Below are 70,887 nucleotides of genomic sequence, written 5' to 3'. Positions count from 1 at the left end.
AGTAAGAATATTACTGCTGCATTAGACTATGGCATTGTTGGCCAGACTCTAATCAAGGATACACTTTCCAAAAAAAAAAAAAAAAAAATACACTTTCCAAAGTTAAATGATCTCTAGGCCCAAACTGGACAATTCTTTTTAGTTGTTATCATTTTATAGGCTTGAAAATAAGCAATATGAATTTCTGTTAAATTTATATATCAAACCACACCAAACAACCCAGAGTGGGCAAAGCGAAGCACAGCCTTGAAATACAGAACTGGGCCATTCTGGGCCAGATGACTGCTGTGTGGCACTAGGCAGATCACTCGACCTTTCTGGGTGTCTAGTTCTCCAGATCTCAAGGAAAAAATAATTGTACTTTTTAGCCTTGCAACCTAAGGCTGCTATGAAGAAACAGAGACGGATGGATGGAGGTGATTCCTTTTGAATTATTGAAAATAAAAGATCTGATGTATAAAGATATTGTTTTCTGTACCTTCTATTTGGCTGGACATCCAGAAACCATTTTTCTGTTGCATACATAGCCAAAACATTTCAGAAAAAAAAATCTTAACTTTTGAAATTGGTTTTCCTTAGGAGATAAAAGGAGCGCGTTATAATGGTGTGCTGGGGAATTTTTCTCGTTACTGTGCCAATTTCTGGTTTGCAAAAATGTTAAGACTTTGTTTCTCTACTTAAACTAATTTAGGTAGTAAAGAGATGAGAGGGAGAGGAAAATACACAGATGCAACTCAATCCAACCGTTGTTTTGCAAACAATTGGTTGCTTGATGGAATTGAATTAGTTGTTTTCACAATGTCTTGCCCGACCAGATTCATTCTTTCCTTTGTCTCTGTGCCCCACGGCCAAGATGTTATAACTCCAACTAGTTGTGTTTGAAATTTCTTCAATCACTTGTCAGCTAAATTCGGCTTCTTTTTATATCAAGATAGCTCCCTGGTAGCTTAAGTCAAACCAACTGGCTTCTCTTCAAAGTGGTTTGTCTGAGGCTTGAGGCCACCGGAAATGGTCCGGCCTTGCTCCTAGCTGAGACCCCACTGATGTCAGTTGGAGTTGGGCCATTTTCATTGCTAATAAAGCCCCAGAATCCATGGTGAAGAACTGGTGAAAGATGCTGGCTGCTGCTGGTTGCAGGGAAACAATGCAACATCTCCTCGGGGGAAGGGAGAAAATCAGAAGTAAACGTAACCAATGGTCCAAACCTACTGTTTCAGCCGAGTCCTAATGGTATACTGGTTGCCTTAGTTTTCCAAAGATGATGTGGGGATAATAGGGTTGGGGAGAGAGGGAGAGAGAGAGAGAGAGATAGAGAGAGAGAGAGATAGAGAGAGAGAGGGAGAGAGAGCGAGAGCAAGGGAGAGGGAGAAGGAGAGAGAGAAAGAGAGAAAGAAAAAGAGAGAGATTGAAAGCAAGGTCATTGATGAAGTAGATGTTTTTTGTTTGTGGAAATTAGCTAGGAGAAGAAAGGAGACTGGGCATTACTCAAAGAAAAGGGAGTTTGTATCCCCTGGTGGGGTAAGAGTTAGCATGCTATCAGCGGTATGTGGGGTGGTTGTATCATGTCAGGCAGAAGTACTTCTTTGTTGATGTTGTTATTTGGGGATTAAGTACAGTTTAATGAGATGTATGGGTGTCAAGCTGACAAGGAGTGGTGTGGGAACTTGGTACTGAGTTTGTGTGCATTTATATATTACAAAAGTCATTCCTTCCTCAAATCTAGTCCTTATCGAACTCACCTCATGATTCTTGCCATAGCCAAGCACTCTCTATTCTATTTTCTTTTTATTCACTTTTCTAGACCTGAATATCTACTTTGGGCTCATCCTGAGCCCATGAGTTTGGTGGGTTAGTCTTTTTAAACAATAATGTGCATGCAAGTGAATATATAAATATTAACCTTTTTTTTCCCCTAAAGTTTATCTGGTTACACTTCAAAGCACCTTGAGAATGGCCAAAGTATGGGCCACTTGAGGGTGATGGTTAAAAACATAGGATTTAGCGTCAGACCTGATTGAAATCCCAGCTCGAACATTTAGCAGCTGTGTAACTTTGTTCAAGTTACTTAAGCATTTTGAACCTCAGTTTTCTCATCAGTAAAATGGGGATGATCGTGTCATCTTCATGGGACTTTTGTGAGAATTAAGTAAGATGAGGCATGTAAAGTGTCTGCACAGTGCCTGGCACCTCCTTTGGTCCTCAACAGGTAAGTAAAAGTGTGTTATGGGCTGAATTGTGTCCTTTAAAAATTCTTATGTTGAATTTCTAACCTCTGGTCCCTCAGAATGTGACTGTATTTGGAGACAAGTCTTTTAAAGAGGTAACTAAGGTAAAATGAGGTCATACAGGTGGGCCCTAGTCCATTAAGACTGGTGGGCCCTAGTCCATTAAGACTGGTGTCCCCACAAAAGGAGAGATTAGGACACACAGAAACACAGACAGAAGAAAAACCATGTGAAGACACAGGGAGAAGGTGGCCATTATAAGCCAAGGAGAGGACCCAGAAGAAACCAGCCCCACCAACACCTTGATCTCAGACTTCCAGCCTCCAGAATGGTGAGGAAATCAATTTCTGCTGTTTAAGCGCCCCCCCACCCCTCAGTCTGTGGTACTTCGCTATGGCAGCCTAAGCAAACTAATATAAAGCATATAGGATATCTATTCACGGAAGTCTCTACTTTATAATCCTGGTGATTAGCCATATACAGACATGGATTTAGGCTCTATTTAGATCCAAGATGATGACACACAAACCACAAAAAAATAATAGTGGAAACTGGCTTGAAGTACTGCCTTCTTGTTGCCTTCTTGGCAAATTCACAGCAATGTTGTCATCCAGAAATGTGGTTATCACACGAGAAGGGTGACTAATCCTCAGTCATTCTAACTCATCATAATTTTTAGGTAAAGATTTTTGGATTCAGTGAAATGCAGTCATTTTTAATCAGGCTGAAAATGTTCTAAAGAGCTTCTGGCCCAGTTTCATGGTTCAAGATGCTGTTCATGTTGTCAGATGTTTCTGATGGTTTGTCAGGCCTGAGAAATTCATGTTCATCTAAGAATCTTTTTTCAGCTACTCTCTCTTGGCAAATGTCATTCACCCCGCCCCCCCTCACTACCACATGCCCTTCCAATCACCAACTAGACTATTTATATGATTTAATGAATTCCAAAACAGTTCTTAATTGTGATTACAGACCAGTCTCTATACACTTCATTCCCATGAGCGATGGACAGATTTGGCAAGGTAGGGCATGCAGTGTCAGGCACCGTGGATGTCTGATGGTTTGAGCTTTCTGTAAACAGTGGTCCATGAAGGCTCATGAAAGAGAGTGCTTGGGCTGGCCCTTCCGGGCCAGAATGAGATGAGAATTTGGATAGGCAGAAGAAAAGAGGAGAGGCTATTTCAAGCAGAGAGGAGAGGTTGAGAAAAATCAGATGCCATCATATTGTAATCGTTTGTTATATGTCCATCTCCTTATTAGACCATGGTGAGGCCACTGAGAGTAGGGACTGTATCTTATTGGTTTTCGTACACCTGTTGCCAAGCAGAGTGCCGGCAACCTAGTGGCCATATAACATAGCACTAATTGTCAGGACCCATGCAGTTCTCAACTTAGTCTACTCAATGGATAGAAACACAACTCAAAGTGGCTTAAGTGAGAAAAGCAATCAAAAGGAGAGGATTTTATTGCCTCATTAAATTGGGAAGTCTAAGGGCATGTCGGCTTCAGGCATGTTTGCATCAAGGACCTCAACAATGCCTCTTCATCTTTTGTTTTTTTTTGCGGTACGCGGGCCTCTCGCTGCTGTGGCCCCTCCCGCTGCGCAGCACAGGCTCCGGACGCGCAGGCTCAGCGGCCATGGCTCACGGGCCCAGCCGCTCTGCGGCATGTGAGATCCTCCCGGACCGGGTCACGAACCCGTGTCCCCTGCATCGGCAGGCGGACTCTCAACCACTGAGCCACCAGGGAAGCCCTAACATTTTTCTTTTTTTTTTTGCTCTTCATCTTTTGGCTCTCTTTCTCTGTTGGATTCATCATCAGATAAGGTCTTTCCACATAGTAGTTACTGGATGCTCTGGGTTTATAGCCAACCAGTGCTCACTTTCTCTCTCTCTCTCTCTCTCCATATATATATATATATATATATATATATATGGATATCTTTATATACACGTGTAGATACGCACACATAATTTTTAATGAACCATCTAAGTTAGAGACATTGTTCCTTTTATTCTCAATGCAACAGCAACCATTTACTAAACACTAGAAGGTTCTCTTATGCAATCACAGCACAGTTACCAAAATCAGAAAATACAATATTGATTCAATACTATTACCAAATCCACACTTCCTTTCCATCAATTGCCCCAATAATGGTCTTCTTAGTCATCCTGTCTCCTCTGCCCCAACCAGTTCAAAATCCAACCCAGGATCATGCACTGTATTTAATTGACATGTGCTGCTCTCTTTCAATCTGGAAGAATTTCTTAGCTTTTCTTTGTCTTTCTTGACCATGACATTTTTGAAGAGTACAGACCAGTTGTTTTGGAAAATGTTCCTCCATTTGGGTTTCTCTGATGTTTCCATGTATATTTTTGTGAACATAATGTTTCTTTTTTTTTCTTTCTTCCTTTCCCTCCCACCATCCCCGGGACTGCAATGATGGGAGGGAAATTATCCTTTGGATAGCGATGGCTTTTTCTCTAGAGATCTAATATGGCATTACCCCAAACCTTTGGCTCGTGTGAACTCCATGGAAGTGGGCTGTGAAGGAAGCCCGTCAAAGATTCCTGTGTTACTGGCTCACTGTTTCGTGAGGCTCGTTGGCCAAACTTTTATGGGTGCTGGGTTTTCAAAGACCATGTGACATTTTGGAGCTACCTTAAGCCCACAGGCCATTTTAGGTCATCTTCATCTAGGTGTGTCTGCTTACAGGTTTGGGTCACTCTTAAGATTTGTTCAGGAAGGCAGCCTTCCTGTAGAAACATAAAGGTCTTTGTTTTCCTTTATTGAATCATTTACACTCAGACCATTTCCATTGCTCCGTATTCCAACTTGTCTGAATTGACTTTGTACCCTCTAATCCATTCCCATAATTGAGGTTTTACTCACAGGCTGCCCTTATACCAATTATGGTGGAGTTCTGAAGTGATTCTTTATTAAATTGCATCACTTTTATTCTCTGAGCCTCAAGTGTTCTTCTCCATAAACAGGAGACAATATCAGTATCTATTTCATAGGTTGCTGTGAGGATTAAATTTGAGTTAAAGCAAGTGCCACATTTAGTAAAATGCCTGATACAATGCCCATACTCAAATCCTTTTCTGTAGCTCGAGCTATGTATTTGTATGTGTATCTGTATCTCTATCTACCTCTCCACATGGGTAGATTCCACCCTTTACTTTGCAAGTAAAAACCCGCGTGATCCTTTCCAGAATTGCACTGGAGAGAAAACCAGGGAGGATGCAATTGATACAGAGTTGTCCAAGCCCCTTATTCATTTGTGGTTGAGCAGCATGGCATTAGAATATGAGCTTCTTGAATGCAGAGATGTTTACTGATTTTGGTCACTGTTGCAACTTCAGCACAAAGAATAGTTCTGGGCACACAGTAGACACTACCAATATTTATTTAAACTGCAAGCCCCTCCTTGGTAGCCTTGGAGGTTGGAATAAGATGGGGTTAGAGTATTAAACGAATTCCAGGTATAGCTCACATCTCTTCCAGCTGGTCTGGAAAAGGGGTGGAAAAGATGCTCTCAGCCTTAGACCTGTGAAGCATTAACTAAGTGCCAGTATTTGAGCTGAAGGGGGCTGTAAAGGGAACAGCAGTGAACTAAAGCTCAGTAAATGCAGTCTCATGGGTGTCTTGATCTGATTCACCACTTAGGATTGAAATTATACTCGATTTCCTGCCATTGTGCTTTTGCACTGTGCCAGGCATGCCACAAGCCTTGCTTATAATCCTCAAAATCTCCCTGCAAGGTGGGTGTTCACAGTCTCAAGGCTTCAGATAAATCGTGAGGCAGAGGAACAATCTACTCAGGATTGGCTTTTTTTCCTCCTGTTAAAAGGCCTGAACGCTTTGTTGTGGGTTAAAGGAAACAAGCTTTCTCAGTTCTACACATTCTACACATGGACCACAGAGAGGAGGAAGGATGATTTTATCACATCTGGTGGCCCTCTGTCAGTGGCGTGTTAAGTGATAAACGTGAATATCTTACTTAATCCTCTTAGCAATCTTAGAAGAGAGGTACAAGTATGTCCATTTTGTAGAAGAGGAAATGAGGCTCAGAGAAGTTTAGTAACTCACCCACAGTCACCCAAGTCCACTAATGCCCTTCACAGGGGATCCAGCCACTGAGCTCCGCTGGAGACGTGCTTCATGGAATCCATGGGTGGTACGTGAATGAAGGCAACTGCCCAGGGCTACTGAGATGCAAAAACTGGGCAGTGGCTGGTACGAGTGACCCCTAGCTCGACCCTCTGGCCATGCAGATCCAAAGAGACGGTAATGACTTTCGGCCAGAATGTGGACAGAGAGATGAAAGGCCTTAGTTCAGATTTCCCAACCCTTAAGCCAGCCACCTTGACTTTAGAATCATTCTTTGAACCGTCTTCAAAATCCAGCGTGAGAGGAGCTATAAGTCAGCTCCAAGCAAGACCACCCCCTATTAGTGATTAATAACTTCCTGGGGGTCTCTCGGTATATTGCTTCCCCCAATGGTTTGCTTTTCCTTTTTAGGGCTGTGAAAGGGGAAATAAGGCTTTGCTATAAATAAATGGATACTAATATTCTTGGGAAAAGAGGACGATGTCCTCGTGACCCACGTGGGCTGTGCAAACGTCTTCCTTCATTGAAATGTAAGTTGTTCCAGGTCAGTGACTGAGGTTTCATGGCAGATGGGTCAACACACATTCAATCAATGTCTCTTTATGTAAACTGAGTCATGACTACTTGATGAGCTACAGGGGTGGGGCGGGGCTGGGTGCGTGGTGGGAAAACTGGACCGCAACAGCCTGTAGCTGTGTTGTCATAAAACGGTGCCTAGGTATCTCCAGGTGTTGGAGCCAACACCCTTGCTTTTGGGTGTTGAGCTGCTGAGGACACTTGGCAATCTTAGCTTCATTCACTGCCACATTGCAGACACTTCCTTGGGAACGCAGCGTGAGCCGATGTCTCACCTGGAAGTTCCCTCTTTCCAAAGAAGCATGCCCCACCTTTCCCTAGAGATCTGAGTCAAGTGAGCTGAGGCAGAAATTTTGGATGATGTACCTTGCTTGACAAGTCTCAGCTCCAAGACTGGCCTCCAGAGCTGTGAGATAATATATTTCTGTTGTTTAAGCCCCTCAGTCTGTGGTACTTGGTTACAGCAGCCCTAGGAAATTAACACAGCCCCAGAGGAGAGGGAGACAGTGAGGATGGCCCTGAGAATACATGTAACCCAAACCCAACTGACCCTCTGCACACAGTACCTTCTATGGTGGCCACATCTGTGCCTCTGGTGACCGGGGAGAGTTCAGGGTGGCTCATTTCAAACCTCCCCTCACAAGAGCAAGTCAAAGGACATGCCTGATTAAGATTAGGAGTTTCTTTGCTTAGAAAGACCAGCTTGGAATTTTACTAGCTCATCTGGAAGTATATGCCATACAATATGTTTGCCGGCATCCATGTACACATGGAAAGCATCATTATATGGATCTGTTTATTTTTAGTTACAAGTTAAATATCAGATACAGATCGAGGCCGATGGTTACACCGAATTCATCACGATAGCTAACATTTACGGATCACTCGCCTGGTAGCTTTTCACGTATTATCTCATTCAAACCCTCCTAATAATTCTAAGAGGGGACACAATTATTATCTCTTCTTACATGTGGGAATACTAAGTCCTCGGGGTGTCAGGCGCTTGTCCTTTGGGGCAGCTCTCCCTTGGTGGAGCAAGATGGTTATCAGCAGCACTAGGCTTTCCATCCTTAAAACTCTAAGTCCAATAGACGGAGACCTTCTTTTTTTTTTTTTTTAAATTGAAGTATAGTTGATTTACAGTGTTTCAGGTGTACAGCAAATTGATTCAGGTATACGTATATAACATATATAAATTCTTTTTCAGATTCTTTTCCATTATAGGTTATTATAAGACACAATATACCTGGGCTCTATAGACAGAGATCTTCTTTTTCCAATATTTCTGGCAAAAGTCCCACAATAGCCTCTGATTGGATAGGATTTGGACACATGCTCATGGTTGAACCAATCACTGTAGCTGGGGGATGGAATATGCTAATTAGCTGCCTCTTGGGTAATGGAAGATGGGTTGTTTCCCAGCGGGTATCAGGGTGCTGTTTCCAGAGGAGGAAATGGACATTGTCTACTCTGGCCTTATAATGCATTCTACAGAAAAACCTGCTGTAGTGTTTCTCAGAAAGCACTCACTCATCCTGCCTCACTAAACCCAGATCTATGTGTTTCAGATTAACCAGGAAATTGTTTCAATGTAGACCTGACTTTATAGGAACTCTCCCCGACTCCTTGTCTCCTCCAGTTTCCATGGTCTGAAGCCAGAAGCACCAATCTATTTCTCATGCTTTAAATAACCAACCCTTGAAATTAAAGCCTGAGAATTTGCAGCTGGAACCTTAAAACGTCTTTCCTTAAAAACTGGAACGTGGGGATAGTCAGGGCTGGATTTGGCACAAGATCTTGTATCAGCTACCTACTGCCATGATAGTGCTGTGTAACAAATAAGGACTACCACCAATGGCTTACAACAATAACGTTTATTTTTGCTTATGAGTCTATGGGTTAGCTGCAAATGTCTGCCAGTTGGTGCTTACTCAGATGCTTGTGGTCACCTTCAGTCAATAGGTGGTTTTCCTGATCTTGGCTGGTCTTTCTTATGTATCTAAGGCCTTGGCTGGGACAACTGGGCTGGGTCAGCTCTGAGTCTCATGCTCCAGCAGGCTAGCCCTGGCTTCACACGGAGAAGACAGAGGGACACGATAGCAGAAATGTACAAGGTGTTAAGTCATCCCATTGGCCAAAGCACGTCACAGAGGCCAAGTTCAGTGTCAGTGTGGGAAGGGGTTACCCAAGGGTATGGGAATCAGGTGGTGGGCAATGTTTGGTCCACTACCAGGAAGTGACAGGGTCAGGATTTGAACCTGTGGCAATGCCTGGGAGCTGAGCCAGCCCACACAGCCAGCTTTCTCTCCAGGCGTTTTCTACCCCAGATATTTTCTCTCTCGTCAGTTCTTGGTCACACTTTGGGTCCAGATCTGCTCTAAATATAATAGAATACAAGAAATAGAAATATAATACAAGAGTGCCCTCCTCCGTGAACCCAAGAGAGAGAAGTGGAGAGATTAGTCTAGAAAAATCAGTTTGGGAAAAGCCCAGCAAATGTTCCTTTTAAGCTGACTCTTCACTCAGCTCCCTAAATCTCCCCTCTCACCAGGAGCCCAGCTGTCCTCCTCCCTGGCCCCTGGGAGCCTCCACCCAGGGAAAAACAGGAGGTCAGGGAGCGGGCGACAGGCCAGCAAGATCAGCGAGATCTTTTTTTTTTTTTTCTGCTGGCGACGGGTCCACACCCAGGGTGCATAAATCCTTTCTTTTATTTTTATTATTATTACAGCTCAGGGTCTAGCATGGGCCATAAATGGATTTAAGAGGTTGCAAGAGTATAGAATTCAATACAGTTGGCACCATTAAATAGTGGCATAGCAAACCCACTTGGAGAAGTGCGAACCCTCCCTCACCACCACCCGCCCCCTTCCCCATCGCCTCTCACCTCCCTCCTGATCCCGAAAATCCTTCTGGCAAAGGTTCCCCCCCCCCACACCCCGGCAGAGGGGAACGGGGCAGACACAAGGACAGAGGCAAGCGGGGAGAGTGTCTGCAGCCCCAGTGGAGAGGGCATTGGGCAAATGGCCAATTAGGGACATTGGGGAGATGGGACAGAGCTTTCTAGATAAGCATGGTTTTTTATCAGCCTATAAAAATACCACTTTCACTTATCTGCTGGCTCCTTGTCCAGGCTCCTGGGAACAGATGGAAAGGGGCACAAAAGAAAGGCCCAGAGGACATGGGAGGGACAGTCCAGGGTAGGGGGCATTTGGGGCAGGGAGAGAGGAAGCAGCTCCGAAAGCCTAAAATATGCTGCAGGGACGTTTTCTTTCCCCCAAACTTAACCACTATTCAGACTTCTATTCTTATTTTATTGCATGGAGCAGGGAGAGTCCTACGGTCTTTTGCGTCCTTTGCATTTTATTGATTTCGTATATATGCTGTGTCTATGTCTCCACATCGTTGAGTCTGAGTTCATCTATTACAATACCTTCATATATTCTAGTCAACTGATATTTATCTAGCGCCATGTAGAAGGGACAGATGTTGTGTTGAATAAGACAGTCACGATCTCTGTCCTAGGCAGTTTAGAGCCTACGGTGGAGGCAGATAATAAACAAGCACATAAGAAAGATGATAGAAGGAGGCAGCCATGAGGAGAGCTGGGAGCAGGGGCAGTGGCACATGCAAAGGTCCTGGGGTGGGAACAAGGGTTGGTGCAAATGAGGAAAAGAGAAGGAAACAGATGGAATGTGGAGGCACAAAGGGGGCGGGAGATGAGGTGGAAGGGGCAGGGAGGGGACAGCTCGTGCAAGGCCTTAAAGATACAGAAAGGAGTCGGTTGGTGTTTTTTTTTTTGGTTGTGCCATGCAGCTTGTGGGATCTTATTAATAGTTCCCCGACCAGGGATCGAACCCAGGCCTTTGGCAGTGAGAGCATGGAGTCCTAACCACTGGACCGCCAGGGAATTCCTAAAGAGCCATTGACTTTTTTTTTTTTTTTTTTTTTTTTGGCCGTGGAACGGCTTGCAGGATCTTTGTTCCCTGACCAGGGATTGAACCCACACCCCCTGCAGTGGAATTGCGGAGTCAACCACTGGACCGCCAGGGAAGTCCAGGAGTTGGGATTTTATCGTAAGCTCTTTTGAGCTGCCCTTTGGAGGGTTATAAGCAGGAATGAGACATGTTCTGATGACTCACTTTTGCTTATGGGTGGGTCGCTCAGGCATCCTTGGGCCAGTAGGTGGAAGGGTGGTGATGGCAGTGGTGGGTGGCGTGTCCAGTAATCTTGCAGTGTGGCCTGCATGGGGGCAGAAGACGGGGGGCCCCAGTCCTAGCCCTGCTCCAAAATCCTTGGGAATTTTGTCTGTTTCCTTCCGGTCTTTAGACCTGTGAACTGTGCCTCTAGACCTCAGTTTCCCCAGATGTAAAATCAAAGAGTTGGACTAGTTATTGCTGAGGGCTCCCTTGGGTCCCACTTCCTAGATGAGTCTATGTCAGAGCCCCGGGACCTCTGTGGGGGCTTGACAGGCAGCTAGGGAAGAGGTGGGCTGCAGGGCTGAGGGCAGAGCTGCAGAGACGCTTCTCCCTCGCCTGCTGCAAAAACCCATGTGTCCTTCCTCCTCCTGAACTGGAGATTTCCTGCCTGGGTGGGGGAGTTAAATCAAGGGGTTCGCTCCAGAGGAACCCCCCCGTGCCTTGGTAACGATCCCTGATCGTGCCCACCCAATAACTGCCAGGCTGGGCAGGGGCAGCCCGACTCTAACGGCACCGTGTGCAGGCTGCAGGAGAGGAGAAGTGAGTGTCCAGGGTAGGGGTGGACACAGTGACTGAGCGCAAACCGTGGATGAATGGATGTGAATATGACTGTGTGTGTGTGTGTGTGTGTGTGTGCGCGCGTGTGTGCGACTCAGGGTGAAGGACTGTAACTGTGTGAGTGGCTTTCTGTGCGTGACCGCTTGTGATTGTGACTGGGTTACCGTTCACATGTGTGCAGGTGTGAGCCTGCGGTGCGTGTGACCGTGATTGTGTGTCTGTGTGTGTCCGACTGTGAATGTGGGCCGGTCTTTGTGTGACGACGAGCATGAGAGTGTGTGTGTGACTGAACAGGTGTGTATTTGCCTGTGGGAGCTTGTGTGAGACAGTATGGGAGGGTATCTGTGTATTCGTGTGACAGAATCAGTGTGTGTGTGTGTGTGTGTGTGTGTGCGTGTGTGTGTGTAACAGAACTGCTGCCCCTGTACATGCAGTGGGTGGCTGTGCATGGCTCTGTGTGCTCTAAGTGACTCCCAAGTGGCTGGGTCTGGGGTACCTTTGTGCTTGATCCCTTGGGGACGGAGGACCAGGACAGTGGCATCAGCGAGGGGCCAGGACACAGGGCTCAGTCAAGCCAGCTCCCTCCCAGCACCGTGGGACAGAAGTAGCTGGAGACCTCACTGCTTTCCGTGCAGGGGTGATGGTGATGGAAGCATGGGCTCAGTAACCCAGATGAGCGCTCTGCCCCGACCTGGACCCCAGAACGACTGGCTGCAAGTGGCTGTGGCCCTGGATGGCTAGGGCTCCAGGAGCAGATCCACCCTGGAGTGAGCTCATCAGGCCCACGGCCTTGGGGGACAAGGTAAAGGCTGCTTGGGAGGGGCGGGTCAGGCACTTGTTGCAGGGGCAGCCAGGCTGCAGCACGTGATGCCTTGGAACCAACTTCCAGGAAGGAATCATGGTTAGGATGTAGAGTCACCTCCTCTCCCTCTGGGACTGGGGAGGGCTCTGGAGGCGTGTGCAGCGCGCATGTGCACGCCTGGGTGTGGGCGAATGCTCTGGGCCAGGGGTGGGGCGTGCTTGTGTATCAGCTGCCCCCCTCCTGAACTTTGCCTGCAGAGGAAGTAACTGCCCTGCCTGCTGTCCAGGTGTGTGGCCAGCACATTTATTGCACCTGACATTTTCAACCTGCCAGGAGTGTGGGCCCTAAGCCCCCGGGTGGCAGGGTTGAGAGGGGACTTCATTTACAACACTGACCCTTCTACTCCCAGGCATCTTCCAGCCAGTCCCCAGGAAGTGACTGTGGAATTTGTTTCCAAATATAGACTCTGGTGGCCCGGGTTGCCTGTACATGGTCCCTTTGGCCTCCTGGCCGAACAGCTGGTCTGTGACTGCCTTTCAGGAGACGCAGGCGCGCAGACCTCCGCTTGGCGCTGTGGGTAAAAATAATAATCATACAAGTGGCCCATAAAAAAGGAGGGTAGCTGAACACTGGGTTATGAGCCCAGGACACCGGTTGCCACGTGATGATCTTTGGATGGTGGCTACCCTGCAGGCTATACGCAGACACAAGGCATTCCACAAGGACACACGGACCCACACCAGCCTGCACCACACGCACTCGGGGCCCCAACACCGTGGACTCTCACAGGTGTTTTCCCACAAGGAGATGCACAGAAAAAATATTTATGTATTTTCAGTGCTCTCTCTCAAGGAAGGACACACAACAACACACACACACACACACAAACACAACAGCAGAGAGACACACAAAGTCCCTCCTCAAATGACACACAGTCATCCAGAGAGACTTAAGGATACTGTCATATCCTTGAGGAGGAGACACACAGCCCACCTCTGCAGGTGGGTAGTAGAACCCCGGCTTTGTTACAAGATGGAAACTGGGCAGGAGGTTGGGGAGTGAGCTAGAGCCAGCCCTTGCCTGTGCTTGGATTCAGGTGTTGTGGAGTCAGGCACCCACCCCCGGGTCCTGGGCACTCCCTAAGATGTTCCAGGAGCCAGTCCTCCTTGGGGCAGCTGTTGTTGGAGAACTGGCATAGGAGAGGTCGGGGATAAAATCCCAAGAACCCAGCTGGTGTCTGTCCCCCAGGGTCCTGGAAGCGGGAGGTACGCAGGTGGTGCCGGAGATCCTGGAGATGGGGCAGCCCAACGGAGCGCGCATTTTGCATGGAGGAGGGAAGCATTGGTCCCTGAAGGCCATGGGGTCCGGCAGGTCCCGGGAGGAAGCTGCAGTGAGGATCACTTGCGCCTCCCTTCGGGGCGCTGTCCTGGGGTGTGGATCTCAGAGTTCCTCACTTTCTAAAGGAGTCTCTCCCTTCCTAACTTGGATTTGCGGCAGCCGGTGCTGCGCCAGGAGCCGGCGTGGCAGAGGTGCGCTCCCGCGCAAACGGGTGGCAGGAAGAAGGGTCTAGAACCGGGAAGGCGAGGCAGGCGCGGTTGGGGAGGCTGCAGGACTGGTGCCAGGCGCAGACTCCTCCGGATCCCAGGTCCGGAGCCCCCAAGAGGTCTGGGACTTCCCTGAGACCCACGCCACTGGCGCACTCTCTCCACCCTAAGCATGGAGTGTCTGGGAACTGCAGGCTGGCTCCATGCCTTCAGCAGGCTGAGCCTACAGGCCCCGCACACTCCCAAGAGGCTAGGGTCCCCTTTCAGGCTCCTCCTGAAGGCGCAAAGCCTAGGGCTGGGCACGGAGCTGGGTGAATTTCCAGCAGAGGCTGTGTGACTCTCCCCACCCTCTCTGAGCTTAATTATTTGTTTCAAGAAAAGGAGCCAGGCACATCTCCTCTCCCCCTCTATCCTACCCACGCTATTTCTCTCCCTCCAGGGGACAGCATTTCCTGGCTTGAAGCTGTGATAAATACGGGCCAGGGTTTGGGAACAGAATGCTGAGGTTTGGAGAGGAGGACTCGGCATCTCCCCATCTTCTGTCCCATCCTGCAAAGTGCTGTGGATCTGGGGCTGTGTGTCCACAGGCCCTCTTTTGGGTCCCTCTGCGTCCTCGGTGAGAGTGGGGAGAGGAGATGGTGACACGAAGAGAACTAAGCCTTTATCCCACGACTGAAGGAACAATTGCCTTCAGCTTCAGACTGTGCTTTTAGGTGCTTACGAAGTGCCCTTCGCACCCCCCCACCGCCGCAATCCAAGACACCTCTTCCCATTCCTTCCCTTTCCCTGGCCTTGTCTTGTAAAAGAGGAGCTCTTGGCTTCCGGAGTCAGAGTGCCCGGGTTCAGGTCCCACCAGCATGTGACTACCAGGAGCCGCCTTCTCATGGAGCTACTTAGAACTAGCTGAGCTGAGTGAAACCATGTTACAAGAGCTCCTGGCCTGCCATAGATGTTAGCTCTGATGGCACCTCGAAAGCTAGTGGACATTTGAGCCTCTCTCCCTGTGGCTGTGTGGACCCAAGCAGGACTCTTCTGCAAATACGAATGCAAAATGCTGGGGAGGAAAGAAACGGGAGCTTGAGTGTGCTAAGGGAACCCCTGCAGGTTGTCTTCCAGACGCAGATGGAAAAAGTGGGTAGCAAAACACTGCAAGGCCAGCCCAGAGTTTTTGGAGACATTGGATGCCCCATTGGAAGTAGAGGGAGAGAAGTTTTGTCTTTCCTGACCAGCTGGGAGATGAATGAGGTCCACAGCAGAGAGTGAAACGAGGGGGGGATGGACCCAGAACAGGACTTGCTCTTTTGTCTCCCTCCATTCTGCTAAACCCGGCCGTCCAAGCTGGTCAGCAGCCTGGTTCTTTCTGAGAGCTTACTGCCTCCAAAATGAGAACAGAAAAGTTGTCCTGTATTGTCCATCGGCCACCCCACAGAGGGGCATTTCCCCCTGCAGGTTCAAGGAGAAAGCAATGCAACCCCCAAGTATTATTTAATGCTCTTTATAGTACACCCACAATCCAACATTTTTCTCTCTTAAAGGAAAAGGAGTATAATTTATTTTTTCTCTCAATAAGATCTGGCAGCCATTAATGCCATGAGTTTTAGCCCCTGACTTTTCTCCTCCCACTTTGGAGACTTTTTCCAGGCAGGAGAAAGGGTTGCCTGGACGGACGCGGGGAGCCTCAGGTGCCGATGGGGGTGGGCAGTGTGCGTGAAGAGACCCCCTGGGATTCCTCAAGTCCCAGGTCCCTAGCTGAGATGTGCCGGATGCGGGCTTGGATGAAAGTATCCCACCCGCTGCGTGAGCGCACGTCTCCCAGGTCGTCATTCGCCATTCAAAGTGGGGGCTTTTGCTGGAGACCCGAACCTACCCAGCAGAAGTTCTACTAAATCTCGATTTTCTCCCCCAGTTTAAAAGAAGAGGGGAGTTTTTCAATCCCTGCCTTGTTGAACCCACTGAAGAGGCTCCGGGAAGCCAAGAGCGAAGGACGCAAGCGCCTTGCAGGCCTCAGGGCGCGCAGCAAAAGTGCGCGGCAATCGTCCTCCGGGCGCCCAGTGGTTGAGAGAGGTCGAGGGGACTCCAGGGTTGCCATGGCGACCAGGAAACCCTGGGCCCTTGTGGAAACAATTGCCGGGAACTTTTCCATCGTGAACCTCTGTCAGTTGCACCCCACGGCCAGCCTCTGTCGGTTTCACCCCAGTGTTTTCCGGGTGTGATTGCGGCTGTGTCGGAGGAGCAAGGCGTTTGGGGTGCCCGCTTCCGGAACCTTCTGTCGCTGTCGAGGCTGCCCCCAAAGGCCAGAAACCCAATACAAGGAGCCCAGAGGCGACCCGCCGGGGCGCTCTCGGCCCGAGCTGAAAGGGAAGAAAAATTAGAGGTCTCGACCAAGCAATCGTTTTGGTGATGGATCCTTCCAGTTTGGGGTTTGGCCGCCTTCGTCATCCACGCCCCCACCCATCTCCCTTCACCTCCTCAAGGTCATTACTAGAGTTTTCACTCGCAGCTCCAGGCGGGGTGGCCTCCTCCATCCTCCACCCCTGCACCGGTGCAGAACTCCTTTCCGGCAAGTTTCTCCCAGAAAGAAAAGAGGAAGGGATGTGAGGTTTAGCCCTTTAGATGAATCTGCCTATTCCCGCATCTACAAAACAGCCTCTAAGGTTCTCTTAAAACAGATAGGCCCGAAGCCTGATCAGACCTTAGGGTTTTCCAAAATCACTGGCCTGGCTCACTCTGGCCATAGGGTGAGTGTTACCTGAATCACTGGGTTGATTGGGAGATAGCAAGCTGAGCTTTCTTAAAGGAGGTAAATATTCTCACAACTGCCATCTCCTGTGTTTTCTTTGCTGTTACGTTTTCTGCCTCTCCGCAGGTAGATGGAGAGATACCATGTCCCTTCCCCCTTAAATAAAACGCGTTATGAAACATCGGATCGAATTGTCTCCGGTGGGGATGCCATGCTCCGTGAGACCCGGGCTGGCTGGAAAGAGGCCCGCGGGCAGCCAGAACCGGAAGAGTCAGAGTTGCGTCTCCGTTCTGAATTCTGCCCTTTGAGCAAGCTTAACACGTGTGGATTTAATTTCCCTTTCTTTCTTGCCTTCTTCCCCCAGCCCGCCGCCCCACCTTGTGAGGAAACAAGAAAAATAGTCTGCCGTGTCGACAGCGCGACACCGTTCCCTTTGCCAAAGAAAATTTGTCTTTCCAGAGCCCCGGAGAACAGCAGGCTCCCAAGTTTCCATCGGACCCTCCAGTTGAGGGAGGGAGTACCCAGACAGCCACCTCCCGCCCCCCATCCCGCCTGCATCCCAGACCTGGAGGTATTAGCCTAAATCTCTATCTTTCCAGGGTCAGAGCCCTGGAATGTGGTCTCTTCCCCACCCCCCACTCCTTTCGGGGCTGTGGGGACATGGTGACCCTGCAGACATGGTGACTAAATGAGGAGGCCTTTCTACAGGTTCTAGGCTGCGGGTAGGACTGGAGTTCTAGGGCTCAGAGCAGCCTACGGAATGGGGGGATGTGCTCCAGGTTTTCTCAGCTGAAGACCCTCACCCTTCTCTTCCACTGGGGACTTGCCAAAGTGGAGGGAGCAAAAACAGGGGCTCCTTTGCATCCAAGTGTGGTACTGTCTTCTCTGTTCTTCTGCAGATCTCCAGCGCTGACATTCTCCAGGCTGGGCCTCTCGAATGAGGTTCCCGTAGCCATTTCTTATTTCATTAACCTGACTGGGGGCGGGGGTGGCGGCCGTGGGGAAATCTCGTCCACCAAACTTGGGGGAGTGGAGAGGAAAATTTCCAAAGCACAGGAAGCAACATCAACATGCCTAATCAGTAAAGTAAGTAACAAAACTAATTCTTGGTGGAAATATTGGAGAATAGTGGATATTGAAATAATAATAACCGCCAGTCTTCCCGGATACTTCTGGTCAAAAGGGAGGAAACCAGGAAGCGAGTAAAACATTGGGAAGGAGGAGACTGCAGTCCTGGAGAAAAATACAACAGAGCCACATTTAATTAGGGAGCAGGGAAAGCGACCGCCTGAGAAACGAGGGAATTTCCCACCCTCAGTCTGACCCTCTCTTCTGCAAAACGAGTGGGTCGAAGTTTGCTTTCGCCATCGTTTCTACTGTTGTTATAATTCTTACTAATTTTCCCAGTCCTATCTGCACTTCTACCTATTTTTTTGCCTTCGATAGAGATCCGAGTCAGGCGGGGACACATCGCGGAGAGAAACGGAAATGGGGTGAAGTCTTAAGCGAGTTCTCTTTTGGGAGGAAAGAAATACGGTGATTTGGAATGCGACTTTCTTAAAAGTAGAAGGCAAGAGTGAAGGAAAAAGATCAACAGCGGTCGCCCTTGCTTTTATTGTTTTCGATTTTTAACATAGGAACCTCTGCTTCCCTATCCATTGCAATATTAAAATGAAGGCAGGAATTTTGCAAAATGAGGAAAACACATTTCGGGAGAAAAGCGAGCGCGGGTAGGGGTGGAGATGGGGGTGGCCGTTGGGGGAAAGCATCGGTCCTCCGAAAGAAGGAAGGGAGGTTGCAGATCGAAGTCTCTCTTTCAAGTTAACTGTCCAATGACGGGGGAAATAATGGAGATTCTCAAACCTAGTTGAGGTCTTCAGTTTATTCTACAAGTGGTGCGGCCTCCGGACCCTCAGGGACAGCGAGCGGGTCCGGAAGCTGAGCATACGGAATCCTTTGTGAGTCGGTCCGGGTCGTTGCGGGGCCTGCGCCAGGGATGCGAGAGAAAGGAGCCAAACGGAAAAGAGCTCGCCCCGCTCGGAGTTTCGCTTTCCCCTTCCAGTCTCCGCGGGGCCCAGGCCTCCGTTTCCGGCCCACCTCGGCCCAGAGGTCAAATAGAAACCCATCTCCAGGTTCTGGACGAAGGATTTGGGGTTGAGCTCTTGGGCGTCTGGGAACAAACGCTGCACCCAGAGGGCCTCGGAGTGGGTAAAAGATAATTATTAATAATTTGGGAAATGAAAGCGAAGCTCGGGGAAGTCACTGCGGCCTGGCCGAGAGGAGAGACACGGGTTCTGCTCGCTGGAAGCAGCAGAGTCTGCAGCCCGACTGGCCCGGGCGCCCGCGTCCGGCGCTGGAAACCACTGCCAGGTCTCCCCGCGGGCCCGACCTTAGCTCCTGAGGCTGCCCTGTCGACTGCGGGCCTGGAGCCAAGCCGTGCTTCGGAAAGCCCAGGGGGTGGGGTGGGGCTCGGGGCACGCGCAACCCAGGCTCAAACCCCGAAGCTGCGGGCAAGTCCAGAGTCCGATGTCCGGCTCCTTCGGGGCCCCTAGGAGGGGAACTTACCCTTTCCAGAAGGCCGGGCGCTCGCTCGCTCGCTCGCTCCGTGCTGGGTAGGCCTAGCTCTCCTTTCAGCGCCGCCAGGGGCGTCTATGCGGTACGTTTCGCAACTGAACCTAGTGTGTTTCCAGTTGCGCGCAAAAGCTTGTGCGCATCCGCCACGCGGCTGCTTAGAAGTTATGCCCCCCCGACGAGACTAATCTTAATAACAATAATCGTCATTACAAAAGAAAACAGAGCGCCTCGTCCCTCTGCAGGACCCGGCACTACAATTTTTCTCCGCACAAATCACCCTCCCGCCCCCCGCCGCCGCCGGGCCACGCTGGGACCAGTTGCATCCCCCGACCTAGCTAAAGGAGGATTCGCAGAATGGACTTTTTCTCAGCGAGAAACGCTGCGGACGACTCTCTCTTGCTCCAAACGTCTCTCTCTTGCTCCAAACGTTTCTGTCTCTTTCCCCCTCCGCGATTAACCCAGTAATTACTTCTATGCACGCCTGCAAGCGGGCAGTGAGTTATCGCGTCCCAAACCTAATCAGCTAGAGAGAGGCGCCTCAATAGTCATATGCTGAGAGCTCCTCCTGGGAAAAAATTGTTTTTAAATAATGAGAAGACTCTTACCTCCTGCGAGAGAACTCGATTCCAACCCCCCCCCCCAGCCCCCGCCAAGTCGGTTGTTTTTCCAATCCATGGGCTGATGTGGGCTCCCCACCTCCCTTCGCCAAAAGACCCCCTCCCTCTCCCTAAGAAAAATCGATCTTGGCTCTATTTGCGGCTGATGTCCGTCACCCCCATTTCCCCAGAGAGCGTTGGATTTGTTTATTTCTTTATTTATTCCCGTGGCCCAGGCGTCTGAGACTTGTGGCTGCGCAGACCCGGGCGGGAGGGATAGGCGAAGACGGAGAGGACTCAACCTCCCGCCGCTGCCCCCCAGTCGAGCGTGACAGCGCGCGGGCCGGTTGCGTGACTCGTGACGTCTCCAAGTCCTATAGGTGCAGCGGCTGGTGAGATAGTCGGTATCGCCTGGTTGCCTCTTTATTTTATTGGGGTATGCCTGGTAATAAACAGTAATATTTAATTTGTCGAAGACCACAAACCAACTTCGAGCTGGGAGGTACACACTACTCTTGAAAGACGCTGGAAGAAGGCTTGGCCTAAAAGGGGTCTCTTTTGGGGGGTCCTTTCCAAATTCTTCATCTGAACACACCCCTCCCAGCGAGGCGTTACTCTCGGCATCTGCGCTGGAAAGAAGAGGTGGGATTTTTGGAGGTGAGTGTCGCCCTGGAGAGCTCTGGGGTGGGGGGTAGAGGATTCTCTTAGCACTGGCCTGCCCACGGCCCCTTGGCTTCCCTCCCCAACTTGGCCCTGCTGAATCCACTCCACTCCCAGTCTTGCTCCTTTTTTTTTTTTCACCGTGGAAATAAGAATGCACTCTCTTGCTCGCAAGAGTGTCACCTGGCAAGAATAGATTCGCCCTTGAGATTTCAAAATCCCAATTTAACTTGGTGGCCCGCAGAATCTGCACTTCACAAAGTAAGTGAATCTGGGCCAGGCAATTACTTGGGGGAGTACAGATTCTCCCTCTCGGGAGGGACCTGCAGATTATTTATGGGAATTTATTTTATCCGCAAATCTCTGAGAATTTAAAGGGATTGGAGAGCTCTTTCTGGATTTCCCCTTCCTTTTTGCCAGAGATGCGGAGATGCAGGCTCTTCCTGAAGCCATGTTTGTTTTCCGTCGTTGGCCGGGGGTCGCCCCCTGAGCAAGCCCAAAGTCCTCTGAGCTGACATTTTGGAAGGGTGAGGGTGTTTTCACAAATAAATAAACTGTCTCAGCAAAAGGCTGTTTGAAAGCAAACCTGGAAGGTGGAGTGAGAACTCTAGAGAATTGCTTGGGTTGGTTTTCTCCCTAGTTGCCCCACTTTTAGGGTTGGACAATCCACTTAGGAATTTTGCAGCGATGCATCAGGCCTGCCCTGGGATTTTAGTTCCCGGGGCCATAGAGGATGGCACTGAGACGGCCTCAGATCTCCCTGGCGCTTCTCCTCCCTCCATCCCTCTCCCCAGACCTTGGCCTGCAGGCCCGAATCTCTAGACAGAGGCTGAGAAAAGAACAGGGTGACAGAGACATTGGTGAGAAACAAAAGCGGCGACCCTGACGTTTGTTCCAAGCACTAATTCTTGACTTTCCAAGCTGGGTCTGCTCAGGCTAAGACCTACTGACTGTGTTTACGCTTCTACTGACCTCTTCAACTCGACCCTCAAAATAATACATTTCAGATAGGGGGAGGGCAGGGAGAGGAGGCGAGTGGAGATGAAAACCCCAGCCAGCCCCCAGTGACTGTGTGATTATTTTAATAAAACTGGGCACTGCCTTGTGTACACCTCCAGCACGGGAGGTCTGGTGGCCCTGAGGGGGTGGGAGCGCAGGGCGATTTCTGGGCATCTTTGATCTCGGCCCCCAGCCCCACGCACCTTCACCCTGCCTTCACCCCGGAGTCTCTCAGAGTCGGGGTGATGAGTGGGGATTGGGGGAGATATCAGGGCGGCTAGCGGCGGCAGGCTGGGCCAGGCGGGGTCAGGCAGTTCTCCGTCTTGGGGTCAGCGGTGGAGAGAGAACGCGGGCGAGGCTGCAGAGGAGGCCCCCGGCGCGTGTGTGCACGCCTCGCGCGTCCGTACCCCGTTCTCGGCACAGCCGCGCCACCCAGATGACTTCCCGGGCAGAAGCCGAGCGGGTTTGCCATGATTTGTGCAGGATTTTTTGCAGCCTCCGAGCCGCGCTCAGAGAAGCAGAGATGGATGGAGGTTGGAGAGCGGGTGGAGAGGAGGGGGTGATCTCGAGGTCTGGGTTTGAGAGTCGTGTTGTGATTTGAGTGTTCGGGAAATCTCATGGAAAAGGTGGTTGGGGGAGGGAGTGGGAAGGGAGAGGGAGGAGGGAGGAAGGGAGGGAGAGAGAGAGAGAGACAGACAGAGGCAGGCGGCGTGCAGTGGGGGCTAGTTGGATAGGCAATTTCAGTACTTTGTAAGCATCAAGGCAGCCCAACGTCACCGAGCTCAGCTGAGTCGGCTTGTATTTCTGAGAGAGAGAGACAGAGAGAGAGAGAGAGAGAGAGAGAGGGAGGGAGAGAGACCGACTCTTACCTCGGATTCCGGAACTTTAACCCTGAAAGCTGCGCTCAGAAAGGACGTCGACCATTCCCAGGCTCCCTCTTGTCTCCCAATTTTCCCTCCCTGTGGGTACAAGGGAGAAGCAGGGCACTGAGATTATATTACTGGAGGTGCTCCCGGAGGCTGCTGTTTTTCTTTCTTCGGAGCCCTTCTGGCGCCTGACAACTCGGAAGTCTTTAGGGAGCGAGAGCGCAAGCGGAGGAGGTGTGTGTTGAATTGTGGGCAGTCACTGCCGAGGCTCCCGCGGTGGGTCCTCCTTTGTAGGCAGCGGTAGCCGCTGGTCTGGGGAAGCAGTCCCCCCCCATAGACCCCGGAGCCACCATGCCCGCGCCCCCGCCTCGCCGCCGGCTTCCCTGCTAGGAGCCAGAAGGGATGCAGTGAATGCACCGGCTTCACCGAGCGAGGTAACAGTTCCGCAGATGGCCCGGGAGGCTGGGAAGGGAGCCCGCCGGCCGAGCCGGCTCAGGGAGGCGCGGAACGCGGCACTCGAAGCCTGGCCTCGGATTTTGCAGGGCCCGGCTCGCGGAGAGTTTGCGCGGCCCGGAGCTGCCCCGCGCTTGGAGCCGAGGAGGCGGCCGGGAGTGGGGGAGAGGCGTTGAGGTTTGCAGGACGCGCGGCCCGGTTCTGTCAAGCCGCATCTCGTTCGGCCCCGCCAGCCCCGAGCTCCCCGGGACCCCGGCCAGGGCTCGCGGGGGGATTGTCCCCGCGGCCGGCGGTGAAGTGGGAGCGCACGTGGGGCACGGCAGCCCCACTTTCTTTTGTTATGAGCAGGCATCGGGGCTCCCATCACCGCCTCCCCCAAACCCCAAGAGCGTGGTGAAAGAGGCGGCTTGGGTGGGAGTCGGGCCTCAGAAGCTGATCTCCTCGGCACCATTTCTGGGTCTCCGGCCACTGCAGACCCGGGGTGGGATCCAGCCTTTTGCCCAAGCGGCTGCTAAGATTTGGGGTAGGGGGGAGGCATTTCTTGCGCCTCCTTCCCAGTCTTCCCGGGTTTTGAGGGAGGAAATCCCTACTTGGGAACGTAGAGGATGTTGGAAGGAGATCAGAGCAGGAGGCAGGCTCCTCCAGGCTTGAACCGTTCTGCAGCTGTTATTTTGCGTGTTCCAACCTCACGTGCCTGGAACCCCGGGCCATTCTGCAAGTTGTGTCGGACCTCGGTGGCCGGTTCAACGCCGGAAGCCCAGGATTTATCCGGGCACCACTTTGGCGTCGCCAACCCCGAGCTTGGGCCTGAAGTTCCAGCGAGCCAGGCCCGACGGAAGCTCGGAGAAGCTCCCCTCGGCCAGGCCGCTCGACAAAATGCCCGTCTCGGGCTGGAGAGCCGAGAAAACGAGGAGAACGCGCCCCCAGCGCTGGCCTCCGGCACCCAGCCGCGCGCCGCCCTCCGAACCGCTGCGCCGCCGCTTTCCTGCCCTTTCTGTTTGGCTCCTTTTTACTTTTCATGTTGCTTACGGTTGGGGGAAAGGGGAGGACTCAATGTTAAAGGACTTTTAATTTCAAGGCCTGTGACTGATAGAAGATGAGCATGAATTCTCAAGACCTGGTTTCTGGATCTGCAGATCTTGCCTATGTTTTTGGTTTTTGCGAGAGGCGGGTTATTTCAGGCATTTTGCCTGCTGCAGAAAAATATTCCTCTTGTGAGTTTTCATAAACAGGGCTCTGCTGGCCTCTTGTAATTTGACGAAGAAAAAAAAAATCTCAGGAGGGCACCAGGTTTGTGTTTTGTTTTTGTGTTTTTGGTTCGTATCCAATGGCTTCCAAAAATACCCAGGCCTTATCTTTATTGGCTCTTCCAGAAGTCCAGACAAATTTGACGGGCAGCTCTCTTATCGCGGGGGAGCCTGCGAAGGGGAGATGCGGGCCTCGCCTCCTCCCGCCGTGACGCGGGTCTTTCGCAAGAGGTTGTGCGTGGTCTTAAAGTAATAGTAATGATAATCATAACGGGACCTTCTGCAGCCTCCTTCAGCTGGGGCCGGAGGTGCTGGTAGCTGGAAACTGCGGGTGGCAGCCTAGTCACTGCGCCCTCCTGTCACCAGAACTGTGCTTCCAACCTTCTCTGTTTCTTCCTCTGCGCCCCCCTCCCCGTCCCCCGCCATCTGTCTTTCTCTTTCCTTCCCGTCCTCAGAGCAGGACCCCGAGCGGTCACAGGGCCCCGGGCTCACCATGGCCGACGCAGACGAGGGCTTTGGCCTGGCTCACACACCCCTGGAACCAGACTCCAAGGATCTACCCTGTGACTCAAAACCCGAGAGCGCGCTAGGGGCCCCCAGCAAGTCCCCGTCGTCCCCGCAGGCCGCCTTCACCCAGCAGGTAAGAAGGGCCTCGGGGCCCTTTGCAGAAACCAAAGCCCCTCTTTCGAGTGTTTGGGCAAGGGGGGCGGGCAGTGCCCATGATTTGCCCCTTTTCTTTTTACCCTTGCTCAATCCCACCCTTCTCTGCCGTGCCTCCGTAAATGCCAGTATAGTCCCATCCACTTTATTGAGACGATTATCTTTATGGCCAGAGGATTTTTGAAATACATTGAAGTTGTTAGGGGAGCCTCAAAGATCCGGCTCTTTGGGGCCAGCGAACAATGGCCCAGATCATTTCTTTCCTGCTGCACTAGGTGTAAACTCGGCTTGAACGCCTCATTAAGGGTCGGGTCAGCGGCCGCTTCAGGCCGGCATGAGCGATGGCTTGACCCCTCTTCAGATCTTGCGTAGCCTTCGCCTCCTCCCGCCTCCTCCGCGCCACCGCGCAGCCTCGCGCGCTGCACCGTTTGTCTGGCGGCCGGGGCCTGGTGGGCTGGCTCCGCGGGGCCGGCGGCGGGGAGCGCGCACGGCTGGGCCGGTGGGTGCGGGGAGCCCGGGCTCGCCTGGCTGGAAGCTGGGCCCGAGCCGAGCGTGAAGCCTCGCCTCTCGCTCTGTGCCCTTCAACCCCCGGCGCCCTGGGCGCTCAAGGCGTCGTCCGCAGACCTTGATGCTTTTGGAATGGGGTGTCAGAGGGCTGGAAGCGGGGTGTCTTGCCCGGAAAAGATACTTGCACACAAGCTAAAACCCTTCTTTGGAATTTGGATGTCCTTCCTGGCTTTTTCACTGTCTCTCTCCTTTGCCCTTCACATCTCAGGAAGATGCGCGTATATTTGTAGTGAGACAGTGGGCGCGCATTTTCAGAAACTTAAGAGGTTTTGTTTCAGGAAAAAGCAAATCTACTTGTTAGACGTTTACAAATTATCGCAAAACGAAGGCTTTGTATGTAATTTTTTTGGTATGGGGTTTGTAAAATAACTTGTAGTTGGAAGTAGAAATGTTAAATCGCTTTGCCCATAATCCAAACAGCTTGAAATGAACGAAGCTGGATGTGAGGAGGGCCTAGGAGGTATGTTAATATAGACAATTGAGAATTAATTTTTGTTTGGGATTGTGGAAACCTATTATATAAATATTTAAAATTTTATGTTTCACCTATGTCTACATATGCACTGCCATGGTGAGAATAAACATGTGTATATACAGTGCACGTCTGTCTATTTTCGTGTGGATACCTGGGTGTCTACATAAGAATATCCTGGGTGGGTTTTTCAAGATTGAGGTTGGGTTTTCTTTTTTTTCTTTTAGCTGCCCCTTGGCTAAAGCGGATTGGGATTGGTCCCATTTTTTTCTCAGCCCCCTCCTCCCCATGTACATTCTGGAACACCCTGATGGCTGGGGTTTTTTCTCTAGCCTTGTGTTGGTGGCGTTAGAAGGAGACAGCTCTGCACTGTGGGGTTAAGACCTGCCCGGGAGAGAGCATACACAGGGATTCCCGGGCAGGGGCTGCTCCAGAGCCCAGACAGTGTTGCAGTGGGCTGGGGCCATTTTTCAGCCTATGAGCCCACTGGCTCGAGGGGGAAGGAAGAGAAAGCTCTGTGTTTTGGGGGAGTTTGGGGAGGGAAGGCTCATGGACTTTTCTCTCCTTCTTATAGGGCATGGAAGGGATCAAGGTGTTTCTCCATGAAAGAGAACTGTGGCTGAAATTCCACGAAGTGGGCACGGAAATGATCATAACCAAGGCTGGCAGGTGAGATGGTCACCTCTGTGGGGGAGGTACAGGGAACTTGTGGGAGAGACTGAGAAAGGTGTGGGAGACCCGAAAAAGGGGAGAATAGAAACAGAGAGGGAGGGGGAGAGAGACAGAGCAAGAGCGAGCGAATATAAATATATTGCATTTGACTCTATTCTGGTTAAAGAGGAGAACGGTGAATTCCTCCAGTGATCTCCACCCGTGTGAGGGGAAATACCTGAAAGATTCAACTCAGGGACCTGGGCGTTTCTTCCACCTCGTATATAAGAAGAAGCAAGAGCTTGGGAGGCTGTGCTATCTGGATGGATTAGTAATAAGAGAAGGAGGGATGAGGTGGGAGAGCCAACAGGAGAACAGAGAGTTGCAGAGACACACAGAGATGAGACGGGGTTTGGGTTTCATGGGAGCTCAGACTTGATTCCTGGCCCAGACCCTCCTTCCCACCCTTGCCTGACCTTGGAGCGGTTCCAGAGCCCCACCCGATCGCCAAACTCGGAATCGTTGAATGTATTCGCTACCTCTTTCATTGTTTATAGAAAGCAGGCGAAGCCTTTGAAAGGGAACCGGGGCTCGGCCGGGCTCTATATACAGACACCGATAAACACGGCCGTTTCATCAAGACACTCACCCCGGAGTTCCTCTTAAAAGCTCACAGTTTTAGCTAGAAATGCGAGACTTCTGGGGGAGGGGGTAGGAGGGTCGTGCAACTCGGTATCTCAGCGTCTGAGTGCGCGCGGGCGCGGGGACAAGCCCGCCACGTCCCTACCGGTGCTGGACTGGCCCTCCGCGTCCCTGAGGGCAGAAAGTCCCAGTCTGCGCACAGCAGGGTGTGAAGCCGAGGATCCGGTAGGCCGAAGCCACCGAGTGTGTGAAAGGGGCGGGTGGAGCCGCCTCGCCAGACGCCCACCGCTTCTGCAGCCCAAGCCTCCCGCAATAAACTGACAACAGTGACATTTATTATTATTTGAAATTAAACAATGTGCGCTCCCCCGCTCGGCCCGAGCGAACAGGGGGCGCGTTCTGTTTATATCAAAGAACTCAGGTCCTCTTCCCATTCCGCCGAGGAAAGAAAGGGCGGCCGGGGCCTCCTTTTCCCCTCCCAAGCCTGAGCCAGCGGGATTTAACTATAAAAGGCCTGCGAAGCCTCCGGCGCCTCCGCCTCCAGGCGCGCTCGCTCGGGCAGATAAACACCGCGAGGCGAGGCTCCAAGGCCAGAGGGAGAGGTCTCCACTCACCCCTTCCCGCCATCCCTGAGCGAGCCACGTTCCAGCAACTGGTCCTTGCGCCCCGGGCGGCCTTGGGAAGGCTTGCTTTCCGGGGCGCCCTCCTCCCGAGGCCGGATGGAGATGGGGAGTGCGCCTGTGCGCGGAGAGGGAACCGGGCGCGGCACACGCGGGGCGGCGGAACCTCGCCCAAGCACCCGATCCTCGCGCAGGGCCCGGTTCCTTCCGAAACTAAATTCCTTTGAGGAGGGCCAAAGCGTTTGGACCCTCTAAGGAGGAGTGCCAGGCGCCTCGGAGATGTGGTGGGGGCATTTAGGAAGAAATTCCTGCGCGACTCTCGTGTCAGAGGTCACGCACCGAGCTGTACCCTGGGGCCGGAGTGAAGCCGGGCCGTGCCGTGGGCACCCACGCGCGGGCAGCCCCAGGGAGCACCCACTTGGGTGCCCACGTGACGCGCAGCGCTGCTCAGAGCGGCCAAAGCACCTGGCTGGGCGGAGGAAGCCAACTTTTTTCTTTTTCTTTTCCTTTTTTTTAAACAAGCCTTTTCCTGCCCCCAAATAAAAAAGTAGGTGTCTGGTTCTGAAAAGAGTCTTTAGCAAGAGTTGAAATGAGGGGTCCCTTCCAGGGCTTCCTTGAAACCAGTCTCTAGAAGTCCTCGCCTTCTGCTTTCTATTTCCTCCTATAGATAGGTATAGTCCCAGCCTGCTTTCTCATCTCTTGGCCTTTCTCCTCCCCATAACTTGGAGGGAAACCTGGGATGGATCTTGGCAAGAGCGGAGCAGGGGCCGCGTTTCTCGTCCACGTTTCTCCAAAGATCGATTCTTCCATTAAAATTTGTGGACGCACTCTTCAGAATATCTGCATCGATTCCCTGTGACTCTGTGTCTCCTCCTCCTCCTCCCCCCCCCACCCCGTCTGTCCTAGGCGGATGTTTCCCAGTTACAAAGTGAAGGTGACCGGCCTGAATCCCAAAACGAAGTACATTCTCCTTATGGACATCGTGCCCGCCGACGACCACAGATACAAGTTCGCAGATAATAAATGGTAGGCACCGTAGCGGCTGGCGGGGAGGGCAGGGAGGACCATGCAAACCAAACTTCCCTCTCCCCACTGAACCAATAAACATTGTTTTGAGCTCCTACTGTGTGCTAGAGGTTTTTGCTGCCCCTTCCGCTGCATCCTCCTGACCTCACCCTGAGAAAAAGAAAGAGCAGCCATTAGCCCCCATTTTATAAACGAGGAAACTGAGGCTCAGAGGAAGTAAAGTGCCCATGTCTGTTGCTGCACCGGAGGAGGGTTGTGGATCTTTAAAGAGGGTATTGTTACCAAGCGTTGGAGCTGTTTCTGGGGGCATAAACCATTAACAGTTATCTTTTATGAGTTACCTGCTTTGAACGTGCCTTTTTTATGAAATTGCAAAATCAGTCCGGGGTATTTGAGTTAAACAGGCAAGAGAGGAGAGGCCCATTCCTTGGGTACATGGCTCCCACGGCTGGCAAGAGTGCAGAGGCTTGAAGACGAAGCCCCTTTGGAAAGCCCTCGAGGAGTCTTCCCGAGACATTTTTTTGCACATCCAGGCTTCCAGAACCCGCCAGTTGTTCATGGGCAGAGAGACGCTGCGAGGCTCCCCACGGTGCCCTTGGTGCTGGGGGAGGAATTAGGTGGAAGGAGAAAGAGCCGGGCGGCGGTGGCGGTGGGAGCGCTCGCCCGGACACCAGCTCCAGGCTTTCTGCGTATCTGGCATTGCAGATGCCCAAGCAAGACCTGAGGGTCAGGCCACTTCCAGATCATTCTCGTATTCAGCAGCCGTTGCTTTGCTCAAGAACCAGCCGGCACCACGGTGCACTAAGTCTAGGGGGGTGGCGCCTCTCCTTGGTCTAGGTCTGTGACGGGCAAAGCGGAGCCCGCCATGCCGGGCCGCCTCTACGTGCACCCGGACTCGCCGGCCACTGGGGCGCATTGGATGCGGCAGCTCGTCTCCTTCCAGAAACTCAAGCTCACCAACAACCACCTGGACCCATTTGGGCATGTGAGTACCTCCTGCAGCTCTTCCTTGTATCTTCAGCTTCACACCTTCTCTTCCTCACCTGACTCTCCTCTCCCTCTTCTCCAGGACTTTTTCTCTCTCCTTCGTTCCTCACGCCCACCCATGCTTCTTTCTTTGCTCCATTTCACCTGCCTTGGTCTTTTACTCTCTCTCCCTTCTTGACCTGGCCTTCCTTTCTCTCCCCCTTTCTCTCCTCTTTCTCATCTCTCTTTCCTTTTCTCTTTATCACACCTTCTAATCCTTCCTGGCTCTCTCCGCCTCTCTCCTACCCAGACATCTGCCCCTTGCAGTCCTCCCTGTGGTCCACTAGTCCACGCTCTGGGTGTGTCTTTCCTGGGTGGCTGGCGATCGAGCCCCCTAGGTCTCCTGGCCTGGGGCTCTCCCCCTGCATCGCTGCTGCCAGCACCCAACCCACCTGCCTTTGCTGAGGGTCAGGGGTCATGGGGTGACTAAGGCAGTTCATTCTGGGCCTGGAATTCCTGTTCGTTCAGCCCCATCTGTGATTAGGGGTGGGGAGCCGTGTTTCAGTCCTGCAGAAAACATGGGCCCTCTAGCTCGGCAGGTACTCAGCGCAGACTGCAGGGGCTGGACCACGACGGGAGCTATATACCTTACCTACCTCCTTCCAAATCCTGCCGTATTATGGGTATGTTCCGGCTGAAAGGGAGACCTTAGGCCCCCTGCTTCCTCTTTTACAGATGGGGAAACCGACCCACCAGAGGCGAACTCCGGTACTTGTGCCCCTTTTAGCTCGGCACTCTTGGGTTTATCTGTTTTGCTTTCCCAACTTCCAGCTTTCCCCCCTCCTGCCACCATACGCCCAGAGTAGGCAAACCAAGTTCAGGGTCCTACACCTGGAATCTGGATTGGCCCCGAGAGAGAGGGGCCTGATGAACTCCCTGAAATTGCAGGATATTGAGCGTGCAGTCCCCCACCCTCCAAGAGAATGTGTAGCTTCTAGTAGATTCTCTGTAGGGCATCATCCTCTCTTCCCCCAAAGAAAAACAAATGAACACAACACTGATTTGAGGGAAAACGTCCCTAAATCCCTTCATTGGAAATAACCGCCAGGACAGAACGCAGTCTCTGAATCCAGAGTTTACAACCCTTAGTTTGATGATTCCACCAAACAAGTAGGCTGGTTCGTCTTAGGGCATTTGATCCTCGTAGCAGCCTAGAGAGGAGGATGGAGATACACAGCCTTTATATGGAGTCCAGGGGAGGGGAGGTTACCTGACTGAGGTCACAGAGCTTGTATTTGGGAACAGGGGTTTGAGGCCAGGTGTCCCTAATTTCAGAAGTGACCTGCATCCTGCCACTTTGGAGAACCAACACACAGGGTTCCCAGTTTGGGGACAGGAGGGGAGGGGGTACGAATGCATTTGATCCGGAGGGAGGACAGTTTGTGAAGGTCCAGATGAGAAATCCGTTCTTGTGGGGCCTTAGGGCTGAAGCACTGAGTCTGTGGTGGGAAGGAGAGCAGGGCCCTCCACTGATGCGCTCAATGCCACTGTACACGTGGTTGGTGTGAGATCGGACTGTGGACCGCTGGAGAAGAGAGAAGGAAGGCCTATTCCCCTTCTATGCTGTAGGAAGGGAGAGGAAAGGGGCGGGGGGGGGCGCGGGGGGCGTTTCTAGGCAAAATGCCGGGCCTCCTTTGCGTTTAAACCAGGGTGTTTTGCCTGCAGCGGCCAGCTTGTGGTGCATCCCGGCGCAGACGTGACCTCCACCTTGCGTGGGTGTCGGCTGGCTGACGGTGTACCTGCTGTGCCTGCGGATGCTGAACGGATGCCTTAGGTTAAGAGCTGGGGAGAGAAGGGACCCTTTTGTAAAGGTCCTGCGTGCATCTCCCAGGACCGCGTCCTTCTGGAGGCTGGGCCTCCGTGGCACCTTGGTCTGGGCCCCTTAGCTTTCCCTCTGCGGCCCGGGTGTGACTTTGGGGTGGACCCCCGGGGAAGGCGCGCGCACGGTCCCGAGCCCTGGGCGCCCCTGTTAAGTTTCAGGTCCTTCCAGTTCCGCGGAGGAGGTCGCGGTGCTCTGAGCCGCTCCGGACGCCCCAGTTGCCACGCATTCCATCCCCAAACTCCAGACTTTGAGTCCGGAGCCGCCCTAATGAAATTAAGGGCCATTTAGATCGCCCTCGCGCTGATGTCTCCACACTGTCCCCAGCCGTCAAAGCAATTTGGCTAAGCCGGGACGGTGGCCGCGCCGGCCCGCAGGGCCCCGCTGCGTCTCTCTGTCGCCTCGCCGCCCCGGCCGGCGTCGCTATCGGCCAGGGAGGCGGCCGGGCCGCGGCGGCCGGAGATTAGAGCCGCGCGGCCCGGGGTCGGGGAGCCGCGGGGTCCCGAGCTTTTCGCCCCTCCCCCGGCCTGGTCGGGCCGCGCTCCCCTCCCCCTCCTCCAGGTCGGTTTCAAGGGTTGGCCCGAGAACCCTGCCCCAGGGTCATCCAATCAAAGACACTGAAACTACCTCCGCCGCTCAGTTTGCGGTCCGGGGGAAAAAGCAGGCCAGGTTTTTCAGCTCGTGAAACGCGGCAGTTCGCCGTTCGGTGGGTATAGATGAGAACGTTTTGAGAAATATTAGCGTTACCAGCTTCCCGGGAGCATCAAAAGCACGGCACCATCAGAACAACAAACTCAGTTTTTTTTTTAGTAAAGATGCTCATCTTCTCTGGATAGTTCCGCGCCAGCAAGAGTGTGGTGACTGCAGACCCCCTCCTGATATTCACGATGGTGGTTGTAATAAGAGCTGCAACAGTGAGACCCCCCCCACCCCAAGACATGGAGAAGATAGAAAGGAAGGAGAAAAATATTCCCCCCAAAGCAGATGCCACAGTGCTGTCTGGGGCCAGGTCTGGGGATGATTCCGGTGGTGGATCCTGAAATATTGTGAAGTTGGAGACAGGGAATCTCCAGGGCAACCAGACCCCTGTTTGATGTTAGGGGTGGGGTGGGTGCTTCCCTCCCGCCCAATTCACATCCTTAGAGACTCCCCCTCTCCACTATTTTCCTCTCTTTTTCCTGTGATATTTCTTCCAGTTCTGCAAATGCTTGGTCTCTTCCTTTGCATCTCTTTGAGCCTTTTTTTCTTGGGCGGGGGGTAGTTATGTACATACACACACACACACACGTTTGTTTATTTGTTTCTGCTGTCCTTTCATTCCAAAATTGTTGCCCAGGCTTCCTTGAGGGGGGGCACCAATTCCTTGCCCCAAACTTGCTTCACTCCCACTGCGGGGGGCGGGGACATGCCCTACGCAGGGAGTTAATTTATTAAACTAACTTTATTAAGCATTCTGATTTACTGCTGTGTGTGCTTTGGGTAGATTCCTGGGATATTACCCTGGCTTTTTCATATGGAAATTGTCATTTTGGAAATGTTTCTTTTTAATGAAATCACTGGCTTCTTTTCAAAAACAGGAGAAAAAAAATGGGACCTTTTTTCCGAGAGCCTATATAAGGAACGTAATTTTGGGGTGGAGAGTGGGGCTTTATGGAAACAAAGGGGTTTGATTTTTCTTACAGTCTCATTTTCTTTATTATTTTTAGATTATTCTAAATTCCATGCACAAATACCAGCCAAGATTACACATCGTGAAAGCGGACGAAAATAATGGATTTGGCTCAAAAAATACTGCGTTCTGTACCCACGTCTTTCCTGAGACTGCGTTCATTGCGGTGACTTCCTACCAGAACCACAAGGTAAGCCTAGTACCCAGGAACCGGCGGGCCTGGGGCCGCCCGCTTGTTTGCGTGGATCGCAGTGGTCTCCTGCTAAAACCTTTAGGTTTACGGGCACCTTTATTCCTCTGCACGGTGAGCACCAGCTTCTACTTCGGTGGGCTGGGGCAGGGACAGAGCTACAGCCTAAGGAGCACAGCTGTTTGTACTGCATTCATGCGGTTGGCACGAAAGTCACACACACACACACACACACACACACACACACAGCCCAGATAGAAACGAGATTATCAAACCATAGATGACCACGTGGTATCAACGCTCGGTGCTCAAATGTAACAGGGAGGCATCTCGCTGCAGTCGCGAAGTCATCAGTGAGAAGAAAGGTCCCCGTATGGGCCGGCTCCATGCTCTGGGGTGGGGACGTGGTGCCACCCCTCCTGGGACCACCTTTTCTGTGAGGGGTCAGTCTCCTTCCTTCCTCCACTCTGCCTTTTGGATGCATTTCAATTCCAATCAGGGCAGGTGGCAAAGTTGCCGGAAACCTTGAGCTTGGGTTTTCCCAGATGCTTCCTTAATTGTTTCAGCGATTACTGATCCTGGACCACATACTAAAGCAAGGTTGGCATTATTAAAAGAAAAGCAAAAACTGAGCAACCTGTGTCACCAGCTGCCTGGATCAAAACTCTGGGGACTTAAATATGATCCCGCAAAAATACAGCTTGGTGAGGGGAGGCACGCATGCGACCAACGCATCATTTGGTAGCTGCAGTGTGGTATAGAGGTGGGATGTCGCAGGTGGATTTTGTCACCGTCAGACCCCCCACGCTGTTCGAAATCCAGGCCCCGATTTGGTCCACTCAGGGCTTGACCGTGATGTTGGAACACGGTGCCCCATAAACGCAGGTTGCGGGGAGCATCTTCTATTCTTGCTCAGGAGAAAGGGCTTGTCTTGGCTCGTCATGGTTCATGTCTGTTCTTTAGAAACCTGAGTGCACGTGGTGGATTTAGTTTATTGCGGGGCAGGGCAGGACTGAATGATTCCTAAGCCTCATCACGGAAAGATCTGGAATCGGAAAAGGCAAGATATAGGGGCTGGGGAGAGGCCGCTGCCGCTGTGGGATTGTGGACTCTTGGGAGTATTATGAAGTGATTTGGGGTTAGAGGGCTGTGGGAGGGGAAGGTAGGGGGTCCATATGGGGTCAGTGAGGGCGGGTCGTGTGGACCACTTACCGAGAGGGACGTGGGGATGGGGTGCCCCTCCCCCTCTACAGCTCCTACCCCTCCCCAACCCGCAAGGGAAGAGTGGGGTGGAGGGAAGGTATAGGGACTGTGGAGCCAGGCAGGAGAGGCCAGGGTAGGCTGAGAGATGGGCTTAGCACCCTAAAGCCTCCAGTCACCCCTTGAAGGTCATTTCATGCAGGCTGTGTGTGTTGGTTAATCCCCCCCGCCCCCCGCCCCCTGCCCCCATGAAGCCAGGGCAGTAACGAAATGCTGTGGGTAATCTCCAAATTCAGATTGTCAATGACCAAGGCAAGCTGTGATGGATGGTCACTTCCAGGCCACACGGCCTGTCTGGGATCCCGGGCCTTGAGAGAGCTTCCTTTCAGCGGAAAACTCACTCCCCCACCGCCAACCCATGCAACTACTTTTTAAAGGGAAAGAGGGATTCTTTTTTTTTTTTTTTTTTTTTTTAAGTTCTTCCCACTTGTTGAACCAATAAGAGCGAAAAAGTAAGGTCAAGTGCCCTGAAAGTTCCAGCACTGTTTCAGGCTAATTTGAGACAGGCTGCTAGAAACCTGTTTCCTCGATGGCTGCTGTAAACCTATGTTTAACTTTGTGGTGATGGCCACAGGGCAAAAAAAAAAAAAAAAAGGAAAAAATAGCAACCAGGATGCTCAGTTCCTCATATATATGTATGCTTAGAGCCTCCTAGCCCTGACGGGGGTCCAAAAATATGTTGGATCTTCTTTTTTTTCTGCCAAGGAAACCCATGTTCATCCACAGAGGACAGGAAGTGATAGACACATGAAAGTGATCTGTTAAAGAAACACGTGGGTGTTGAGGGCTTTTGGGGGAAATTCCTAAGTTCTATGTAGTAAAGATCCTAGGGGTCCATCAGGAGTGGGTAGATCTGGGGGACCACACATTCCTTCTCTGTTCATAGCTTTATTGAGGCAGAACTCTCATACAGTAAACTGCACTATTTGAAGTATTCAGTTCGCTAAGCTTGACATACGTGTATACCCGTGCAACTATCACTGTAGCCACCTAGGAACATACTCAACATCCCCTAGATTTCTATTTTTTTAAAAAAGTCTTCTCCAGGGCTTCCCTGGTGGCGCAGTGGTTGCGCTCTCCAGTGAATATATTTGGTGATCTGTGTGTGTGGAGTGCCTGTCCAGTGGGGTGTGTATGTGTGAGTTTTGAACACGGTCTAGGAGATTGTGTATCTAAACGCTCATGGGTCTCAAAACGTGGGTTTTCAAGGATGCATTTGGATATATGTATTTTGTTTTTGTTTTTCTTTCCAGTTTTATTGGGGTATGATTGACGTACGTACTGTTTGAGTTTCAGGTATACAGCATCATGCTTTGACTTACCTATAGCATGAAATGATGTCCTTGATCAGTTGAGTGATGGATGTGTAGCTGTATTTGAGGATCACACAGGAATTACTGATTTTCTTCATTGGTTGGGCCAGGGACCCCGGTTGGGCTGTACATATAGGTCTTTTTAGCCAGCCTGACATCCAGAAGAGAGATTTCATAGGAGAGCACTTTCAATCACTCTCCCCCATATGAGGTTCTCCCCAGTATTTAGTTATTGAGTACCAAAGACACCTATTTTCTTTGTCAGGAGGAAGTCTAAAGCAATGGATTTTTCCAGTAGAATCCAGGCCCTTGCAGACATTCCCCGCATGGATATATGATGTGTGACTTAAATAAGTGGGTCAGGTTGAGTGTGATTTGTGGACTCTGTTTTGTTACTTTATTGTCCCACCTGGACAGGATGTTGAGACTCCTGGCTTCATGGGTAGAAGCCACCTGAGCTGTTCCTCACCCTCCTGTAGGGTTAGGGTGAGAGTCTGCAGGCAGACTGCCTGGGTTCAAACCCATTTGACTTAGGCAAATTATTTAACTCAGTTTTCCCCATCTGCAAAATGGGGATAAGAAGAGAATTTATTTTTTGTTTTTTTTTGTTATTCTCTTTATGGGGATTAAAATGAGATAATCCGTGGAATGTGTTTTGTGCAGAACTGGTACAGAATCAGCACGGTGGTAGCGATGATTCCATTGATCGACGACTAAACTGATCTGTTTACTAACAGGGCAACTCCATCCAAAACGCGCGTGTTGGAAAACTCTTTGCCTACCCTATTTTAGAATCTGAAAGACTGAGATTTTTTATTTTTTATTTTTTAAGACTGAGATTTTTAAATAAGTTCTTATTACTGTGGTTGAAACACAACTACAAATGTTAGTCTTTGTTGTTTAGTTGCTTCATTCCGTGGTTGCATTGTCAATCCAAGGACTGTTTGCCCAGCGTTATGCTTTGGATAGTTGCGCAGGGAAAGAAAAGCAGTCTGTGAGATTAAATTGCCAGGACAATTTGGAAAAATACGAGCCACCAATTTTGGGTCCAAAGGGCTTAGTGCCTCCAGACGGATTTGGAGGCAGGTACCAGGTACCAGGTGGAGGCAGGTACGTGACAGGTTCATTTCTTACACTACTGTCACACACCCGTATACCACGGGGTTCCAATGACACGACATATTTCCTGAGCCCAGCTGTGATCCCAAGCTGGATTTGGGAGTTATTCCCTCAGATGGTTGACAGCTTGAAAAAGATATTTAAACGCTCGACTCTTCCCCAGCGACGTTCACTCTGTGAAACATGTTTTTGTAAGGTTTGCGCTGCAGTCCCTAGAAATATTTAGGTGTTAAAAAAAGGTCACATGGGCATTTCATTTCCCTGCTTTTGCAACAATGGCTTTGTATGCAAGCATGGCTCTCCCCCGATATTAACTTACTTTGCCATTAAAAGGTATTTTCCTCCTGCTTAAATCATTGTGTATGGGGCCTGTATTTATGAGGTATGAGCTTTCTGCTTGGGACCAGGAAATGAACCCCTAAGAGAGAGACATAATTAAGACTTTTGGCCCTCGCGAGGATTTTTTTTTTTTTTCAAAAGTGAGAATTCACAACAATTATTCTTATTAATTTTTACAACCTCTGTCTCACTGGTTGGAGCTGGCATTTATATTTGTTCCCCCCCCCACCCGTGCCCCTCCCCCGGATATCCGGTTTTATGCTGATTTTGGAGGGAGTACATTTGTATGACGAATGGAAGTCAATTTCAGTGGAGCCTTTGGGTAGAACTCAGACATCCAGGTGTATCGGTTTATGTGCCTGTGAGTGACTAGCTCTGTGTTAGGAAGGGAATATCATGGACAGGGTTATGGTAAGTGAGGGGACAAGTATGAAATAAGTATGAAATCAGATGGACATTTTTACCTGCACCTAAGCTTGCATGTTAATGTTTCTCAGGGGTAATTCTTATGTCCAATAGGCATCTACACCAAGACATACGTAAGACCCACACACCTAAGCGTATATCTAGCAAACTGTGCGTATCCTTTGCCATCGTATTTTTGGAAGCTATGGTGATAAGAGCAAGAATTAGGTAGTAGTTAATCTGAGGTGCAAGGAATGGGTTTGAGCAAAAAAATTTTGCTGATAAAATACCAAAGCCACCTTTTTCTTTTTTTTCTCAGGGTAATTTTTTTATCCTGAGCTCTTGGTGGAACAGTGCTGTCATGGAATAGGCATTAATTCAGCCCTGATGCCACACCCTCATTGTCTTACTGTCTTCAGTATATTCAGGGGCTGCCTTCCGTCACCGGGTGGGTGGGAGGTACAGAAAGCGGGGTAAGGATTCCCCCCAACCCTTTTAAAAATGATCGAATTTTTACTTAACTTTTTGAGAATTCCCCTCTCCCCCTTTAAAAAATGATTTATGGTCAATTGGGTTGCATTTTGTTGTCATAAAACCGGAGTGAGAAAGAAAACCCCACTAGGTGATGGGCTTTTGGACTCAGAACTGGCTTGAGGAGTACACATGTTCAAGACTGTTTTCCAAAGAGATTTTTTATTCTTTATTGCAGTATCGTTGATCTACAGTATTGTGCCAATCTCTGCTGTTTTCCAAAGAGATTTTACAGATGTTTCTACTCATTCTGAAGAGTTAATTCAAAATCAGAAAGTTGTAGGAATGGGTACAGTTAAAAAAATGAAGGAGGAGGGAATGTGTATACATAGAAATACCCAGACATATTTTAAAAGTTTTAAGATTGATTTTATTTTTTGGAGCAGTTTAAGGTTCATAGTAAAGTTGAGTGGAAAGTACAGAGAGTTCCTGTATACCCTCTGTCCCCCTGCATGTACAGCCTCCCCTGCTCCAAGCATCCCCACCCAGAGTGGGACATTTATTACCGTTGATGAACCTACATTGACACATCATCACCCAGAGTTCGTAGTTTGCGTCAGGGTTCACTCTCGGAGTTGTAGACTCTGTGGGCTGTTGTTGTTGTTTTTGGCTGTGCCATGCAGCTTGTGGGGTCTTAGTTCCCCGACTAGGGGTGGAACCCGTGCCCCCTGCAGTGGAAGCGTGGTGCAGTGGAAACGTGGAGTCCTAAGCACTGGACCGCCAGGGAAGTCCCTAGACTCTGTGGGTGTAGATAAATGCATAATGACACGTCTTCACCATGATGTATCCTACAGAATCGTTTCACTGCCCTAAACATCCTCTGCGCTTCTCTCGTTCATCCTTCCCTTCCTCCTAACCCCTGGCAACCACTGATCTTTATGCTGTTTCCATAGTTTTGCCTTTTCCAAGATGTCATATGGTTGGAATCACATAACATTTAAAAAATGTTAATTTTACGTATATATTTTATTGTGAACACACACACACGTAGTAATTTTATGTTCATGGTAGAGTCTTGGAGTTAGAAGGAAACTTTATAACACCACCTCTTCCAGAAAACCGAACAGACCAGAAGGCTTGCCCCCAGATGGACAAATTATGGGTGCGTTCATTGATTACGCCTAGTTTCGCAAAGCAACTACTTGGTTTCTCAAAGTCTCTAACGATACTACTGGGGGTAGAGGAGATAGTTTTGTGGGTACTTGAAGATGATGGAATCACGCAAAAAATTGTTCTTGCTCCAATTATCTATCTATTCACTTATCAGAGAGGAGTCTTATTTCAATACCAGTTTATGATAAATACTTCTCTAAAAGTGTCGAATTTCCCCTTGCAACAAAGAGAAGGCAGGCCTTAGGTTTGGAACTTTCCGTGGGTACCAGTAGAGGGAATTTTTTTTTAATTTAATTAATTAATTAATTTTTGGCTGCATCGGGTCTTAGTTGCAGCGTGTGGGATCTTTCGTTGCAGCGCGCGGGCTCTCTAGTTGTGGTGTGCGGGCTTAGTTGCCCCGTGGCATGTGGGATCTTAGTTCCTCGACCAGCGATCGAGCTAGTTCCCCGTCCAGGGATCGAACCCGTGTCCCCTGCATTGGAAGGCGGATTCTTAACCACTGGACCACCAGGGAAGTCCCAGTAGAGGGAATTTGATATACTTACTTTCTTTTTATCGACTAGCAAGTGATTCCACTTTGATGTATAGAGAAGTGATATAATTATTTTTATAATATAAATTTAAATCAAAAGTGGTTTGATTTAAATAAAAAATATTAAGCAGACCAGTGAACAGGGACTATATCGATATGATAATGATGGTGAAGGTGACCTTTGAATGACTGGCCTCTGATGAATGCTGACCTGGTTTCCATGAAATGATTTGATATATAAAAATTCAGTTCACGCACAGCGTTTAGGAAATACTTCTGGCAAACTCCATAGGGTTGCAATCTTTTACCTAGACCTGCTACTGTACGCTCACGCTAACAGAATATGTGTTGATGGTTTCCATGAAGGTTCTGGACCTTGAACCAAAGACCCTGTTCTATCACTAAGTTTTGTAGAGTGCAACAAAAATTTCCAAGAAGAGGGCTCTCTCTTCCTTACCTAGACAATTTTTTTTTTTTTTTGGCCTTACCGTGCAGCATGCTGGATCTTAGTTCCCCGACCAGGGATCGAACCCGTGCCCCCTGCAGTGGAAGCACGGAGTCTTAACCACTGGACCACCGGGGAAGTCCCTTTACCTAGACAATTAAAGAGGTTTGAAGCTGTTTGGTAGCTATCATATATGTTATAATTTTCTATGTTGGTCTTTATTTAATTAGACACCATTTTCCACCTGAGCTAGAAAACTGTATCTGTGAAACTATGAAATGAACGTGAAATGAGACATAGTAGGATTTTGAGAGCGATAATCAAAACCTTCCCGATGGAGATTGCCACGCTGTGGGAAGTTGACACCGTGTCAACATGGTACAATTTTCCAAGGAGCAGGGGGTGCACCGAGTGTTGAGGCCAAGATTGTGTTTGAAACACAAAATGCTACGATTTAGGAAAAAAAAAAAACACGCCGCTCCAGCCGGAATGATGCAGAGTAGGACTCCAATGAATGGGCAAACTGAAACCAGGTTTTCTTCCCCTTTTAATTACAATCTGATCTAGGACATTTTTCAAAGCCTCCTTTCGAATGAAATGGTGGGTCCCGTTGATGTGACTGGCTTAACTTGCTTCTTTGGGTCGCCAGAGGTTGCGTTTCCATGACACTTATTATTAGCCGGGTCCCGAGGTAGTCTTGTAACAATCAAGTGAAAACGGAACACTCTCTCTCTCTCTCTCTCTCTCTCTCTCTCCCCTTCCTTCAGATCACCCAGTTAAAGATTGAAAATAATCCCTTTGCCAAAGGATTCCGGGGCAGCGATGACATGGAGCTGCATAGAATGTCAAGAATGCAAAGGTAAGAAAATGGTGTCCTCGGTTCCCGCCTCTGCACTCGCCACCCCCACTAGTAACACAGGTGAGCCAGCAGCACCAGGAGAGCAGGCACAGAGAAATGGGGCCCTCTTTGCCATCAGGAAAAAGGAGAAGGAGCCTCTTCACTCCCACTTTCTGGTAACCCTCCAGGTGGTTTCCTCTATCAGGCAACGTGGAGCGCGTAGCTTTAGGGGAGAGCATGTCGGAGGGAATGTGATGGTCTCCATCTGTCTCGGGAACAAAAGCTACAATCTTGTCCTCTTTCTCCCTCAAGTGAAGTCCGCTCTCTCTTTCTTCCCATCAGTCACAGCCGATGAATGATGTTCTTTTTGGCAACAGCTCTTGATAAATGAAAGGGAAGTTAATGGCTTGAGTTCCTGGGGGTGATATACAGACAAAGTTGACACCACGTGGTGTCCCAGGCATGGGGGGATTGGAAGCTGGTGATAAAAATTGCTCAGTGTTTTTACATATCCTGTGGTCACGGTCGCTGATATGATGAATAGAAGGGGATGTGGAGAGTGGGAATTTGGTCTGATTTGAAAGGATTGTACAAGCGTTGCCAATTTTGTTAAATATTCTCTCTACCTCTTGGTAGAGTTCCAAAATAACTTACCATATGGCAAGAGAATTAGGAGTACATCTTGATCCCTTTGACCAAGAAAGTTTTTTTCTTCCCTTTTTGGTGGGTTTAGTATTTCAAAATAAAATGAGTTCATTTAGGGAGCTTTTCCTTATCCCTTCTGGAAGACACGAAAAGGGAGAGTTGGGCAAATGGACGGATGTAGTCGTTCAAAGGAGGACAAGAGACCTAAGAAAGAGAAAGAGAGAAAGACCGCAGCTTTGTGGTTTGAACATTGGGTTTAGAAATACGTGCCATGGAAATTGTTTTCAGATAGCGGGCTTACCAGATCTAATTTTGCATGCTTTTAAAAAATAAATATGCCATTATCTTCAGATGGGACACGAACACCACACTCATATGAATTCCTGCATTCATAACTGGTTTCCTTCACAGTTGTGGATTTGTAAGATGCTTTTTGTGGCGAAAATAACCAAGTTCTTAAACGATTATTTAGAAACATTTTTGGCTTTACGTGTCTACATTTGGGAACTGGAGTTGGGCTTAATCTATGGCCGTTGGAAAAGTTGACAACAAAGACCACTTAAAGGTGAAAGAGGCGAAACTATTTTCAGCCGTAGGCTCGGGATGCCAAGTTTTTATTTCTATGGTGTCTAAACCCCCATCCTATCCTGATGGTCGTCTGTCATCGCAGCAGCTTCGCCGTTGATGGACAGTCTCATCTTGGTCCTCCCGCAGGTAGGGGTCCAGGCTGTGCAGGTAGGGACTGGTTCCAGCCTGCAACTGAAGACCTTCTTCCCTCCCCCACTTCTTCCCTCCTTCCCACAAGGTCAAGAGCAGGTGGGATCATGGGTTTAAGGTGCTGTGAATCGCCCCCTCAATCTTACCCAGTCACCAGGTCCTGTTGATGCTACCTTCTTATCATATCTCTCAAGTCGCCTCCTTTCTCCATCCAGGCTGCCTATTCCAGCCACCACCAACCTCGCCTGCTGCAGCCTCCTAACCTCTTTAGACCTGACGTCAGCTCTGTTCCCCTCCCGGACGTGCTCCAGGCAGCTGCCAAAGACATCTTTGTACAACGCAAATCAGACACGCTTACTGCACAGCCTAGAACACTCCCAGGCCTCCTGTTGCTCTCAGGGTCAGGTCCAGACTCCTTGGTGTGGCTGACCACGCCCTTCCCATCCAGCCTTGCCACGCCCCCTAGCTTTGTTCCTCACCAGCGTCCCCTCTCCCTTTCAATCATGCTGAAGGAGCTGCTCCAAGTCTGTCTTCTTTCCATTATTTTTGGCCCTTTGAGCACCACAGTTGGTCTGCCTCTGTCTTTCTCCCCTCCTCTTCCATCTCCTGCCCATCACTAAAGCCTCCTTGTAGCTGCTTCTTCCTCCAAGAAGCTTCCCCTGGCCACAGACTGCGTAGTCAGGGTGTGTCTATTCCCAAGAGCCCTCACTGCTTTCCTTTGTCAGGCCGGGGCCCTGTGCTCTGGAAGCTGGCTGGGCAGATGGTGGACATCAAAGGAAAGGCAGGTGGGGAGGGACAGGTGTTTGAGGGCTCACATGTCAGCGATCCTGGGGCCCCTCTATTACAGCTCTGAACAACACGGCTGGTTAGATATTTAGGCAGATGACTGCACTTTGGTCTGAACAGGCTTCCCTAACCATCCCCTAGTTACTGCAGATTGGCTGAGGGGTCCTTTCCGGGTAGGCCCTTGGAGATGGGAGGAAGGCAAGGTGGTTGGTCCTCAGGAGTCAGTGATTGACGTGTTGGATCGAAACTCTCAGCCTCCGAGCCACGTGTGTCTTTGTGGCCGCGTTAGGAGTTGCGCTGGGGAACAGGGAGTGGACAGGGTCATGCGCCCAGTTCTCTAGAGGTGGTCCCCGGGGAGGAGGGGGAGCGAAGCAGAGAGGCTCCGATAGGCTTTGGAGTCAGACAAACCTGGGTTCAGTCCTTGCTCTGCGTTCATCGGCATGTGACCTCAGGCAAGCAGTTTCAGCCCACGGAGCCTCAGTATCCTCATCTGTAAAATGGGCATAAATAAATACAGCTTCCCCTTTCTGGGGTTCTTGTAAGAATTATATGAGAAAATGCCTGAAGAGTGCTTGGTTCCTAGACCAGGCTCCAAAAAATGATCCAAGCTGGGGAAAACTCCTTATGACTCCCAGTTTTGCCCTTGTTCAGAATTTATTCTGGGCTGTGGTCCCAACTCCCAGCTCGCGGTAGGTAGTGACAAGTGGGGAAGATGGCTCTCCGGAGACGGCTGTGATAACAGCCTGGCTGGAACGGCAGGCTCACTGTTGATCTTGTAATCCTGTTTCCTGTCCCCCACACACCCGGTGACAGCTGGCTCGGGGAGCAAAGCGGGAGGAATGAAATTTCCTTTAATTCCAACAATCGGATGAAGGGAGAAGGGTGGCGTTAAGGAGGGTTGAGCCTTCACTCGCAGTGATCCCACATAAATAACGTTTGGATTAGCTTGGCCAATGTCTGGGCACTCGCCGCCCCCTCCTCTCTCTTCACCCAGCGGTCTGGGTTTGGAACATGCAGAGGGTGTCATAGTTTTCCAACACTGATGTGCGGTCTCTAGTTACAGAAGTAGTAACCGCTTATTCTGAAAATGGGGGCGCAAAGGGAAAGCACAAAGAAGACAATAAAATCATGCCACAAATCCTGCCTCTGGCCGGCTGGTTAAAATACATGCCAAGGTTATTTTGAAAGGTTAGTCTGTGGCTTAAAAACTTCTTATCCCTAAACACCAATATTTCCCAAATTGCAGTGCCCCCTCCCCGGTGAGAGATGAGATGATTTTAGAGGGTGCCGACAGACACACAGTTGCATCGGGCTGATTTCATAGACAGTATTGCTTAGAATGCGACTAAGTTTGTTGTTTTTTTTTTTTTTTTTTGGCCACGCCGTGCGGCATGTAGGATCTTAGTTTCCCCGATCAGGGATTGAACCTGCGCCCACTAAGCGCAGAGTCTTAACCACTGGACCTCCAGGGAAGTCCCCGAGACTAAGTTCTAAGGAAGGAAAGGAAAGAGGAAGGGAGGGAGGGAGGGGGGGAGGAAGGAGAGTTAAGGCTGATTATTTAAGGAAAATATTAACTAAATGGCAGGACAGCTGGTGAACCTTGTCAAGGTGATATGCGCATCGCAGAAATCTGGGAGTTGCACCTAAATAAATGCTCACCTTAATGAGAAAGTGTGGGAGCTTCACTGTCAAAGGCGAACAGGAACTTCCTTGGCCTATGGGGCTAAGGCCAGGGCCCTGGGGCTGGGGAGGGCACCTTTATGGAGAGGATGGGATCCAGGCATTGCCCCAGCAACGGGATTTGAAACTGTTGGGAGGAAGGGTTTTCTGGGTTGGATCAGGGAAGGAATGGACAGGGATCTACCTGTCTTGGGCTCTGGAGGAGGCGTCAGACCCTAAAGATCTCTGAAAGCCGGCTGGTGTGGGAGTATGACAGGGAACACTGTTCCTTAGAAGCGTGGGGTTCTAGAGGTAGAAGGGATCCTGGGAGGTGGCATCTGGTCCAACCTTCTTCCTTTTGCGGAAGGGGAAACTGTGGCCCAGACACTCTTTTATTTAGTTTTTGATCTGTTGCTTGCTTCTTCAGCTAACACACATTCATTCAGGGCTTACTGTATGCCAGGTCCCGGGGATGCAAAGGTGAATTCATGCATCGAGGGGCAGGGTCCACTGATGGTAAAGCAGGCCCTGGAGCTGGGGTCCAGGCTATCACGCTGATTAGCCCCGGGGCTCCCCTACTCCATGGAGCTTCTATCTCCTCATCTGTAAAATGGGAGATAATTATAGAGCCTACCTCCACAGCTGTTGCAAGGATGAGATGAGGTAATGCGGGTGTCCTAATTACTATTGCCACGAAACAAATTACTGCTAAATTTCACACGGACCGGCCGCGAAGCCCCGCGCTCTGAGCTGTGCCATCAGCTGTGTGTGTGTGTGAGACTAAATCCAGGACAGCCAGAGCTCTAGCACTTCGCTTCCGACGCCTCCACAGCCCACTCAAGGGGGAGGAGGTACAGGCAGCCTCGGTCCTTCCATGGGGAGCTCAGAGGCCATGACAGTGCTCCAGATTTCATCCACTTGCAACCTGCTAGCCCTCAGGGATGCTCCCTCAGTGCTACTTATGGTGGAAAGATCAGGCATCACCTGCTGTCACTGTGCATGAGGTGAAGCAGGAGGTCCCAGGGAAACACTTTGGTTTAGTTCAGGATTTGCGGGTTGGGAATTTGGGAAGGACGCCTATGGGTAGTTGTTGTTGCTGTCTGGTGTTGGTGGGGACGGCAGGTATCTGAAGGCCAGACAAGGCTGGACGTCCAAGATGGCACACCCCATGACCCGCAGTTGACTCTGGCTTTTGGCTGGGAGCCCATCTGGGTTGTCCACTGGAGCGTGTGCATGTGACCCGTCCAGCATGGTGCACTCAGGGGAGTCAGACCCCCTCCGTGCTGTCAGGCTGCCCCTGGAGAACCACAGGGCCTTTGCTCACTAGACCTTGGGGAGCTGTAGTGTCTTTTCTGCCGCGTTCTGTCGGTTGAACGGGACTCTGAGGCGGCCCCAGATTCCAGGAGGAAGGGCAGGGATCCTTCCTCTAGATAGAAGGAGGGTCAAGGAGTGTGCTCCCATGTTTTAACCCTGCCCCAGTGTGCCCAGGAGCGCCCGGCACGGCCCCTGGCCTGGAGCGACCCTGGATCATGCTAGGTGCCGAGATGGGATCCTTCCCCTCGTGAAGCCAGAGGCCAGGTTATTGCCAGTTAAGGTGCAGAGGCCTGGCTGTGAGCTTTGTTTCTTTCGGATGGAGAGGATCCCCCACCCCCCCGCCCCGCCAGCCCGCCACTGGTCTTTTTGGAATGACAAACCCCAGAATCGGAACAAACAGCAGCAGAGTGCTTCCTTGGGCACGCAGAGTGGCCGTGAGCAATGCCTGGTCTCTGCGGCATACACAGCATTTACCGAGTATTATTGGGAGGCTAGCAGAGTGCAGCAGTGGTGGCTTCAGAGCTCTTCGTGGGAGAATTGCGGTTGCCTCTACTTCCTCAGGTTTTTACTGGACTGCCGACACCTCGGCAGGAAGTCATCTCCAGAGCTGGGGTACTTGGAGTCTCTGTTTGGCTGGCCTGGATTTTGAGCCCCTCAACCAGAAAGCAGATAGAAAAGCTTAGAAGCCAGGATGTCCCAGGTAGAGCCAATAGGTTGGTTTTTGTCAGCCCCAGGCAGTGGACGTCTCTGCCCACCCACGTGAGAAACCCACCGATGTCCCCCACCTCTGCAGTGCATGTCACCTCCTCCTCTTCTACCATTAGGGCGGGGCTTCTTAATCACAATCTAAGATCCCGTTGGAAAACCTGATTAAAGCAAGGAACGTTGAAAAACTCAAAATAGATAAATGGAAAAAAAATGTCAAAGAATTTCAGGGGATTCCTGGGGTCCGGGACCCTTCATTAGGGGTTCCTGGAGTGTGTCCCAGTGTTTCATTATGAAAAATGTAAGACATATAGAAAACATGGAAGAATTGTATGGTGACCACCCATATGCCCACTGATTAGGGTCTGCAGTGAACATTTTGCTATATGTTTGCTCTGTCACATATCCATCCACCAATCTGTCCATCCATCCATACACCTACCAATCTGTCCATTTATCTATCCATCTATTGATTCATACATACATTTATTCTTCCACCAATCTATCCCTTCACCAATCCATCCATCCCTATTATTTTTTTTTGGATACATTTCAAACTCAGTTGCAGACATGAGTACCTTCCATCCTCGTGTAATTCAGCGTGCATACCGTTAACTAGGATTCAGTGTTTGTTCGTGATTCTCTATTTCAGGTAAAATTTACATACGGTGAAATGCACAACTAAGTGCGCCATTCACTTCCTGACAAATACCCACACCCGTGAAACCCAAGCCCGTATCATGATATAGAACATTCCTTCCCCCCAGAAAGTTCCCCCATGCCCCTTCCCAGTAATTCCTCCTCCACTTCCCCACCAGAAACAGTCAATATTCTGATTTTTTTAAACTGTAGGTTAGGTTTGTCTGTTATAGGATTTTATATAAAAGGAATCATACAGTGTTTACCCATTTGCTTGAGGCTTTTTCCTCCTGGGTAGCTTTTAAAACTCCCAATGTCCAGGCTGCACCGCAGAGCAATGGCATCAGTATTTAAAAAAACATTCCCCAGGTGACTGCAGGATGCAGCCAAGTTTGAAACTCACTTCTCTGGAGAGATTTCCCTATCTCTACCCATCCCCACCTTAAGCCCTGTCTCTCAGCTATCCCATCATAGTGGCTAACGTTCTCACACTAGGAATTTGTTTTCTTAGAGACCCATTCCCCCATAGGTGTTTTTTGGTTGGTTGGTCTTTTTTTTAAGGGGGAGAGGCAGACTTTTTTTTTTTTTAACATCTTTATTGGAGTATAATTGCTTTACAATGGTGTGTTAGTTTCTGCTTTATAACAAAGTGAATCAGTTATACATATACACATGTTCCCTGATCTCCCTGTGCCATGCGGCTGCTTCCCACTAGCTATCCGCCCTACGTTTGGTAGTGTATATATGTCCATGCCACTCTCTCACTTCGTCCCAGCTTACCCTTCCCCCTCCCCGTGTCTTCAAGTCCACGCTCTAGTAGGTCTGTGTCTTCATTCCCGTCTTACCCCTAGGTTCTTCATGACATTTTTTTTTTCTTAGATTCCATATATATGTGTTAGCAAGAGGTAGACTTTTATATTAGTCCACAGAACATTTAGTATTCCTGCAGAAGTGGCTGCTTTGGGGTGACTTTGTCAAGGTCATCATTTCACTGGCGGTCATTCTGCATATGACCAAGGGGCCCCTGTGCTTCCTTTCGGAACACAGGAGGCCTTAACACAACCCCTTGAGTACAGGAAGCAGTTTCAGAAAGGTCCCTGTCCCAGATTAGTCCGGTCCCTCTGCACTATGGCTTCCAGAAGGACCGAGGCCCAGCCTCAGAAGGCATCCTGAACCTTCTCATCCCCCCTCCAAAATCATTGAAAACAAAACAAAACTAAACTAAACTAAAACTAAAATCAGTACAGTATTAAGCTCTTCAATTTAGTACTAGATACCTGGGAATACTATCTGATGTACAATTACTAAGAGCCCGCCACAGGTTTAGTTTGCTTTGATCTTTCATGACTGTAGCTTCACATCCAGCTTTTACCTTGGGGCTCACAACTCAACTGTGACGGAGGCCTTGTTATCCCCATCTGCAAAGGGAGAAACTGTGGCAGAGGGAAATATCCTGAATCATCCACATAACTGGTCCAGGACTTTTCTCTTGATTCTGGAGCTGCTTCTGTAGTGTTACTGAAAACCTTTTTTGTGACTCTCAGACCCCTTCCGAGTAACCAATGCAAGTATGGACCTCTCCCTAGAAAAACTGACAAGCTCTACTCATCTGAAATTAGGGGTTGGGGTGGGGGGGCGATTCATAGATCAGTTGAAGCCCTTGCAAGGTAAGAACTTCTGCTTCAAAACATAACTGTGTGGTTTATAAGCTCGTGTTTATTGAGCACTGTGTCCCAAATATATGCTAAGCCTTTCCAAATATTGTATCATTTGACCATCCTGAGAGGCGGTGAATCTGACATTCCCATTTTACAGACAAGAGACTGAGGCTCAGAGAAGGGAAGAATTTAGCCAGCCCCACAGTGGCCAAGTTGGTGGCTGGGTACCAAAGGAAGGTACATCCACACAGCCTGACTTCGGAGCTGCAACTTGAAATGACCACCCTGGTATGAACTTATATAGAGTTTTAAGAGGTTCCAACCAAAGTTGTCATAAATGGTGGGAGCTCATGGTTAGAGAGGTCAGTGTCTTTGAGTTTCTTTCTTCTTTCTTTTCTTTTTTGGCGCGGCATGCAGGATCTTAGTGCCCCCTGCAGTGGAAGCTCAGAGTCTTAACCACTGGACGGCCAGGGAAGTCCCAGTCTTTGAGTTTCTTGCTGTCCCTTACATCAGGCAGCCCTGGTTGAATCAATGGTGGGAAATTCACTTGACTTCTTTGTGTCCCCCTGGCCTCGCCAGCAAGATGGAGCAGCCAGCGTTCACCGTGCTTTTCTCCAGCTCACTGGTGTGGTGAGATCTGAGTCATAAAACGGTCGTGAAGCACTTTGTAGACAAGGCGGGAGCGGTTCATTATTTGCAGAGCAAAATCCCACTTGGGGTGAGCTGCCTCCTGTACCTGGAGTGTCCACACACGTTAGATCAGAATCGCTTCCCCAAGCATATCAGAAAGTTAATAAACCGGGAAGGCTCTCATGGGATTTTGGGGCCCCCCTTTTCATTTTAATAGCAGATTGAAGTGCTAGTGAGAGGAGGTATTTGCTCTTCGAGAACAGAGATTTCACAGTCCTCAGCCTTGCCCCAGTGCGCTGCTATAGTCGTTTGAGAAAGGCTGCCAGAAACTGAGTAAGCCTCGCCGGGGGAAAACAACAACAGAAACCTCCCAGCGCCCCAGAACCTCTGCCACCTGCTGCCGTGAAAAGGCCAATTCAGTCGTCTGCAGTGGAAAACATTCTTGGGGGCCGTTCGTTAGCAGGCTGCGACGCCGTTTGGCCGTGGATTTCAATATTCCCTTGTAACGTTTTACAACCCAGACCCGGCGACAATGGTGTCATTCATTGCATCCGCTCACGTGGAACAGAACGTGAGAGGGAGGCGGAGCTGGGGAGAAGCTGGTCTGCAGCCCTGACACCCAGGGCGAGCTGAGGTACTCAGGACCCTGGTTGGTGTCCAGACAGGGCAGAGGGCGTCTGTGTCTGCAGGAGGCAGCGGAGAGGGGTGGGATTTGACATTTGGTAAAGCAGGATTGATTGACAGTTTGACCGGTAAAGGTTGATGTTGCCTGGTGTAGCCAGTATCTAACTCTGGCATCGTAGAGGAGGATGCTCTATGTAACAGAATGGTTGTGTCATCCCAGCAGTGATGGGAAGGCAGCAATTCCCTATTATCAGGTACAAGTTGGCAAGAGCTTTGGACTGGCCCTGACCTGGAGTGCAGCTCAGCTTTGCCTCTTCTTAGCTGTGTGATCCGGGGCAAGTTGCTTAACCTTTCTGAGCCTCATAGTCTCTATCTCTAAAGTACATCTAATCATAGAGACGAAATGGGATTCTTGCCAGGATCAAATGAGGGAAAGCATGTACGTCCACCAGTACAGGGGCTGGGACATCAGGACGCACAGAGAGAACAACGTGGATGATGGAGAGGAAGATGAGGATGAGGATGGTGGGAAAACAGTCCCCAGTTCCTGCCCTCTTCCCAGACGCACGAGGGCTTTTCAACTTTCACTTTAATTCTCTGGTGTCCTGGATTCTTCAGCGATGCTCTCAAACTGTGGAGGAAAATAGTTCATCTTCTCATCGTAGGGACTTCAGAGGCTTTTGCTGTGTTTGCTACTCACTGGGTTCCTTTGATTGGTCCATTGATGAGCCCAGGAAAAACGATCCCGGGAATTCCCTGGCGGTCCAGTGGTTAGGACTCGGCGCTTTCAGTGCCGAGGGCATGGGTTCGATTCCTGGTCAGGGAACTGAGATCCGAAAGCACTGTGGCCAAAAAAAAAACCAAAGCAAAAGATGCCAACGTTGTTTGTTGGTACCATCTTCTTCTCTTTGCCTCTGTAACCCCATCCTGATTGAGAAGACACTGTACTCTTCCATGCCTCAATTTTGACACCTGTCAGATGGATTTGGGGATGTCGCATTTCAGGCATCGAGAAGGATGTGTGTGATTGATGGTGGGGATATGATGTGTTTCAGGTTCTTCAGAGAGGAACAAACTGAGAGGGACAAGTGGTTATTGGGATAATATGCCTTTCCCACTTCTGTGAGTGTGAGTAATCAGAAGCAGAATTTGGCCTTTCCAGAGAGTAATTTTGCAATCTGGCAGCGCTGGAAGGGTGAATTCCACGGAATCCATTGATACATTCCCTTGTAAATTCCCTCAGCCAACATTTTTTCAGAGTTATTTTCTTTAATTAAAAAAATAACGGTCCCCATTAAGAATATCAAACTAAAAGAGAGTCCCCCCTTCCTGTTGGATCTCTGACAGTCCAGTACTTGAACTAAGCAAGACCTAAATAGAATTGCCAGTGAGATTTGACAACTTTTATGTTTTATTATTATTATACTTTTTCTTCCTCTTCTTCTTCTTCTTCTTCTTCTTTTTCTTTCCATTATGTAGCTTCAGCAGCCAAGGGAGAACTCTAAAGCTAATTTCATTCCTTTCAGCCTCCTGGCCCCAAAAGGAGAGTCGAAGCAGTGGAGCTGCTCAGGAGGGCTCCAGCTTTAGTTCTGAGATGACACAGGCCACGGGAAAGCCGGGCTACGAGACCCCTGGGTGTCGAGAGGGTGTCTGTAGCCTCATGGAAACCTGGCAGACACTCCATTGTCCCCTGCCTGGTTACCCTGACGTACTTTCAGACGACAAAGGCAGGGGCCCAGGGTGGAGATGGTCATCCCCCTGAGGGATGGGAGAAGCGAGAGAGGAGTCTTGGGCCCCAAACACCCACACCCCCCCAAAAACATACTATGTTTTAAAATGGAAAGAAGTCGGTAGGAGACTGGCTAGAAGTAATTCGGGGGCAGCTGGGTTAGAAATCTGGTGGTGTCTCTTTGTAGCTCTGTGATCCTGGGCAAGTTATTTAATCTGCCTGGGCCTCGGTTTTCTAATCTGTAAAATGGGGACTAAAGCAGTACCCACTTCATAGGGTCATGGAGAGGACAAAGTGGGCGGATGCAGCATTCTTCAAAATGTGCTAGGTGCAGTGCCCTTTGTACGTAAGATGATTTCAGGTGTACCTTTTGATTTTCATAGGTATTTACTTTAAATTGCATTAGAGGAACTATAACTAGTACCACCCGCCCCCCAGTTTCATGAGTATTACTACTCAGAGTGAGGCAGAACATATTCAGATAAAGAATTCATTTCAAAAATGGAATAAGTTAAAGAACAGTTGGTTCATGGCAAAAATCACAGCTAAGTCCGGGATTTCCTGATACATATTTCTTCTAGAGAGGCGTTCTTACTCTGTTTAAGGCCATGGGCCTCTCTGGCAGTCTGGTGAAGCTTAGGGATCACTTCTTGGAATAATCTGATTAAATGTGTAAAATAAGATGCATCGATTTTGCCAAGGAAGCCAGTTATATTAAAGTGTAGCTGTCAAAATCTTTTCTAAATGGTGATATAGTCGTATGCACACTTTATGAATGTCTTAAGTAATAGGATCTAGTGGCAGGTCAAAAACGACTGTATTTTTGTAGTTGTCGTGAGCATAAATGGTGTCTGGAGACACATACAGCTGCAACGGGATGTGAAGCTATTTTGTTTCTGTTGATGACAGTCGCTAGGGCTGCTCACTGAACTGTGGCTTGTTGCCGACACCCAAACAGAAAGAAATACTAAATTCCAGTTCAAGATTAGTGAAAACAAAGACATCATTTTGAAAATCTAAGTTTACACCCCTAAGTTTTTCCCCAAAGTTAAGATCTCCAAGTTAAGGAGACAGGCTTATGGCACTGCTCCCTCCCGAGAAACTTTATGGGCTGAAAGCACGAGTCATCTTCTAACGGCAGTCATGATAGTTTCTACTACGTACCAGACATTTTCTAGAGTGTGTTGTTGGGTAATTTCAACAATCTTGAGAGGTAACAGACGCTCAGAGAGATTGTGTCTTGTCCAAGATCACGCAGCTGTTAGATGGCATGTCTGGTATAGAACATATATTTTCCCGAATCTAACACCTTGATTCTTCCCACTATACCCTGATTCTTAGATGCTCAAGTAAAAATCACAGTCCAGTGGGTTATCAGGGAAGGGAAGGTGTCAGGGGGACTCAGGGCTGACTGCTGTGGTTTCTCCAAACTATCTCTGTATTTGTCCCATTTGGCAGATGAGTAAACTGAGGCTTAGCTAGGTCACCTGCCAACTCTATGACCTTTAGCTGAGCTCTGTGCTGCAGACTTGGTGGGTTGGAGAACCCATTTCTGTGGGTTGCGTGAAGAAGGGACATTTCCTGAAGGGTATCGCTAGCAGCTTTGCTGGATCCACAGATGACCGGAGATCGGATTCAAATCCTGTTCTGCCCCTCTCACTTCTAGGGACCCGTCTTGGGGGAAATGCTGGGGAAACTTTGAGTATCTGCAACTTCATTTTCATTTTGCTTTCCAGCCAAGCAGGTCCTCCCCTGGGAATTTCAGCTCTGTTTCCATTGAGTTTTGCCAGGCGTGGTGGTGCGGTGGGTGGGGATGGGGAGAGGACGGATGGAGGGCCTGGGGGGGTCACACGTCGCTCCGGGAGGCTGTACGCGCTTCCTTTATTTGTGTGTTCCTCCTGAACTAGTCTTCCCGCTCCACTATAATAATAATTATTATATTAATAATTCATATAATAATTCTGTTAATAATTGGTAATAGTAATTATTGTTTTCAACGTGGAAGTATTCATCTAAACTTAGTAAGCGCTCACTGTAAAAAGAGCCAAGCTGGGCTTCCCTGGTGGCGCAGTGGTTGAGAGTCCGCCTGCCGATGCAGGGGACGCGGGTTCGTGCCCCGGTCCGGGAAGATCCCACATGCCGCGGAGCGGCTGGGCCCGTGAGCCACGGCCGCTGAGTCTGTGCGTCCGGAGCCTGTGTTCCGTAACGGGAGAGGCCACAACAGTGAGAGGCCCGCGTACTGCAAAAAAAAAAAAAAAAAAAAGAGCCAAGCCATGCAGACGTGCAGAAAGTAATAAGTTGATCTGAAAGGTCTCCTGTAACCCCAACTTCTGGAGGGAACCTATGGGATTCATTTCATAATCTAGACCACGTTGTTTCCTCCTTCTTTAACTTAATTTAGCTCACACAGATTTCCGAATTTGTGCATATCCAGCCTTCTCATCCTTTTCAAGGCTGCATAATATTCCATCGTTTAGCTCTATCAAAGTTGACGCTACCATTAATGAGGACATTTAGGTTATTCCTGTTTTTTTCCCTTGTTACATAGTGCTGCAGAGAAAATCCTCATACTTACGTCTTTGGGTACTGACCTGATGGTTTCTTGGGAAAATCCTTCGTAATGGGATTGCTTGCTCCATGTTATTATATATTATTATTATTTTAAAAATTATTATTATTGTTTTGGACACGCCTTGTGGCAAACGGAATCTTAGTTTCTTGACCAGGGATGGAACCCGTACCCCCTGAATTGGGAACGTGGAGTTTTAACCACTGGACCACCAGGGAAGTCCCTGTATATTTTTCAAAATGGATGCTCTTGGGAATTCCCTGGTGGTCCAGTGGTTAGGACTCGGAGATTTCACCACCGTGGTCCCAGGTTCAGTCCCTGGCTGGGGAAATAAGATCCTGCAAGCCATGTGGTGTGGCCAAAAAAATAAATAAATAAATAAAAGGGGGGTTATCATATTGCCTTCCAGAAAAGATGGGCAAATCACCCTTCCATCAGCCTACACACTGTACTAGTTACTCTCCTGAACAAGATTTCCTTTCCCCATCCCAAATGTTGGCAGCCCCCTCCTCTTTTCTTTGTGTATGTGGGAATATTATGGGTCGGGCCATTCTCTTCTTATCCCCCCCGGATGTTTCTCTCAATTCTCCCTGTTATCTTTGAGCTGTCCCTCCTCTCAGCTCCTTTGCAAACTCTCACTCTGATCCCTCCCCAACCCACCTGGCTTCCTTTGGGACTCTTGTGTGCTCAGCGCCACTTTCTTCCTTTCCAGGAGAGGTTTCTGTTGAATTTCCCAAACTCTTATGAGGAAAAAATTGGTGTGAAAGCTGAAGGGAAGGGAATGTGGAGGATGGATCATAAGAGTGTGAGGGACCAGATTTTGAGCACTTTGGAGGAGGCTGTACCTATGGCGTCATAAACTGAGGCTCAGAAAGGTTGTGGTCCAGAAGTCTGTAGGTGGTGGAGATGGGACCTGAATTTGGATCTGCCTGGTCTTAGTTTCCACACTGTTTTCTCTATCTCCTTTGTCCTCCTTTTTCTTCTTTTCCTTCCCTCTCTCTCTCTCCCTCTACTCTGCCTCCAAAACTGTGACGGTCCTGCTGATGGCTACCATTTGTTGTGCCAAACACCGTTGTAAGCCTTGCACGTGTATTAACTAATTTCCTCTCTCAATAACCCTTTGAACCTGGGGGTTTTTATTATCCCTTTTTACAGATGGGAAAACCAAGGCATGGAGAAGTTAAGTGTTATGTCATTGGCGACAAGTACAGCAACTCAAAAGGAAAGTCTAAGGCACAAGGAGCAAACTATTCAGATTAGGGTAACCTAGGTTCTTATGTGACTACCCCAGGTGGTCAGCTACCATTCTTTACTAATGTTGGGCAAAGGCCACAGCCCCATTTTGAAGATGGAGACCCAGAAGTTAAGTCTCAGTGAGCTCTCAGCTCTTGAGCTTTTGAATTAGGGAATTCAAAGACGTCTAGAATAGGTTAAACTATTTCAACTGCCATGTTTGTTTATTGATTGTTGAGAGGAGGGGTTCTCAACTGGGGGTGCTCGTTTACCTTTCTGCATATGTATAGAACTATTCATAAATTACTTGCCTAATGTATAAGACATGAAAAGGTGGTGACTAAATATATACGTATAGGATAGGATGCATTGGATGCACTTGAGTATAACTGGATCTATTCATTCATCAAAGATCCCTTTGTTTCTTATTCTGTGACTTTTCTGGTAGAGTCTTTGACCCTGTGGTTCAGCCAGTGGAAGGATCTCTATCAGGCCACTGAGCAGTGTTACTTTGCATCTTCTCTCTTTCAGTAAAGAATATCCCGTGGTTCCCAGGAGCACAGTGAGACAGAAAGTGGCCTCCAACCACAGTCCTTTCAGCAGTGAGCCTCGAGCTCTCTCCGCCTCATCCAACTTGGGGTCTCAGTACCAGTGTGAGAATGGTGTGTCTGGCCCCTCCCAGGACCTCCTGCCCCCACCCAACCCGTACCCGCTGCCCCAGGAGCACGGCCAAATTTACCACTGCACCAAGAGGAAAGGTGAGTGTGACAGCCCTGCCCTCCTGGCCACTGTCTTTACTTCTTCCTTCTTTTCCTTGAAAAGAAAAGTACACATAACTATGTGTATTTATTTTTTAAATGTAAGCAATACAAAACTACATAGAGATCGTAAGAAATTCAAACCATTCAAGTAAAGCTAAAGATTCCTTTGACACGTTCCCCCCCGCACTTCCTTGGGGAAAACTTATTTGAAACGTTCAGACCCATTTATTTATTTACACTTGCACACACCCACAAATACAAAGAGTTTTGCTTTTGGTTTTAACAGTCGATAATCATACTGCATGTATTTTGCAGTTTGCATTTTTTTAAACTTTAGACTGCATCGTAGATATGTTTTCGTGAACTTAGAGTGGCCTCATTCTTTTTAGCTGCTGAAGAGGAAGTAGTGCCCCAAAAGGATAAAGCTGAGTTTATGTTGCCACTAGTGGTCAGGGAGTGTGCTTCCAGGGAACCTCCTTGGAATTGGATGTGCCCTTTAGTTCACGTGCAGGGTTTCTCCCAGGTGGATTCTGAGCTCTTCTTTCCTTTCCAGATCAAATCAATACCGAAAAAGGCAGAGAGGGAGAGAACAAAATCACAATAGATTTTTCTCTCCTGTGCATCACTCCTGTTTAAATCTACTAGGCTGCTGTCTGAGACACAACCTCGTTGCCTTTGCCAAGTGAGAAATGGATGATTTTCTCCTAAGGTGTCTGAGGCCAGAGGGGAGGTTAAGGAAGGAAATTGCTGGTGGCAGTTTTTCAAGGCAGAATCAAAGGCGTTGATGCAGGCATTGGGACCAGAGAAACAGATTTGAGTCTCAACTCTGCCACCAGCTTCCTGTGTGACCTCGGGCAGGCGTCCTAGCCCTGCTGTGTGTCCGTTTCTCACTTTGTAAATGATGGTAAGTTCCCTAGAGCAGTTGGTGCTTGGTAAGCTGGGTGACAGCTATGAAGGAGTAAGTGGCAGGTATCCCTCCAGAAAGTGAGTCCTGGGAGGAAGTGAAGAGAAGGCTGCTCATCTAGGTGAAGGTTTGGGATAACAGACATAAGGGGAGGGGGCCATGTAGCCTCCTGCTTACGCCCGTGGTCTTCAGAGTCAGAAAAGCAAGATGAATCCTACTTTTGCCATTTTCAAATGGTTATTATTAGGGGCGAGTTACTTAGCAAACAACATCACCTAAAGTCATCTATAGGTTCGGGCCCGTGATTGGACCTGTCTCATAGACTTGGTGTGAAGATGTCACGAAATCCTGCTTGTCCTGTGTTCAGCACAGGGTTGACTTAATAAACCGGTCCTGTTTCGCTCCAGCAGGCCCACGGCTCCGTCTTTAGAGTGGCCTGTTGGACCTCACAGCCCTAGCAGCCAACACGACGGCTGTCAAAGCCCAGTGCCTGGTGCCTGGACCCTTTTATTTTTCTCTTTTTTTGGAGGGCTGTGCTCGTGGCATGCTGGACCTTACTTCCCCAGCCAGGGATTGAACCCACAGCCCCTGCAATGGAAGCACGGAGTCTTAACCACTGGACCTCCAGGGCAGTCCCCCATGGGCTTTCTTTAAAAAAACAAACAAACAAACAAAACCCAACAACTCACTAACCAGAACCTATGGAAAAGGATGCTTTGGCAGCTTTCTCTGGAACAGGGGTGACATGAGGAAAGGAACACGGTTTGGTGATTTGACATTTACCAAAATCACGTTTTGAAAGAGGGAAGAGCTATCATGGGTCCAAGCCTGGGGCTGGGGAGCTGACTTGGGTGAGACTGAACTTTCCAGACTTACCTGAAGCCCATCCAAACTCCTTGGATCTGGAAGTCCTGAGCAATATCACCCCATCAGGCCCCCTGGCCCAACTCCCAGCACGACCGCTGCCAGATGGGCTGGAGACCAGATGCCTGCAACATGCCTCTTCAAGCACAAGCAGGGGTTAAGAATGTCCCATGAAACACAGGTCCCTGCACAGAGATTCTGTTTTATATTATATTTAAGGGTGCCCTGCCTAGGTTCCAGACCACAGCCTTTTCAAGAACGTTATTAAGTAGGTACTCTTATTAACCCACTTTACAAACGGGCAAACTGAGGCCCACAGAGGGAAAATTGTGAGCTCATGGTTCTTGAAGGCAGCACTGGAACCCAAGCCTGGTCTGCGGACTCTGCCTGGGCCCTGGACCACCGCCCTATCTGCCTCCATTACCTTTGCTTATGGACTACGGTCTCCAAATTTCATCGTCCACCAGAGATCTGCTCTTGAGGCTGGGTCAAACATGCTGATTAAGAGCTCACCAGGTTTGAATTAAAGAGTTCTTTCGATTAAATTAATGCCAGACCAGCAGAAGAGGAGGAAGTTACAAAGAATCAGGGCGCCGTTTTGAGTTCAATATTTACAGCAGCGCCCTTGTAAATGCACTCCTGGAGGATGCAGGGTGAAGGCTTTGAATGCAAGCCTGATGAACCTCTTTGGGTGATGTGAGGACTTGGTTTGCGTGGGGGTGTTGTGCGGGGTCCTCGAGTGAACTTGGGATCAACTTGAGGTGGCCCCTGGGGAAGCTTGAGTCAGTGGCTGGTCCGTTGCAGTATGTCCCAGCAGCTGACACTTTCCAGCAGTGTGACCGTGGGTCAGTTGCTTCAGCTTTCTCAACTACCTTTTCTGCAGAATAGGGATGACAGTAGCACCTACCCTGCAGGGTTGTTAGGAGGTGAAATGAGATAATCCAGGTAGAGCACCTCAAACAGTGCCTGGTACCTGTAAGTCCTCTATTGAACGTGAGCTAGCCCTGCCCTTGGGAAACTCACACGGTTGCAAGCAGCTCACACATTAAACGACTGATCATAGATTTGTTTGATGACAGAGGTGATCGAACGCTCGAATGCTATGACGGAGATACGGAAAGTGTTAACAAAAAGCAGAGTGGGGTATCGACTGGACTAGGGTAGGGCGTCAGGGAAGAATTTCAGCTGAGGTCTGCGGAGAGTGGGAGTTGGATAGGAGATTGGGGTGCTGAGTGGGTGTCCAGGCGTTGAGAAGAGCATGCGCGCAGCCCCTCGGAAGGTGGGGAGCCCGCTCCCACTGGGGCGGTGGACAGGAGGCCAGGGTGGCTGGAGCACAGAGCGGGGGAAAGTGACGGGTGGGGAGGTTGCCGAGGAAGGCAGGGACTAGCTCGACGCCGGCCCTTGTGAGCCATTTTGGGGGGTTCGGGTTTTAGCCTAACACCGATGGGTGGCCACTGGAGGGGTCTGAACCCCTGAGTGGCAGGATTCAGGTTGTGCTTTGAGGCGGTCACTTTGCTGTGATAGAACTGATGCCAGGGCCCCGTTCAGAGGCTGTTGCAGGCTCTGAGGTGTGAGATGACGGTGGCTCAGGCCCGGGTGTGCGGAGCAGAGCTGGTGATGCCGGGAGAGTCAGGACCTCGTGACTGGGTGAAGATAACAAGGTGAAGAATTGCCCCTTGTTCACGGATGCGGACACTGAGGCTCAGAGAGATTGAGAAACTTGCCCAGAGTCACCCAGCTAGTGAGCCGCTCCGCCCCAAATTCATACATACTGAGGTCTGTGCCCTCGGGGTGCCAGGCTCTTTTCACTTCTGCAGAAACCTCTGCCCTTCTCACCTCCCTCCACCCCCCAAAAGGGAGCTCCCAGGGACAGAGAACATTCCAGCCAAGCTCGGGCTGTCCTGCCTGCCTGCCTGGGAGACGAGACGACAAAAAGCAATGCAGCAGCCTCCATTGTAAAGTGATAAGGAATCAGCCGAGGTTTCCTTCCAGTTTGGGACTCCCGTTAAGTGATAACTCCATGGGTGGCTTCCCCCGACCCCGGCCCCTGACTGCCCCACTATCTGACTTCCCCTCATTGTCTGTCTCCTTTCCAACCAGCCCGGGCCGCAGCCCCAGTGAAATGTCAAAGGGCCAGGCCGGCCAGAGGGCCCCTTGTGTTTGGACCCAGCTGTCTCCAAACTATCTCTCCCGATGGTTGGAGCCAAAAAAGCTGGGAAGGTCTTTTATCAATGCCACTCGATCAAATCCAGGACCCCAGGGCCTGGGAGAGCACTTGTCTGTCTTTCTTTCCCCCTCCCACCCTGACTACCCTCCCCACAATTAGAAACCAAAGGCAACCCAAGTGAAGATTTTAGCAAAGCCATTTTCTGCACTGGCGCGGAGAGGGGGTCGGATAGGGTAAGGGGCTTGCATCTTCTCGGTCTCCGTAGTTTGTAGAGCGATTCTACCTCCTTTTAGTCACTGGATCCTCCGTGCAATCTCTGAGCCGTGGGAGATGCCCTCCCATCCCCATTTTGCAGGGCGGAAAATAGAGGACCAGGACCTTGGAGTCCCAAGGTTATGTGGCTGGTGAGTGGCCGATCTGGGATGCGTTCATCAAGCAAATATTAACGGCACACTGACTTTGTGCTGGGCACTGTGCTGTGTGCTGAAGACAAGGGGAGAGCGAGGCGGAAAAGGTCTCTGATCCCAGGAAACTTACATTCTCACTGGGGGAGACAGATAGCAAACAAATCAGTGCATTTCATGGCTTCAGATAGTGGCTGAGATCTGAACTGGAGTCTTTTGATTCCCAATCTAGGATCTTCCCACAATACCATCCTAGTTCTTTTCACTTTAAAGTTAAGAGCTGACAGCGTGGGGACACACACACACACACAAATCCATCCCTCCATCCGTCCGCAAGTGTCAAGGTTACCACCTTGTCATACTCTCTGGACACAGCAGGTTGCATGAAGGCTGAAAGGTTGGGGCCATCTAGCAGAGAGAGCACTGTCTTAGGAGTCCAAAGGCCTGAATTTAGAGTCCTACTTCTGACTTACTGAAGGTCACTCAGCTAAGGAGTGGCTGCTCACTGTTCTACCTCCAGGGTCTCTGTCTGTCTGTGAAGACTCCACCACGGTCTTTCATCTGAATGAACTCCATCAGCAAAGGGAAATGACCCATTTGGGAATGGTGACAATATTTACTCAATGGCATCAGTGATTTGAAAGCAGCTCTGTGAGTCTTCTAGCTCTGGAATCCACCCAAACACCTTCAAGTATTGGATGACCTTCACAGAGCCATCTGTCCAATCTTCCAAGAGGGAAAACAGAGTCGACCCACATTACTTGGGCAGATAAGATTTGAATACTTACTTTAGCTACAAGGAAGATAGAAACTAGACTGCACTGTTATTATCTCAATTCCTACATGAAATTTAGGTATTATCCCCACGTACAAACAAGAACTGAGACTGGAATGGTCCAACGGTTCGCCCAAGGTCACGTAGCCAGTGAGGCAGAGACATAACGGTGCCCTAAGATCTGTGTCCTGGGTTCATTATCAAAGTCGCTTTATCCAGGATCGACAGCGTCCAGAAACACGCAAGGCACCAGGGTTTTTCACACTGCTATGTGGGGCTCAGCGGTCAGAATCAGGAAGAGGTTTACTGTCGTCCAAGAGACTCCTCTGGGTTCTGGACGTTGTATTAATATAATTGACCACCCTTACGCAACTTTCTGAAACCAAGCCGTGGACTCATCTGATTGCGGACTTGACCCTTGACTACAGCCCATTCCCCAACCGTGGAAGAGAAACAGGACTTGGCTGGGACAGAGGTCTTTGCTGTTGATCAGTTATCAGGCTCCTAATAAAAAGATAGAAACCAAACCAACACGCAAATAAACACAGAGATTACATCCCAAGCATTTATCGCGACCAACGTGAAATTTGGATCCTGGCTTTGGAATTTCTTTACAGTGTGATGAGGACCGAGAAGCACTGGAGAATGCTCACGTCCTGTTTCCATCAGTAAGCCAGCATTGAGTTTTTCTCAGGACTCTGCATCAGATCTTTGGGGTATGAAGGATTGGAATGTGTAATTTTACGATTTTCCAAAATGTGCTCTGGCCTTTTTCATATTATTCTTCCTTCTTTACTTGTAACCAGTCTGGAAGGGGATCAGAAACTCGGGAATGGTTAGTTTGCCTTGTATTTTTTTCTCTTGCCAGGGTACCCTGCAGCTGTACTTTCTATTATTGGAAAGGGGAACTCCCTGGTTAAATGGAAAACCCAGAGGTTATGATTCCAGCAACAATGGAAACATTCAGATTTATGGATCTTGGGGGGTGGGTGGAAGGAAGAAAAGAGGGAGGGAATCAAGGGAGGAGGTGGCCACGACAAAAAAAGAAATAAGTCGAGAGAAGCGGTGTCTTTAAGACGCCCCCAAAACGCCCGGTTGAAAAGTGAAAAAATGTGGACACTTGCTCATCTGGATGTCTTCAAACATCTGGATGGTTGGCCTCAGGTAGCTAGAACACCTGGAAGAGTGATGACTGCATTTTTCACTTTTATTTTTAGACCAAGGTTTGGGCATCCTATGGGTCCCAGAAAGAGTCTAGCTAAAAATAAGTTTGCTTGCTGTTAGGTGGGTGCAACCTTCCTGTAGATATGTGTTCTTTGGGGGAGATTTTTGACTTAACCTGGGGGTATCCCTCGGAGAATGATGCGAGTAGAGGTGTCTGGTGGAACCCACACCTGTTGGTTTATGGTCCAGTGTGAAGCCGTAGGACTTCCTGTGGGGAGAATGACTGACTTGGAGCTTTACATCCAAGGACCACCTGCTCTTCACACAGTGTCAGCCTCCTGCCCGTACACGTCGTGCCCTTGTGCAGGGGAGGATGGAGAGGGGCCAAGGATGTGTGCCGAACACGACCACAGCTACCAGTCGACCAGCACCTGGCACTTGGTAGCGGCTCAGTCAGTATCTGTTGGATGACTTGCGTGAGTGGCGTTGCGTAGTAGAAATCGAGAGAGCTTGGAGGCGAGGTGTGGTCGGCAAGGTGAAGCAGACCCAGCTTTGATTGCAGCCCCTGCTCCTTCCCAGCTGCACGGCCTTGCGCAAGTCTCTTCTCTGAGCTTCAGTTTTTGCCTCTAAGAGATGAGAACGAGAGCAGCCACCTTGAGGAATGACTCTAGGAGATTAGAGTCAGGTCACTTAGTAGGTGCTTAATAAATCATAGCTCTTCTTTCTTCCCTTATTTAGTCCTGTGTCCTACCCACAGGCCATCACCCATCACAGTGGTGCCAGTTGTGGGAGTGTCCCAGTGTTTCATTTTTCTTCATACTTGCCAAACTCAGGCATATTTCTTTCTTTTTTTAAAAAAATAAATTTATCTATTTATTTATTTTAGGCTGCGTTGGGTCTTCATTGCTGCACGCGAGCTTTCTCTAGTTGCGGCTAGCAGGGGCTACTCTTCGTTGCGGTGTGCGGGCTGGTCATTGAGGTGGCTTCTCTTGTTGCGGAGCACGGGCTCTAGGCACGTGGGCTTCAGTAGTTGTGGCTCACGGGCTCTAGAGCGCAGGCTCAGTAGTTGTGGCGCACGGGCTGATTTGCTCTGCGGCCTTTTCCCGGACTAGGGCTCGAACCCGTGTCCCGTGCATTGGCAGGCGGATTCTTAACCACTGCGCCACCGGGGAAGACCAGGCATATTTCTTAACGTTATTCGTTAGAAAGAGATCGGAAGTGAGGAAAGAAAAATCTCCAGTTTGGGGAGTAAAATTCCAGCCAAGGAATGAATCTGTGTGAGGTTTACATCTTGGTAGAAACTCCCAAGTATTGCTTCCCTTGAAGGAAACACCTGGAGGTGTGTTATTACAGACGAGGTCTGCCATGACACAGGTGGTGTTACCCTGGTAACAAGAGCTGCCCTTGGTGATGGGTGTCAGGAGATTTACGTGCTCGATTTTATTCCTTCGATGCCCAGTGAGGTTAAGTATTGCTAACTCTGATTCAAAGGTGATAAAAAGGAGTCCCAGAGATGGCAGATGCCTTGCTAGCGTCACACCCACATTAAGTAAAAGAGCCGGATTCAGACTCACACGTGTCTAAGTTTCTTAACCTGAGGTCTGCATTTTAGGGAGTCCTTGGGCCCCCTGAGGCTGTGTGCATCACTTTGGTCTATACATACAGTTCTCAAAACTTCGCGCTTCAGTTTACTTTTCTAGGAGAGAAAAGAGCCCAGCTCTTTTGTTAGACCCCAGAGGGGTCAGTGACCCCAAAGTGGTTAAGGAAGACCCTCTTCCAGAGACAGAACTCTCTCTCCTGCTCTCCACTAGGGATTAATTAGCGCTTACAGAAGGGAAGTGACTTGTTCAGCGATGAAACAGCGACACATGAATTGGTACCAACTCAACAGATCATAACTGGGTCCTTGTTCACATAAGGCACCAGGAAAGGATTTGGGGATTCATTCGGGCTCCCATCCATTCATCCACTTGTCCGTCCACTGTTCCATCCATTGCACGAGTATTTGCTGCGTGTCTTTCTGTCTAGCATGGCATGGAAGAACAGGAATTTGGTCACGAGATTCCTCGGATTCTAATCTTAGCTCCATTGTTTATCAGCCATATAAGACTTTGGGCGCGTTTCTTGACCTCTGTGTGTCTCCCTTCATCTGTAAAATGAGGATACTGAGAGAACCCACCTCATGGGGTTGTTGAGAAGATTAAACGGGTGACCTCATGGAGAGTACTCGGAACAGTGCCAGGCAGAGTAAATGCCATATGTATTTTTACTGTTATTGTTGATGCTGTTGTTATTATTTTTGTCACTAGGTACGTCCCAGGTTCTGGGAGTACAGTTATGGGTAATCCAGACCATGTCTTGCCTTCATGAAGTTCACATGCTGGGGAGGATGGAAGATAATAATAATAATGGTTATTTATTGAGTGTTCCCTTATACCAAGCTCTGGACTAAGTACTTAATCTATATTTTCCCATTTCATTGTCAACACTTCCCTTTCTAGAAGGTGCCGTCATGACCCTTTCCATTTTACAAATGAAGAAACTGAGCTCAATTTCCCCAGTTTACTAGAAACTATACAAAGCATCTTTTCTAATGATTGCATTAATGTTCTATTGAGGGAATATACTGAAAATTGTTAAAAAAGAAAAAAAAAAAGGAAACTGAGCTTGGAAAGGTCAAACTGTTTGCTTAGAACTCCGTAGGCCAAAGTCTTAGCCGTGACAGTCCACCCCCTTTTTATCAGAATGGAGGTTGGAGCTAACCATCTTCCGGACTTAATTCTTCCGTCCTTGGGCCAAATGGCTGTCTCTGCCTTGAGCTATGGGGTGGCTGATCCTGGCCTCACGGGTGTCTGTCCTCCTGTCTCAGCAGATGAAGAATGTTCCACCACAGAACATCCCTATAAGAAGCCCTACATGGAGACGTCGCCCAGTGAAGAGGACCCGTTCTACCGCTCCGGCTACCCCCAGCAGCAGGGCCTGGGTGCCTCCTATAGGACAGAGTCAGCCCAGCGGCAGGCCTGCATGTATGCCAGCTCCGTGCCGCCCAGTGAGCCCGTGCCCAGCCTGGAGGACATTAGCTGCAACGCCTGGCCCAGCATGTCCTCATACAGCAGCTGCACGGTCACCACCGTGCAGCCCATGGACAGGCTACCCTATCAGCACTTCTCTGCTCACTTCACCTCGGGGCCCCTGGTCCCCCGGCTGGCTGGCATGGCGAACCACGGCTCCCCGCAGCTCGGAGAGGGAATGTTCCAGCACCAGACCTCCATGGCCCACCAGCCTGTGGTCAGGCAGTGTGGGCCTCAGACTGGCCTCCAGTCCCCTGGCAGCCTTCAGGCGTCGGAGTTCCTGTACTCTCACGGCGTGCCAAGGACCCTGTCCCCGCATCAGTACCACTCGGCTGTGCACGGAGTCGGCATGGTTCCAGAGTGGAATGACAGCAGCTAAGGCGAGGCCTACTCCTTCACTGCCATTTCCAGAGGGAGGGGAGAGAGGGAGAGGGACAGTCGCAGGGAGAACCCCACGGACGAGATGTCTCATTTCACCCCATGTTCACGTCTGCACTTGAGAACCCCCACCCTGCCCCAACACTGATGTAATCAGTCGCTTGAAACCACAATTCAAAAAATGTGACTTTGTTTTGTCTCAAAACTTAAAAAACCGCCAAGAGGGGATGAGTCTCCACCCACCCCCCGCGCTTCCCCCCCCCCGCACTCATCAACCAGCCACATTCACACCACCTCCAGATGCCCTCCTTGATTTCTTTTCTTTTGGTCTCCAGAAAGTCCTGCCTCCTGGAGTGTTTGATCCTCATGCGTAGTTAGAGTCCTTCCCTGTCTTGGTGTTAATGTTGACGTTGTTATATAATAAATAATAATATATTTTTTTTCTTTCCATTTTCTTAACGGGACCCAGTCCCTTATTTGGGGGGAGGTCTGAGGCACGTATGTTTCAAAATATGTATTTGTGCGGTTGCCCTCAAATACTCCTCCACCCCCAAACCTAAATCCGCAACCCTCCGCCTTGACTAAGAAATTACCTACCTCTGCCATGTGGTGTCTCCGATTTTGTCCTCCCTGCCCCATCCTCACAAAGTCCAGTTTCGCCTGGTTGCCTGCTACCAACCAGTGCAGTCAGGGTAACGCCAGACTCCATCTGGCATCCTATCTCACTCGGCGCTCCCTGTCTTCCCGGCTCCGTGTTTTTCCCGCCCGCTAAAACGTGGCCTATAGCTTCCCGACCGGAAAGCTTGCTTTGAAAAACTTAAAAAGCCCCAGTTTACATGCGGGCAGAACTGTGATAAGCAAGGCGAAAGCTCTGTGCTGACAAGAGTTGTGAAAAAGCCAAAATAAATATTCGTCCTGATAAAAAAACAAAGCCAGCCCCCAGCTTCCAAACCTCCATCACTGATGACCCAATCTGGATACAAAGGCAAAAGCCACCATCCTACTAAAGAAGCAGCCAGACGTGCTCACTGAGGAGCGTTCTCCAATGACATCACACCAGCACCAAATGCAGGCCAAAACTGTGGTTATTGAAAGCAGAAAACAGGATTAAAAAAAGTGTGTAAGTAAAATGTTATTGCAGGGTTCTTCAGATGTAATATTTTACTGGTACTATTTATTTATAAATAGGAGTTCTAATTAAGTAATAACCTGAAATGAAATCCAGCATGGGAGCTGGCCAAAAGCTTTTAATTTTATTGATACTCAAAACCAAGTTTGCGTTTTTTGTTTTCTTTTTCCTTTCAGATGTGCTTTGCTTTCTTGATTAAAAAAGTTTTGTTTTTTTTTTTAACTGACCCTAATAAAGAGAACAGGGTAATGTGTGAGACTGCGTATGTTGAAGTACGTGAGAGTGTGTGTCTGTCATGTGAGTGTCTTTATGCGATTATGTCTTTTTATGTTGCTAAGGCGGGGTGGGGGGCGGGTGAGAATTAAGTACTCGTTTCGTATATTTGTGTGCCAGTTAATGCCTAATAAATACCATGTGCTTAAAAAAGTACAGGGACTTGAACACCCATTTTTTCTCCCCTGTTCTTTCGACGGACTGATTTGAGAGGAAATTTGGTGGAGGAAACTGCTTTCTCCTGTTGTTCTCGGGGGTATTTGGAATCCTGTACTTGAGTGTAATGGAAGCTGAGTAGGTTTACCACTGGTTTAGGGTTCTGGGATGGAGATATTTGTTTTAACTGAATTTGGGTCGGCGTCGGAAAGGAAAAATCATCAGGAATCCCAGCTGATCGAAAAATGATATCGGCCGTACTGTACGTAACACCTAATCCTTGGTTTTCTGAAGGATCTCCTTCTTTGAGTTAATTTACTGCAGTCAAGGGTTTTTGAGGTCCCAATGTAGGCAACTTTACAGACCTTCAATGGATATTTACTTAAAACCCACGAATTTAGGATGTGTGAGTTTGTCCTATCTAACACGTGTAGGGCAGAACAGAGCAGCAAATTGGTAAGTAAATCAGTGCTGCAATTTTTTTCCTATTTTTATAATTTCAGCTCCCACACCTTTCAAATGATCTAGAATCATTGAATATGTCACATCCCCTTAAAACGGAACAACTGGCTTGTTAATTCCAAATTGTTCACTTCATCAGGTCCCCCTGGACTTTTCCTAGGCAGAGAACTCCCAGGAAGTGTGAATTAATTATACAGAAATGACAATTCAGCTTCTTTCAGGTACAATGGAGAAACTAGGTCAATGGCCTTCCTGTCCCCACAGAGAATGAATGAGGAAAGTTTCACTGGATAAGTTCTGACCGTACTCTAAACAGATACATACTTTGATGGGTTAAAAAAATCTTTGAAAAAATTACCTTCTAAACTAATTTACCAACTCTGCAAGATAGGCAGTCTTACTCTTTCTCAAGAGCATCGTAACAATACAGAATTCACGTCCCCACCCCCAGCACTCAAACAATTGCCTCGTAGGAAAAATCATTAAAAACATGTCCACAGCAAGCTTCATAAATCAAAAAAGGGACAGTGTCCTTCCATAACAGATGCAGATTGACCTCTTTGTGTTCCAGACAGTGGTAATAAAGGAGCTTTTCAGGGAATTGGTAGGTTTAAGGAGTCATATCCAAAGAGTCATGTGGTTTTTTCGTCGTTTAGATGTCAAAAGGCACAACACAAATTACTGTATTTCTCTAATATGTTTAGTGAATGTTTGCTCTGGACTGGACATGTGATAATTACTGAGGACACAGTGATAGAGGTTGTGTCCTCCTGGAGCTTATGGTTTACTGAGAAAAACAGCCCTTAGGTAATCATCTGCATAATTAAAGGGTTGCAAAGGCGGGGAGAGCTATGAAAGCAGCGTTCATGATGTCATAAAGAGATAAGACATGGAGTCCTAACCTGGGTTAGAGGAGCTGAGTCCTGAGTGATGAGTAGGAATTAGCCAGGTGAAAAGTTGGGAGGGAAACATCTCAGGCAGAGGGAACAGCTTGTGCAAAGGTCCTGAGGCAGAAATGGTGATGGAGAAATGAGATAACAGATTCATGAATGGGTAGTAATCAATGAGTCTGCATTCATTCATTTGTTCAACAAGTATGTGCTGGAGTCCCAGCCTGTGTGACAGATAGACACCCTTACTTGCTGAGGACCTACTAAGGGTGTTGAGGTCTTTCCCAGTTTGCTCCCACAACTGCATATGGCGGACTGGATTTGTGAGCCAGTAGGCTTCTTTGTATAATACCTGGGAGAGGAGTGTTATAGCATTCTTCTGGCTGCCTTGCCCAACACTGAGTACTCAAGTGCGGGACTCAGAATTATGGGGCAGAGGATCACCAGAGCCATCAGAGACTCTGATCATTAGTATTCTTGAGCTTAGAGAGGTTGGGAACACCCATAACATCACACAGCTGGTGTGTGGCAGAGCTCAGCATGGAACCTAAGTTTGTCCAAGCCTTAGCTTCCTTGGTCACTAAAAGGAGCTATTTTACCTGCTTCAAAGCACTGTTAGGAGGTTTAAATGAGATAATATCTCTGGAAATGTCCAATTAAGTACCTAACACAGTACGTGCTCAATAAACACTTAAAAAGAAAGACTTTGAGCCATGAAATGCAAGTTACATAAAACTTTTTATTCATTGATTTAGCAAATCCATATTTAAAAAATAATGATACAGGGAATTCCCTGGCAGTCCAGTGATTAGGACGTGGAGCTTTCACTGCCGAGGGCCTGGGTTCAATCCCTGGTCGGGGAACTAGGGTCCCACAGGCTGCCTGGCATGGCCAAAAAAAAAAAGAATAATACATGTTGCTAATGAGGAAATAGGAAATTTCATAAACTCCTGGCTGGAATGAAGATAGATAAACTCTTTGGGAGGAGACTTTAGCAAAACAGATGAAAAGCCTTAAAAAGGTGCCGATCATTTGATTGGACTATTCTGCTTTAAGGAATTGGTCCTAAGGACATAATCTGGGGTGTGCATAAGTATTTCTTTTCTGGGATGTTCATCATGATTGTTTTTTTATCATGTTTTTTTAATCATACAAAACTGGAGACAGCCTTATTATACAATATGGGAGTTGG

The 70,887-nt window shown here is 49.4% G+C and overlaps 1 protein-coding gene across 1 annotated transcript; it reads left to right on the top strand.

Moving 5' to 3' along the window:
• Positions 1-22,433: 22,433 nt before the first annotated feature.
• Positions 22,434-66,786, top strand: TBX5 (T-box transcription factor 5). Its single transcript, XM_007104624.3, has 9 exons — positions 22,434-22,886; positions 24,608-24,792; positions 26,426-26,520; positions 28,671-28,790; positions 29,628-29,775; positions 33,342-33,494; positions 41,319-41,410; positions 56,829-57,055; positions 66,209-66,786. The coding sequence occupies exons 2-9, from the start codon at positions 24,646-24,648 to the stop codon at positions 66,784-66,786; spliced, it is 1,560 nt and encodes a 519-aa protein (XP_007104686.1). The 5' UTR covers positions 22,434-22,886; positions 24,608-24,645.
• Positions 66,787-70,887: the final 4,101 nt, after the last annotated feature.

This window comes from Physeter macrocephalus, chromosome 19 (assembly GCF_002837175.3).
Source record: "Physeter macrocephalus isolate SW-GA chromosome 19, ASM283717v5, whole genome shotgun sequence".
NCBI classification, from domain to species: Eukaryota; Metazoa; Chordata; class Mammalia; order Artiodactyla; family Physeteridae; genus Physeter; species Physeter macrocephalus.
The sequence above is the reverse complement of the archived record's forward strand: the minus strand, read 5'-3'. Positions and strand labels throughout refer to the sequence as shown.

Excerpts from the sequence above, each read along its gene's own strand:
- TBX5 (XM_007104624.3), top strand. The coding sequence starts at position 24,646 with ATGGCCGACGCAGACGAGGGCTTTGGCCTGGCTCACACACCCCTGGAA. Across the intron at positions 26,521-28,670 it reads ATCATAACCAAGGCTGGCAG|GCGGATGTTTCCCAGTTACA; the intron begins GTGAGATGGTCA and ends CGTCTGTCCTAG. Across the intron at positions 28,791-29,627 it reads AAGTTCGCAGATAATAAATG|GTCTGTGACGGGCAAAGCGG; the intron begins GTAGGCACCGTA and ends TCCTTGGTCTAG.